The sequence below is a fragment of the Arachis hypogaea genome, chromosome 5, assembly GCF_003086295.3.
Source record: "Arachis hypogaea cultivar Tifrunner chromosome 5, arahy.Tifrunner.gnm2.J5K5, whole genome shotgun sequence".
Lineage (NCBI taxonomy): Eukaryota > Viridiplantae > Streptophyta > Magnoliopsida > Fabales > Fabaceae > Arachis > Arachis hypogaea.
In genome coordinates, this window is record NC_092040.1 from 7,009,800 (window position 1) to 7,081,888 (window position 72,089).

General features: G+C 30.3%; 3 protein-coding genes and 1 long non-coding RNA gene across 16 annotated transcripts; 1 reads left to right on the forward strand and 3 right to left on the reverse strand.

The window, feature by feature from the left end:
• Positions 1-7,245: 7,245 nt before the first annotated feature.
• On the forward strand, positions 7,246-12,616 carry LOC112800503 (phototropic-responsive NPH3 family protein NPY4). Of its 13 annotated transcripts, none has more exons than XM_072196350.1 (7): positions 7,246-7,351; positions 7,553-7,642; positions 7,927-7,991; positions 8,547-9,332; positions 9,980-10,049; positions 10,301-11,482; positions 11,754-12,616. In XM_072196350.1, the coding sequence occupies exons 4-7, from the start codon at positions 9,271-9,273 to the stop codon at positions 12,291-12,293; spliced, it is 1,854 nt and encodes a 617-aa protein (XP_072052451.1). In that variant the 5' UTR covers positions 7,246-7,351; positions 7,553-7,642; positions 7,927-7,991; positions 8,547-9,270; the 3' UTR covers positions 12,294-12,616. The 13 variants fall into 13 exon arrangements, with proteins under 13 accessions (XP_072052451.1, XP_025698602.1, XP_072052450.1 ...); XM_072196349.1 differs by having other exon boundaries at positions 7,255-7,351; positions 8,544-9,332; XM_025842810.3 differs by having other exon boundaries at positions 7,272-7,351; positions 8,441-9,332.
• Positions 12,617-14,396: 1,780 nt separating this feature from the next.
• On the reverse strand, positions 14,397-21,944 carry LOC140184657 (uncharacterized). The gene is made up of 2 exons (XR_011881758.1): positions 21,806-21,944; positions 14,397-14,902 (listed from the first exon to the last, which is right to left on the reverse strand). It is a non-coding gene; the product is annotated as an uncharacterized lncRNA (long non-coding RNA).
• A 1,630-nt stretch (positions 21,945-23,574) lies between these two features.
• On the reverse strand, positions 23,575-26,425 carry LOC112800504 (probable N-acetyltransferase HLS1). Its single transcript, XM_025842821.3, has 3 exons — positions 25,582-26,425; positions 24,851-25,038; positions 23,575-24,763 (listed from the first exon to the last, which is right to left on the reverse strand). The coding sequence occupies exons 1-3, from the start codon at positions 25,762-25,764 to the stop codon at positions 23,911-23,913; spliced, it is 1,224 nt and encodes a 407-aa protein (XP_025698606.1). The 5' UTR covers positions 25,765-26,425; the 3' UTR covers positions 23,575-23,910.
• A 31,385-nt stretch (positions 26,426-57,810) lies between these two features.
• Positions 57,811-62,126, reverse strand: LOC112800505 (casein kinase II subunit alpha-2). The gene is made up of 10 exons (XM_025842822.3): positions 61,532-62,126; positions 61,297-61,426; positions 60,808-61,002; positions 60,063-60,220; positions 59,422-59,512; positions 59,167-59,232; positions 58,607-58,689; positions 58,436-58,499; positions 58,292-58,360; positions 57,811-58,144 (listed from the first exon to the last, which is right to left on the reverse strand). Exons 1-10 carry the CDS (start codon positions 61,885-61,887, stop codon positions 58,085-58,087), a joined length of 1,272 nt encoding a protein of 423 aa, XP_025698607.1. The 5' UTR covers positions 61,888-62,126; the 3' UTR covers positions 57,811-58,084.
• Between the last annotated feature and the right edge of the window lie 9,963 nt (positions 62,127-72,089).

Consider the following 72,089-nt stretch of genomic DNA (forward strand, 5'->3'; position numbering starts at 1 on the left):
AATTTATGTGCTAAAAGAGGTTATACATAAATGAGAACCATGAATATCGATCCATAGTTAAGTTGAGAGTTTTAAGAAGATGGCTGAGAATGTCTTTTTGTAGTTCATTACTAGAGAAAAATTGATAAAAAAAGTAAGGGTGTAATGTTCAGTAGTAAAAAGTAGGTCAGAGTGTCTGTAAATTCTTCAACGAGTTTAGAGAATTTACGAAATAGTATATTATAGAAGTAAATAAAATTACAATAAAAAGTAAATAAAATTCATATGAATAAAACCAAATAAAAAAAATAAAAGATGCTATATACAACATAAATATAGTACAATAAAAGATAAAAGAAAAAATTTATATAAACAAAAAAATAAAAATATCATAAAAATAAGAATTTATATAACAATATTTGTCATATGAATAAAAAATACAATAAAAATAAATAAAAAGTATATGAATAATCAAATAAAAATAAAATTTATAAAAAATATACATATAAAAAATAGTTTAGTAAATGATAAAAAAAACTCATATGAACTAAGAAGTAATATGTACTCTAAAATATAAGATCAGCACACTAAAAAATAATATAAAAAATATTTATCATGTACATAAAAATACAATATGATCTTATATTTTTTATATTATTTTTTTAGTATTCTGATCTTATATTTTCATGGTTCTCCTTTATTTATAACCTCTTTTAGCACATAAATTATTCCATAGTCATGAGCTTTGTGTTTTTTAATGTAAATCGTCCCAACCTAATGTGCCTTATCATAATAATACATAAATCGTGCTAGGGTCGTGAGGGTTGACTAATTACACATAAATCGTGCTAGGACAATGAGTTTTAGGGTAAAAAAATGTAACTCATAATGGCCTAAGACGATTTATATATATTTTGTAAAACACAGAGGCCTGGAACGATTATGTATTTTTGAGCATTGCATTTTATACATAAATCGCCTCAGAGTAACATGATTCATATATTATTTAAAACTCAAAAGCATAGGACGATTATAATTTAGGAGAATCATATTTTTAAAATCCATTTAGGAGAATCGAATAATTTGGTTCTTCTATTAATTTATTTAAATAAAAAAACCCAAATTTTAATTGGATCTTTTAATTAAAATTTAAAAGAGAAAACTGAGTCCCAAGTTAAATATGAGAACTTAGATTAAATTTTTAATTTATTCCTATGACACACATAAATTTTTTAAAGTGATAAGAGTACATAAACAAGGTATACCTATATTTATTTTCAAGATTTATAAAGTAACCAAACAATTAAAAATATCAAACTACTAATATATGTATATAGCCTGAGGTCTTTAGTAGCTCAACAAGCAGTGGCTAAATAGCAGATTCATTATCATATATTTAAGGAGAATGTAAATAGCAGTCAACGGAGAAGTTTACTGGCATGACAAAATGGAAAATGCAATGCAAAAAACTGTTTTATTTTTTCTTACCATCATCTTCACCCTCTTTAAATGTATGATCAATAAATTCACTTGTCATGTGTTATTTGTTGAATAGTTTGGTCAATATTTATTCATACTTAGCTTTTCATTGTTAGATCATTAGAGACCTCACCTATATATTATATTAAATTCTAATATGATTTTATTTCTGTTAAAAATAGAAAAACTCAAACTTACGATCTCTAAATGAAAATAGAAATAATATGTCATTTAAGTTATAGTTCATTAGCTTGAATTCTAGTATGATTATATTATGATAACTATGGTAATTATATAAATATTGTTAAAATTAAATTAATATTTTTTTATATATTGGTAATATTTTTTTAAAGTAATATTTTTTAAAGAATATTATTCAACAATAAAAGAATATTACTTTAATTTTAGTTATGTTTTTTAAAACACTATAATTATAGTAGTCACCAACTCACCATAATATAATCATACTAAAATGACGATATGTATATATTCTCTATTAGTGTGAAACATTGGCATGTGTTGGAGATGGTGACACTTCGTTTTGTTGGTGTAAGCGCCCTCACAGAGGGGTTTGATGCTTTACTTGGCTTGCTGGAAGTATCGTCCATGATTCTGCGATTCTAGCTGAAGCTGAATCATGTTCAACTTCAACTTCAACAATACACATTTTTCCTATTATTTATTTCTATACTAATGAATGTAATTGAAGCTACACCAAATTATGTGCTTAATCTAATGATAAAGTGACATTCAAGCAAAGACTTTAAACCTATAATATTACAGCACGTGTTAAAATTACAAACTATTAATGGATAAAACATATTCCACTAAAATAATCTGTGAAATAAAAAAAACATGGGCCTTGCATACCAAAGTGGGCCAAATTCGGCCTGAGGGACTCGCCCGTTAGCCATTTTCGTAGCTCTCAAATCCCACTAGAAAATATATCATCAAATAATGGACTAACCCAAGTCATGCATTAGCTTGAAGACTACTATAACTTGATCAGTTTTATGTAATTAACTATCATATTGAACCCAAGCATAGGTCGGTACTATATATTACTATTATATATTCTATATCAACTCAATAATAAGTCAACGCAAACATATATTGCTATTTCAACAAGCACGAATAATCTCTGACAATTATTGATCGATGGTGATTAACTTTACGTGCAGTACTGAAATTCTAAACTTATGGCCACCGAGTATTTTGCGGGCTACCTCGTCGATCTATCAAAACACTAAACAGGAACATGACACGTGCATTCAAATTCAAAGAGCAGCATTCGTTCCAATTGAAGAGGATATAATTGAGCCACAGATGTTCGTAAATCGTAATGAATAGCCACATCACTATTTAATTTGGACAACATTATTATTATTATTATTATTGCATATCATATTCAAATCACCTTTGAGAATAATACCTTTGAATTGTTATTTCAGAAACTGATCAACTTATTTTCTAAAGGATTCATCACTTAGATTATTAGATAAGGTGTGAAATTTAACTGATTTGAGAACACAATTCAATGATATACGACACAACTTTGATTAACTCTTGTCATTGATTTGTGAAAACGCTTTTCACTCATCATGCTCAGCTTTACTTTTTGAGGGTGTGATGAGGTGTGTAAGATTGTTCTTATTATATATATAACCCCAAAAACGAAGGCAATATTAAGGGGTGCCCAGTGCCCTTAATCTAAGGACGTTTGGAGTGAATGGTCCCCTCAGAAAGGTACTCAAGTCCGAAATTATATTGATGAGTTTAGCTGGAAAGACAATTGCTTTGCGAAAGTTACAAGATAATTAATATTGATGATGACTTTGAACTTCAACTATAACATGCTCATCACATGCTATAGGTCAACATTTCCACGTATAATTTGGACCAAATAAAACCAAGCGAAAATGAAGCAACTTAGATTCATCCGGTAGTTAATTCATTAATTTGTTTAAATAAATATTAAAAAAAAGTTTGAATTTATCTTGTATATGTAATAATTTATTAGTCAATAATAAATATTTAAATAAAATATATCAATGATATTAAAAGAGAATAAAAAAACAAGTGAAAATAAAGTCATCCATGATATCATGCCCCATCTTCCAATGGGAAACCTCAACTTTCCCATGTTTTACATTATAAATTGGAAAAGTATGAGGAGTCAATGAAATATTTATACAATGGAGGTTTATGGAGTATTAGAGATATAATCATTAGTGTTACATTTTCCTATCAGTTGAAGTTTTGGGGATGAGTGGTATCATGACATGATATTAAAGCGCTAGATTCGAAAGGTCAAGAGTTCGATCCTTGATGAACCCAAAAATTAAACTAATTAATAGTCCATTGTCTCCACCATATTTGACATTTGTTTTTTTTTTCTTCTTTAAGTGTACACACTTAGGCTGGGTTTGGTAAAGCTTTTTCAGGAGGTGCTTTTGCATTTGGTAAATTAAAAAGCTCAAGTACTTGTGCTTACGGCTTTTAAAAGTTAGGGGTGCTTTTGAAAGCACCTAGGAGAGAGCTTTTCAAAGTTGGCTTGTACTTTTCAAAATTTAAAAGTCTAATATAACCTCATATGTTAACTAATTTTCAAATTTAATGTTTGCATTTATGTCTATTATAGTATTTTTAAATTTTAAAAGCTATTTTACCAAACACAATTGATGTTGCTTATGTTTATTAAAAGTTGTTTTTGATTTGATTTACCAAACATAAATGCTACAACTTTTAAAAAGTCATCTTTTAAAAGTTAACTTTTATAAGCTACTTTTAAAAAGTAAAAGCTTTACCAAACTAAGCCTTAATTATAATGTATTACTTAACTAGCAACTAGCAAGCTAGCTTATAATTAACTTCCATTATTGAAATTTGTGAGATTAAATATTCACTTGAATAATATGGATGAAAAGTGTTACATACTTACATGCATATGATGCATCTATATATCATCAATGCGACAATGTTTCATGAATATAATCTTTCAAAGATTGTGTCACTAATGCGCTCCTATTTTATAATTCAATGTCACGACAGTTTTTTTGTAGGAATCTATCTCATTGTTTTTGCATATAGATCCTACGTGCGTGTTTTCTTGCATCACCATTTTGCAATTTTACATCAGGTGTTTGCGAAACATACAAGACCTAAATTTATAGTTAATTAATTTGTGGGTGTTTAGGTTTTTGATGCATCTGATTTCCTGGGAGAAAAAAGAATCTTGATGCAAGGGAAATATTAAACAAATGTAAGCATTATCATAGGGATGTGTTTGAGAAAGGGAGGAAAAAAAGAATATATATTATTGCATATTATATTTTTATTGTAATTTTTAATTGAATTTGTTAACATTGGAAGAAGTATATTGATGAAGGATTGCATGTGGGAGTGAAAGGGGAATAAAAGATTGGATAAGATAAAGGTGATGTGGTCACAAGTTGTCCACTAGGAGTATCTAAATTAAATTAAACAAACTTGTTGTAGTGATCTATATATACCAGAATGGTTCTGATCACTCACCATTCACCATTCAACATTCACCTTGTCCAATCAAAGGCCATCTTTTATTAATCAGGGAGGAAATAATTTTGAGTAGTGCCTAAACATACAATGTGTACAACCAGGGATAATAAACATCTCATGTTATAAAAAACTAATTTTGGATTCACCAAGGTTCGAACTCTTAACCTTTCGAATCTGGAACTCTAATATCATGTCCTGAAACCACTCATCCCAAAAGCGTAACCTGATAGAACAATGTAACACTAATAATCATATTTCTAATACTTTCTAAACCTTCATTACGCTTAGGTCATTGGCTCCCTATACTTTTTCAATAATTTTATAGTGACTACTTGCATGAAAATATATTTATGTAAAAAAAAATGAATTTAAAAGATATTGAATTGAGGTTGTGTTAGGTTAGAGAGTGAAAATAGAAAAAAGATATATAAAGCTTTAATTTAGGTATAGTTTAGGAATTTAATTAAACAATTTTATTTGGAAAGAATAAAGGCATGGAATAAGAAATACATATTATATGTGTAGAAATGTTGCACACTTTTTACTATAGATTTGACGGATGTGATTTTATTTTTTGTAGGAGAAAAGGGCACCAAGGCAGGTCCATATGGTCCTGACCCAAATGAGATCAAAGAAATTAAATAATTTTCACTTTTGTGAATATGGTTGGAGCTGAGAGAGATTAAAGTTAAAGGGGATTCCAGTTCTACGTAGCATAGTAATTTGAGAGAGGAACAAGGCAAAAAGTTGGGATATGGACAAGGAACGTGATTACAATGAAAATGAAAGTACGAGAAACAAGAGGTGGTGAGGTATGGCCACATGCATTTTCATTAAGCAAATTTTGTGGTATCTTTTATTTGTTGTCTAATTTTTATTTATTTTATATTTTATAGTAACTTTCAAATATTTAAAATTTTTAATTTTTATATTTTTAAATTTAAAATTAATTATTTAATTTTTTTAGTAATTAGACAATAACTTTTATCTATGATAGCAAACATCTTTTCATTAATTTAGCTCTCATTTTCGGTAAAGTTTCTGATGAGCCTTCTGGACTGAGGTTCATCACACGCACAGCTCTTCGATTAACTTCCAATGGGAGGTGCTCTTTTGAATTGCTTTATTCATAAATTGCTTCTTTTATCATGGTGTAAATAATATTTACAAATTTCGTATTTTTTTATAGACTTAATTTTTAAGTAATGAAATAATTTTATTTTTAAATTATTATTTAGAATTAAATTAATTTATTTTATTTTAATATAATATCAGAGTTTATATATTCATTGAGAGAATTTGAAAAAAAAAATTATTAGAGGGCCGATTATTTAATATGTAAATTATATAATAATATTTAATTAAAATTAAGTGTATATATTTAAAATATTTTTAAACAAAAATGTATTAGCTTTTTCTCTTGAATTGTTTTGATTTTACTTATTATTAGAAATTAGATATTCACAATTATAAAATTATCAAAATTACTAAAAATGTAAAAAAACGATATAGTTAGCACAATAATTAATATTTAGAAAATATATGTATAAAGCAATAAAATTATTAGAAGAAAAGAATAAAATTTGATGTTAGAAACTTATAATGTTATTTATTTGCACAATTTTTCAATATACGAGATCCAAGTATAAATTTTGTGGTTTGGAAATTTTGAAGGAAAAAGTATCAAATAAAATTAAAAAGTTCAAAATAATAGTATTATAAATAAATAGTTAGTATTATAGTAAATTCCAGTATTCCACTACAAAATTTAATATTTAGAGCTTTAGAGAATATTATTTTTTTTGGTACTTACTGTAAGAGAAAACATAAAAAATGCTTTAAAAGAGAATTGAACCAACATTCAAAGATTTCTAACTTCTCTAAGTATCCTAAATTTGAACAAATAACCAATTCAACTAAAGAAGAAATTTATGAATCAGAAACAGAATAAAAATTCGTCAAATGTGTGGGGTACATTTGCAAATTTCAAAATATAGGGGGTCAATACAAAAAGTTGGAATACCGGGTGATGATGAAAAGACAAGAGACGCACAAAAAAATTGACCTTGATTTTCATTTCCAAATACCATGTTGGTATTTAAGAATGGTGAATGTTATATACCTATTACTTTATACTTAAATTATTAAAAAAAATAAATAATATTTAATAAATTTTATATAATTTATTTTTTATTTTAAAAAAATTAGACAATTTAAACACCATAATAAAAATACTATAAAATTCATCTCCAGAAAAAGGGAACAACAAAAGTGGCTCTCTGTCAGATGGGGCGTGCAATAGATTATTACACTGCCATGAATACATTATTAATATTATAGAGAGAGAGAGAAAAAGGTTTGAGGGGCCTCCATGCTAATGCTCTTAGTCTTATGAACTTTATGGGAACGAACTAATAAAGTTGGTTAATTGAATACAAATTAAATTAAATATACCAAGTTCAAAGAAGAAACAACAGCCTCATGTAGCATCCTCTTTTTATTTTATTCATTTATTGATTGATCATACTGATATTGCGAATGGTTGTTGGCTTTGTAGGGAGATAGACAAAGGTGGGGGCGGTGGGGGCAACGGTGCTGATTCAAAAGCTCTGAGATAGAAAGAGAGAGTGGGAACATTCTGATATTGGTTGGCTTTTAGTGTTTGTGACTTTCTATGTGTGCCTGTCTAATATGAGAAACAGCTCATCTTCTCTTTTCGACCAAATTATCTAACATACTTAATTAAACAAAACATAAACTCTTCCTACTTAACCGTGGATTAACTTTGATTGAGTGAGAGAGAGAGGAGGTGGGGTTCTTTGTTTAAGGATTGATGGATATACTCAACTTTTGTGTTTGTGTGCTTTCCCTTTCCCCACTCATTATTTTCATTCATTCCTACTAATCACACACAACACTTTCACGTTTCAGATCTCTCCATATACCACCTTCTCTTTCACAAAGGAACTTGTGTGTTACTCTGCTAAACTAAAGAGGTAAGTTCAGATTGATTTATGTCCATTCATTCATTCATCTTCTTTTCTTTCTTTTTTATTTATTTATTATTCTATTTGAGCATTTCAGAGTTCTGCTCCCACATGGTAAGTTGGTCACTTGCCTAATATATATACTATATTTGAACTCTGCAAATCTTTTGTTTTCAACGATTTCCCAAACTTATCTCCTTTACATCAAAATCTCTTGAGGATTTCTTCTGTTTTCTTGTTGGCTTGTCTTTGTACCAAAAACAATATAACATCATTACCAAGCTTGTGATCCGTGTGCAATTGGGGTTGATTTATTCTATGTACCTTTATTAATTAAACTATGCTATTTTCTTCAACCAATACTTTTACATTCTCTCTGAAACAAAAATCGTTTTTTTCTTTTAGTTTATTTGTTTTTCTTGCTTTGTTGTGTCAATAATATCGTCAAGCGTGTGCAGTGATCTTTGTGGAGCATAAACCACCAAAAAGATGATGCCTTTTGTCTACTAATTCGGGTGATTCTCTCAACTCATACCGAGATATGCTGTCTTGTGTTTGCAGCAGGGTTCTGTGCTGTGCTTGGCTTCAAAGGAGGGAAAGGGGAATGCTGATTATGAAATTTCCTTTCTGAAAAAAATCATTTTTTTTTGTTCGGACCACTAAGGAGTTTGGTGACTTGGTGTTGCTGGTGGCATCTGAAATCCCATTTGTTGAAGATACCTAGATTCAGATATTAAATTTAATAAGAGGGTTTGCAAGGTGGTGTCAGTTTTGAGCAAGTGGGGGTGTCTCCTCTTATCTCTGAGAATTTGTATATTTATAATTATATATATACATGTGTGTGTTTGTGACGGTCTCTTCTGTTGGCAATGTCTCCTAAGATGGCCTTATTTGCCGCTCTCATTGGGGTTTGTTACCAATTTAGTAAGCAACCTCCTCTTTGAGTCTCTTACCATTCAAGTCAAAAACTATAACCAAACCAAACCTTTGCTCCCCCAAGAAAAAAGAAGAAAATTTTGGAGAGATTAAGCCATTCTAGCTTTTCTGTTTGCACTCATACTGGCCTTGATTTGTGGGAAAAGATTCGGTCATACTAGGAAGGGGAAGCAACATTACCACAGTTTCTATATGATGCTTCTTTTCGTTACCTTGGAACATTAGCAAGTCACTACATTCCTTTTTTAATTTTCCATCCAAGTCCTACTTGGTGGCTGCAGCTGAAGGAGTAGCTATAAGAATTGGATCCAAGTTGGGAAAACTGTATTATAGGTTTTTTTAATTGGCCAAGATGAAGTTTATGAAACTTGGATCAAAGCCTGATACTTTTCAGACTGATGGAGATAATATCAGGTATGATATGAGATCAATTTCCTTTTTTCTTTTTTTTTCCTTCTTTGAGCTCACTGCTTAGAATTATAATGTTGTTATGGAATCCAATGGTTTGTTTTCTTCTGGTTTAATTTTTACTTATATTCCATTGTTCTAATGTACACGCTCTAATTTGACTTTTATTTGCTCAGATTAAACCACTGAGAAATTGTCTTTATTCTCTTTGTTGTTTCTAGCCTGAAGTTGTCAAGATCTTTTCTCTGTTGATCCCCAAAAGAAAAAGGCTTTCATCTGAAATAAGAGAAAATTTCCTTTTTAAAGAAAGCTTCTTTTTGGAATTTCATTCATGGCTCTTAGGTCTTGACAGTCATGAAGTCCAGAATCCTTAAGCCTTGAACTGATCTTCTGATGGCAAATATTTGGTTTCATGCCCTGCACCTTATAAGTTCTCTGTTTTTTCAGTGAACAACCAGGTGCATTCAGCTAATAAGGGAGAAAAAACTATGTTAAATTTTCTTTGTTTCTGTTAATATGTACATATACATGACAGAAAATCAACAATTGCACACCTTGAATTTCATACTTTGCATCTGCAGTAGCTTCAACAGTTTCTCTTGTCTGGATTTGTTTCTTTAAAAAATAACATGAATCTGCATATGTTTGTCCAGGTATGTGGCAACTGATTTGGCAACTGACATAGTCATTAATGTTGCAGAAGTAAAATTTTATCTTCATAAGGTAAGATTTTTTCTATCTGAGCTAATTTCACTGGTCTCATGATGAAGGGGATTAATAAATAATAACCATTTTCATATGTAATTTCGCCAATGAATAAATAATAAAAATGGGGATTCAAATGTTGTTCTCACATTTACACACACTCACAATAAAAATGGTGGGACTAAAGAAAAATTGAGTGTATTTTATATAAAAAAAAAATAGAGTGATTGAGGTTCTGATCTTGATATTTATCCTATCAATATTTGTAGTTTCCTCTTCTGTCCAAAAGCACACGCCTGCAGAAGTTGGTTAGTGGCACCAATGAGGGGAACAATGATGAAGTCTACATCCATGACATTCCTGGAGGACCTGTTGCATTTGAGATATGTGTCAAGTTCTGTTATGGTATGGTAGTGACTCTCAATGCGTACAATGTTGTCGCAGCTCGCTGCGCTGCAGAGTATCTTGAGATGTACGAAACTGTTGAGAAAGGAAACCTTATCTACAAGATTGAAGTCTTCCTCAACTCCAGCATTTTCCGGAGCTGGAAAGACTCGATTATTGTTCTTCAAACTACCAAGTCTCTTCTTCCTTGGTCTGAGGAACTTAAGATTGTGAGCCATTCCCTTGACTCCATAGCTACCAAGGCTTCAATGGATACATCCAAAGTGGAGTGGTCATACACATACAACAGGAAAAAGCTCCCATCCGAAAACGGGAATGATCCTCATTGGAACGGTGTGAGGAAACAACAGACAGTTCCAAAGGACTGGTGGGTGGAAGACCTTTGTGATCTTCAACTTGATCTCTATAAGCGGGTCATATCAACAATAATAACTAGAGGAAATGTTTCTAGTGCTGTAATTGGAGAAGCTCTAAGTGCTTATGCCTCAAGAAGGTTGCCTTGCTTTAGCAAGGGTACGATGCAGGCCGGGGATATAACAAAGAATACAATATTGTTGGAGACTATAATTCGACTATTGCCTGCGGAAACAGGCAGTGCCTCATGCAGTTTCTTGCTCAAGTTATTAACAGCAGCTGTTGTGCTGGAATGCGAACCGTCGGAAAAGTCCAAACTGATGAGGAGAATTGGACAATGCCTTGAGGAGGCTACAGTGAATGATCTTTTAATATGTGGCCAAGTTGGTGAGACAACAACGTTTGAGGTTGATACCGTGCAAAGGCTAGTTGAAGAGTTTATAGCACATGAGCAGCATAGTCAGGCCGAATTGCTGTCGGAAGATGAACTGCATGAGATGAGAAGCCCAAGTATGGTATCAGATAACTCTAAGAAGATGAAGGTTGCAAAACTTGTCGATGGCTACCTTGCTGAGATTTCACGAGATCCCAATTTGCCTATTTTGAATTTTGTCAATCTTGCCGAATTGGTATCAAGCTTCCCAAGACCATCCCATGATGGTCTTTATCGCGCCATTGACATGTACTTGAAGGTAAGATAGGCACATGCTGATAGAACTCTAGACATTTTGATCATAAAAACTTTGATACCACGACATGAAACAATTTCTCTCAAAAATTTAAGGTGACAGGAGAAGTCAATTCGTATACCACAATTAGCCACTAATGTATTTGTGTATATAAATACATATATGGTTTAATTTATTTTTAATGTGTATTTATATTTTAACATGTATTTTATACCAGTGACTGACTTTGATAGCAACCAAGTTTGAGAGGCTGACTCTTTACCCTGTTATGCAGGAACATCCTGGGATCAGCAAAGGCGAGAAGAAGAGAATATGTAGGTTGATGGATTGCAGGAAGTTGTCTGCAGACGCGTGCATGCATGCCGTGCAGAATGAGCGGCTTCCGCTGCGTGTGGTGGTGCAGGTTCTCTTCTTTGAGCAGATGAGAGCCGCTGCAACATCCGGAGGGACCGGCACACCGGAGCTTCCGGGGTCCATGAGGTCCATGGTCCCCGCCGGATCTCAGGGAAGCTCACGGTCGACGACAAGCAATACAGAAGAGGAATGGGACGCTGTGGCGACAGCAGAAGAGATAAAGACACTGAAATTATCAGGTGGTGGTAACAATGATGATGTTAAAGGGAACGCTGAAAAAGTGGCTGCTAACAAAATGAAAGGGTTCCTGTTTTCAAAGAAGATACTGTCCAAGATTTGGTCAAGCAAAGAAAGGAATGGAGAGATTACCAGCTCTGACACTTCAGAAAGCCCTGCTTCTACAGTGATAGAGGAGTCAAAATCAACCCCTTCTAGAAGTAGGAGGCACTCAGTATCTTAGGGAGGGACATGTTTTCTTTTGTATAATCTTCTCTCTCTCTCTCTAGTATTAGATTACGACCCATTTTTGTTGTGCTGTAACGAGGAAAGAAATCTCATTGTCTTGTCTATGTTGTAGATCAGATCAGGATTATTGCAGATTGCTTGTGACGGGAGATTTTAGCAGAATTTAAAGGCAAAAGAGGTTAACTAGAATCAATTCGCAATAAGCTTTTAGTGTTGTTCATACATGTGCTAGTTTTTAAGACTAAGATTGAGGATGTTCAAGTTCAACAACAAAATAAAATGCAATAAAATAAAAGGTTCCCAAGGTTATTTTGCTAATTTTATTCTATCCCTGTAACTGCTAAACACTCATTTATTCAGAAACTTTTTATTAGAATATGCTTTCATTCAAATATCTAATTTTCTTGTCGATACTTATGGATTGATGTAACAGAAATACTCTCTCTCGCGATCTTTGCAGTTCAGTTGGAACTAAATTTTTTTTAATTATTGTTTAAGAGTTTATGTATTCTTCCAAAATTTATTTAAACGTCCGCTTCTTTCATCTTACGTCATACATTAGGACCATAGTAATTTTTTTCTTCACTAAAATATTTCTTTTTTCATCTTATCTCTTTTTTTTTTAACATGAAAATTTTCATGTCTAAAGATCTATTTAGATGAGTTTCTACAAAAAAAATTTTTTCAAGTAATTCTTTTTAAAATATCATTTAAAAAAGTAAATAATTTTATATTTGGATATTTTACTTAAAAATATCTTTTTATTTAATAATTAAGTTTGGATATAACAGTATAAATATTTATTTATTTATTTATAATATTAAAAACTCTTTTAAGTAAAAAAAATCTTTTAAAAGATATTTTTATTTTTTAAATATTTTAATTTTATTATTAAAATTTTGTCAAACACACTAAAATTATATATATATATATATATATATATATATATATATATATATATATTATTAAATTTTTGTTTTTAACAACTTAATGGCTCCAAACAAATTCAAGACTTCTTTTTTGTCAAGAAACTGTAAGACTTAAAACATCTTTCTGCGTGCACTCTGGGCTGCTTGTTAAGCCCTAAAGTTATATTGGGCCGAGCCTATTTGCATTTATATTGGGCCAGACCTTTCTGACAATCCTAGTTCATTTAATTCACGAGCAACCTTAGGTCCAAAAATAATTCTCAAGCAACCCAATCCAAAGACCAAACGAAAGAAAAGAAGAGGAATAGTAATTCCAGACCCAAAAAAACAAGAAGAGGAATAGTAATTTAAAAGACAAAACCTATATATCCATTATCTACCCCTTCTAAATTTTCACTGGGCATTGTCTTTTCAGTGGTGTATCCACTACATTTGACCTTGACCTAGTGCTAAATGCTAGTAATGACAGACAGCACGCTACTGAATTTATATATTAACCAATAATTACCCTCCACTTTAATAAACATACTATATATGCACATTAAACATTAGGACAACTAATCAAATTTTGTTTATGTAGAAGCTTTCTTTTTCTTTCTTTCTCCTGTGTTTCAGACGTCAAACAAAAATGATTTTTAGGTACTCCCATTCAAAACACGTGGACCTCTTTACTACGGATAATGCTAATTAGAACCTAATTTCGTATTATATTGTCCCCGCAGCTGTGCTTAGAGATGTCTAATCCCACCTTTAGATGTGTAGATGCATGAAAAAGAGATAGAGATAGTGCTAACAGATGCATGATCGCACTTAGTACTTCTTCACTAACAACAACATCTTACGGCCAACAAAATTTAGGATACATAAACTTGGTTTATATATAAAAGAAATTAGTTGAATTGGTAAATAATTAGAGATTTTGGGTTCAAATTATAAAAATAGCACACTTTTTTTTTCTTTTTTAGGACGAGATCTATTTTATGTGAAGGTCAAGTTAATTTAACAATTAATTCGGAATCAACCAGTACTGACTCTTTAGTCTTTATAGAAAATAAATAAATTGATGCCTCTCAATGTTGACTGCACAAGTCTTTTTATAAGGAATAAGTTAAATAAAATAAACCGACGCATGGTGGTGGAAAAGGAAAGGAAAATGAAAAATACTCACGGAAAGAAAGAACCTACCCATTCAACCTTCTTCCTTTCTTTAATCCTTTTGAGTTTTTAAATAAAATATTAAATTTCAATCTTCTCTTGTCTCACACTTTCCATAGCAAACTGGTAAGTCACTTTCCTTCATGGTTTTCTCTGTCTCTCTTACCCGTATAAGTATCTATGACCTATCTTATTAAAAGACTCTATAATTTGACTCGAATAATCACCTTCCACGCCTAAATAATTGATTATTATGTTTAATTGCTAGCAAGTAGACAATTAGGCGAAACTCAACATATAACCTAACCTTGCCTAACACTTTTATTCACAAATAATTATAATAACGGGCTTAACTAACCAATTATAGATATATAGTGTTGCGGTTTCATTAATTATAGGATAAACACACTTGTTTTTTTGGATCAGCAAGATGCGGAAAGACAGGATTTTGTTCATTCATCTTCCTCTTTTAATTTTATAATAATGTCCATCAAAGTTTGGTAGCTACATATAGTTGGACCTGCAATAATGAGAAAGAAAGATGTGTTAACTTTAATTTTGCAGGTGGGATTTTGAACCTACCACTATAAATTTTTAATATATTTTATATTTCACTGCCGTATGCATGCAGTTGCTGTTAATCAATCTCTAATTGAAATATGTCGGATTTTTTCCTTTTTTTTATTAATAAAAATGATAATGTCAAAAATAATTGAATATTTCTCTCGATAATTTCAGGTTTGGTAGGAACTGGAACATAATAAACAAAAAAGAAGACGACGAATAAAGAGCAATTTAGAGTACATGTATGTCTATAATACAATAGTGCATGCGTATTTATCTTCGCCTATTTTATTTATTTTGTTTAAATAATATTTACAATAGATATAAAGTTTGATTTTAATATATTGACAGTGTAAAGAGTTTTATATAATTTTTTTTACAATCTTTAAGTGAGTATAGAAAGACTATGTCATTTGAATATAGTTCATTAACAAAAAAAATTTATATAATTATTTAATTAAATTCATGTGTTTAGATAAATTTTTAAATAAGAATATGAAAATTAGTTACTTTTGTTTATGTGATAATACATGATTAATTGTCTACGTAAAATTTTTTTTATACTAAATTGATAAAAATATGGGTTTTTGAAAGAAAAGTAAATGCTGAATAAGTTATTGAAAAAATTTTATGATAGACTTATATGGAATTTTGAAAAAGACAAAAAAAAACAATGCAAACAAGTCCATGAAAATTTGCAATACTGAATTTATAAGATCAAATGAGACAAAAGATCAACAAAATGATGAAATGTGTTTAACATCGTGGTTTTTGAAGAATCAACAAATTCAATGTTATAACTTTTTATTAATTTATTTAAAAATTTAATTTTAATATGTTATCAATGTAAAATTGTTTTACACGTGTATCTAATTATATGACATTATATTAACAAAAATTATTATTTTTTACATTAATCGCGTAAATGATTATTTAAGACAACAATTATAATTGTACGACTGTGTAAAATATTTTAGCTATTAGTGCACTAAAATCAAACTCTTTATTTGATAGTTCATGATACTAATGCGCCTCATGTTAGATTGGTTTATAGATAAAATAATATGAAAAATAAATACCGGATTAAAATTGAATACGAAAATATATTGAAATAAAAATTAAAGCAAAAAGATAGGTGAAAATTAAATATAAAGATAATCGTTCTATTTTTTATTTAATTTCTTGATGAAACAAGAAAGATATCCACTCAATTTAATTTATCTACACCATAATTTAGAAATAGAGTCAAAAAAAATCACTAACCTTCTACTCAATTTCCGAATACAACAAGAGAGTGATACATTCAACCGAATTTATCCACACCATGATTTTATCAAGAAACTAAAAAATGATTTGGCACTCCTCTAATCATTTTATGACGGCTACAATAGTTTAGATGATATTTATAATCTCTTATTAGATTAAAATTAAAAAAAAAATATAAAATCTAATTTAATAACTAAATAAATAAAATCAAAATACATAAAATTAAATTTAACATTCTAATATTTAAAAATATAAATTAATAACTATTAAACAATATTTAAACTCTTCATCTCACAAATATTTGTGACACCTATTATAAAACTTTATCAAATTTAATCACGAGATTTCGTTTAAAGAAAGCCATACTACTAGTGTCATCCGAGGTGGTTTACGAAGAGTTTTTTTTTTTCAGTAAAAAGGTCTCATATTTTATTTTGTCACTAATTTTTTTCCTCCCCTATATAGTGCATCCCTAAATTCTGCATAAAACTCAAGTACAAATTTTGTCCTCTATATACAGTGATCAATTTAAGACCTCGAAAGGGGATACGTCAATGTAATCCTTTTTTTTCTTCTTTTTTACTGCAAACGATAAGTTAATCCAAACAAAGGAAAGTTGTGTGTTATGTGTCCTTTTCCAAAAATAATAGAAGTAGGTACGTTTGTTATATATGTGGTCAATCAAGTTTTATTGACTTGGTCGTTTTTACTTTTTACCATGTTATATCCTTTAGATACTTAAATTACCGATAGAGTAGTTTCTGATATAGTTCGGTCTTTAGGTTAGTTGAGTCCATAAGATTAACGATTCTCCTGTTATGGAAATAAACAAAAAGTATGTCACAATGTCAGTGTATTTTTGAGAAGGTTGCACTTAAACTATGGTCACTATTGTAGCTATCACTTTCGAAGCAAAAGTGATGTCGCAAGAAGAAGTATATGCCATAAATGAATGGCAAGCCCATTAGCAAAAAAGGAGGGGGAAAAGATACACGAATGCGATGGATCAGAATGGCAGCCCCAAAACCAAAAGTGACATAGATCACTCAAAGGATAATTACGCGGGGTGTAGTTTGCTCATTTATTATTTCATTTCTTAATTAAAAAGTTGCGAGTTTTGATTTTATTTTGGACACCAAAAATATTCAATACCATGTTCAATTATATATATATAGGACAGAAAGTGATTATTAATAATAAAATGAGAGAGAGAAAAAAAAATAAAAAGGAGGATGGTGCCACTTGGCTTTCACATTAGTTTGTGTTTCAGAAATAGCTAAGTCGCGTCACTCTTCACTCTTCAGACTCGTGACACATGTGAATGTGAATGAGTGAGTGGGTAATGATAAGGTTTTTGGTTCAGTCCCTATGAAAGCCTACGACTAGGGACAAAGTTGCCTTCTACTGGCCCCATTTCACCATTACTCAATACTTATGCACGCTTTTTAATTTTTAGTATTGGATTTTTTAACTGTGTTTTTAAATAATATTTGAAAATTTTATGTATTTTTTATGTGGAGAATATAAATTTAAATATTAGATTTGTGATTTTTTTATTTTTTTGTTAATTTTTTTAATATTAAAAAAATTTAAATGTACAAGTCGAATTCTCTAATTTATTTTATGACAAATTTTTTTTAACACAAATCAAAGTTTGATTCTCAAATTTTTCTATAAATTTTATTATTTTTTTAAACATAAAAATTTGACTTATTATTTAAAATAAAAAATAAAATTTATATAAAAAATACACTAATTAATTATTACTATAAATTATACATAATTTCTCTTCATATTTAAAAAAAATTAGACTATTATTTATTCACCCTCTATGAAATTATTTTTTTTTATCAGTTACACTCTTCGCATCATGCAATTTGCTTTCATGGGTTAACTATTTTTTGCTTACCAAATCATGATGTGTGTATTTAGTTTAATTTTTGTTAAATTGGAGTTTGAATAAACATAATTTTATAAAATTAATTTTGAAAAAAAATGAATTTATATTAATATGATTTATGTTTAATAATTTTATACTAAAATTAATTTTAATAAAATAAATATTATTTAGATAATATTAGTTAAAATAATTATTTTTAGATAGATAATTATTAAAAAAGATTAATCATTAAATTATAATATTATTTTTTTAAGTATATTTAATTTTTGTATATTTTTTTGGTATATTTTTTATATAATATTTTTTTAGTATTCTTAATATTTTTTATGGTCAATTTTTATTCTTTAATTTATTCTATTTAATAGTATCAATAAATTATATTATAAAAAGATAATTATAAATATAATATACAAAAATTACAATTATAAAAGTGTACAATATCAAATAAAAAAATTAATAAAAAATAAAAATAATAAATAAAAAAACTCATACAAAAAAATAAAAATTTTATAAATAAAACAATAACAATAAAAATTTAATAAATAAAATAATAACATGTTTAAAGGGTAGGGTTAGTAAAAGAAAATGAAAGCACTCAGAAGATAGTTAATGAGATATAGGGTGTGTTTGACAAACGTCTAAAAGAAAATAAAATCACACAGAAGCTGGTTAATGAAATGTAGGATGTGTTTGACAAATGGATTGAAAAGGATAAAAATGTGTTCAAATTTAAATTTTTTAAACGCTGTTTTTTATTGTTTAGTAATTTTTTTTTCTAAAAGCCAGTTCATTTAAAATAAAAAATTATAATTTCTGCGTTCATTATTTTTATTTTTGTTGTTGGTCATTATTAATTTTAATAGTTTTCTCCACAGAAATTTAATTAATAGTTTTCTCCACAGAAATTTTTAGATTTGTTTTAAGTCACTTCAAATATTTTAATTTTGTTTTTATTATTTTTAATACTTTCTTATTTATTTTGATTTTTTGTTTTTTATTAAATTTTTTATTTTTATTTAATTATAATATAAATTATTGATCTTATTAAAAAAACAAAATAAATAAAAAACTAACCATACATAATAATAAAGTCATAAGTAATAAAATTTTATCGTTTAAAATAATACTAAATAAAAAAATACTAAAAGTACTAAAATAATTATAAAATATTTTTTTTGTCATGATAAAATTTGTCATTGTAATTTTTGTCTATGATTTATTATTCTAATTTTTTATAATATATATTATTGTTCCTATTAAAAATAATAAATTAAATAAAAAATTAATCATAAATAATAATAAAAATATAATTAATAAAAAGTTAGAACTAAAAATAATAATAAAATTAAGATGATTGAAAATATTTAAAAAATACTAAAATATATTATTTTATATATTTTTTAATTTAATAAATAAAAAATTGTTAGTTTTTATATATTATTTTTAATTTAATAAATAAATATTAATTTTATTATAATAATAAAAATTATAACATACTAATAATTTAGTATTGATCATTTTATATTTGTCTATATAATATTAAAATATATATTATTTAATTTATTTTTAATTTATTTTTTATATTCAAATATATATTTTATACTAATAATTAATTTTGTGTATAATTTTAGTGTATATCTAAAATAATTTTCGATGAATATACGGATAATTAAAAAAATTACAACTTTGTTAAAATTTTTAAGATTTTTATAATGTTATCTTTCTTTATTTATTTAAAAAAAATATTGTAACTTAATTTAATAAAACAATAATATAACTGTAAGAATATATTATAAAAAATACATTTTTTGTTTATTAAAAATGATATTATAAATACTTTGAATAATTTTATCTGAAGTCATGCATGATTTTAAAGTTTCATCATCACATACATGATATAAAAATATGAAGATATGATATTTTAATACATTAAATTAATTTATTTTTTCGTTTATATGATTATTTAATTTTCTTAGATATCAAGCAAATTTTTCAACAAAGAGAACTAGAGAAGTATGTTTTATATATAGCAAATTTCTTGATCGTGAGCTGGCATGAAAGAAAAACTGGAAAAGGATATGCAAGACACAAGTTAAGGAAACTAATAGAAATGTCAAACCAAGAATGGTATTTTTTTTTCACCACACCATACAGGCGTTAATTTGCAAATTTTTTATTTTAATATGGAAGAATGAATAAAATTTTACGTTAATGTTATAAAAAATAGAATTTTACAGTAAAAAATAGAATTTTACAATACTGTGAAAGTAAAAAATAGAATTTAAAAATAGAATTTTACAGTGTTGTTCTGTGCAAGTATAATAAGCAGAATACACAGAATCTGTGTATTGTCTTTATAAATTAAAAAAAATTGATCTGATTGTCTTTAAAAATTAAAAAAATTTGATCTTTATAAATTAAAAAAATTTGATCTGATAATTCGCACTCTGCGAACTTATACGCCACAGAATTTTATAAAATACCAAAACTTCCAATATTAAAAAATTACACTAATTCTTATCCAATATCCAAAAAAAATTAACCTTAATTTGCCATAGTTAAAATCGTGACTAAACTTTGATAAAATTATGACTAACATATATTAGTTACGAAAAGAAAAAATGTAGACATTAAAAGTATCACATTCATCTTAGTACGGTTTTGCGGCTATTACCCACGATTTTAAAAACTGTAGAAACCTTAGAATTAGCCATGGTTAATACGCATTTAGTCACAGCTATATAAGCCTATAACCTATCTTCGTATTTTGAAGAGTTAGTTTTAAAAATAGAATTACACAAAATGTAAAAAAAAAAGGGAGGGGGTTGTGAATGAATATTATAGGAAACTAGAAATGCAATACAATAAGTTGAGTCATGTTAGGCAGTGATTATAGCAATTCACCAGCAAGACTACTATTAGTCTATTGTTGAGTAAATAGTCTTAGCAAACAAATAATGTTAGAGAACTGTTTTAGTTAATATTAAAAACTTTGATTTGATTCATGAGCATGTAATATCCTAGATAATTCCGAGACATAATAATAGCTACAACATTAAAGTATCTACTTAATAATTTGGATTCAACAGTTTTATAAAGTGAAGAGAATACAGATTTATACTTCTTGTTCTGAATGAAAAAATGTGTCATATACACATCTGATTCACTTTAATTAGTACTTTCTTATTTGTGTTGTTTTGCTTGTTGCAAGTTCATTTTTTACTCTGATTGTTTAATTTTTTCTCCCTTATGTCTTTAGACTATCATACCTCCAAAGTCCAAATTGTCATACTAAATGGGGTTAAATAATTAGAAGAAATAAACTTTGAACTTTATATCACATAACAGTAAAAGATTAAGAATATTCAAGCAATAAGATGACATCTAAAAATTATACATAAAAGATACTTTTTATGGTTTTAACTAAAACCAGCCCATAATTAACAGAGAACAAACAATAAACATTATCTATTATACTCTTATGTGTTTGTACTATGCAAAAATAGAATAAAAAAAGAGGAATCACAAATCAAGAATAAAACCAGCAACTGAACTTTCTCTTGATTTGTCTCTCCTCTACATATCCTTTCTCATAATCCGAATCCCCCAAATATTAATCCCATTTTATAATATATTAAGTAATTAAGTATGACAACAAAATCACATACAAGATAAATAGAATCATGTACTTACAGCAGAGGGTTTTTACATACAAGCAGCTCTTAAAACTTTTCATCGCAAAATATCACCATCACCATTCCTACCTACAAATAATTGTAGATAAAAAATCAACTACCTTCTTAATTGGAACATAATTGCTAAGGTGTATATATATTAGTAGACAAAGTAAACTAGGGGCACATAATTGAAAAGGAGAAAATATAAAAGATACAACAGAACATATATGAAACAATGTGCTTAACAGCTAGCAGAAGCAGTCAAGTGGCGATAACTCTTGCAGCAACGTGGGATTGAAAAGGTAAACGTGGCGAGAACAGAAGCAGTAAGTTAGATAAGACATACAAAACAACTAATGGTTATAACCCTTAATCAAATATTATACAGTATCCTATACTAAAATATTTTCAACTTGTAAATGGTAAACTTGCTTCAAGTAAAATGTGAGAGATTAGATAAGAACTCATTAACATCACACTCTATTGCCATTAAAGGCATCTGAAATTATAAGTTGATATTCATCAAGAAAAAAAATACCGTGATACATAAAGTCTTATAATGGCCAAATGGACGCTTAGAACACTGCAAAGAATATGACATATGACATTGCAAAATTATAATGCAATCACAACTCAGATCTTCTAATTGATCAAATAAACACACTACAATACACACAAAAAAATGAAAATAAAAGAGAAAAACACATTTATACATAAATAAATAACTAATTTAATAAATAATTTAAAAAAAACATTTTAAAATAATCTGATATTATGTACACAATAAGACACTGCCCCCATTATGAAAGATACTAGGATCCAACCAATATCAATGAACAATCAAAGTAAATTGGGCAGGGATAAGATCCTTGCCTGTGGGCATAATATCGAAATCAAAGGACAAAGATAATAGTGATGATGTTGAAGTCTCTAAAGTTTCTTTAACAAATATTAAAGTTTAGCGACACGACACACCCACGCCCAAACCCAATGGATACTCTCTTTCGCGCACCATCCACTTCTAATCGTGACATATATAGTCTCTTCTAAAGCTAGATAGCTATTAAGATTTATCCAATTTTTTTTTTGGTGTCTAAACAAGGAAAGAAACAAAGCAAAAACTATCCTAAATCCGAGCGGATGATTCGTTGGAGATCAACACAAGGCTCAGACCAAATAACATGATTAGAGTTATTCTTGGCACCATATTTAGCCATCCAATCCGCAGCTCTATTTGCTTCTCGGGACACCCATTCAACGTGAACAAGCCAAGGACGAGATAAAAGCTCCTGAATCTTGTGAACCAAATCTGTTACTTCAGATGAATACCCACTTGTAAGCTCATGCATGATGGGCAGAATGTCAAGGCAATCCGTTGCACATATAATATCCCTCAAACCGCAATCCCAAGCTAAAACCAGCCCCCTCCAAGCAGCAAATAATTCACATCTGATTATAGACCAAGGGGGAATGCTTCCAGAGCAGCCCGAGATCCAATCTCCCTTAGAATCTCTAATAATACACCCAAATCCTGCTAAATTTGAATCCATATACAAGCTTGCATCACAATTAACTTTATTTAATTGATAATCGATATAACCCTCTTTATTTAATAAAAAGTCTGTTAAAACTTTAGTACTAAAATAGTAGGTATTTATTTATTAGATGAGATTAAGCAAAATATCAATAATAACATGTCAAAACAAAAGTCTAAAATTGGAAAATATTGATGGGTAAATAACACTCCAAAATGCATATAGATTGCTTTTGGGTGGAGATTGGAGAGGAATCTAAAAAGCCACATCCATTTACTAAAAAGCTAATTCTTAACAACTAAAGACGGGGAAACCAGGATATTTCTCTTCTCAACTTTACAAAAACCAAAGGAAAAAAAGTTCAAAGAAACCTCTAATTCCTTCCTTCTCATCCCCACCCCCAAAGTCGTTACTCTAACTAGATAATTATATTCCAAAAACTATACACATTAACTAGACCACATAGAGTTGAAAACTACAAAAGAAAAGAAAACGACAACAAAAAGCACAAAAGGACAAAGCTGACTCTACAACTCCACAGGGCTCTATACTCTCCATTTTTTACTCTTGCAGAGTAATAATGATTTCAGACTTCTCTTGGGTCAACAAAAATAGAAATTCCAGGTGGAGATTTGGTCCAGTCACCAACTGAACCGTCGCTGTAATCCTCACCCAGCCTCTTAATGCACCATAAATCTTCGGGGCACGATAGCATCTTCCAGTGCGGTATCCCAAACCGCAACGGTTCTTGACCAGACACTTCGGTAACTACCGCGCCGCAATCACGTTCTTTGGCCACGTTGTGCGCAAAATCGCACAAAGACTTAACCATCTTAACCGCCTCGGGACCTTCCCCTCCAATTCCATACATAAAGTGAAACCCGAACGGCCTGAAGAAGTCCGGAAATGACGGTAACCGTAAAAAGGGTAAAGCCTTGTCAACCACGCGAGTCGTCTTTGCAAGCGTGCGTTTCACGCGCGACGCACCACGCACTTGGAGCGTGAAGAGTTCCTTAGAGTTCCATATGCTAAGTATGGCCCACGACTTGGGTGGGTCGGATAGGAAGTGATCCGTGCCTTGCCAGGTGGCGCTGTCGGGAACGGCGAGGAAGGTCCCGATGGAGAGTTTGTTGTTGAGGACGGCGTCGATGTCACGGGGAAAGAACTCGGTGGTGGCGAATCGGCGGCGGTAGATGGTTTCCGCTTGGGAGGGGGTGAGGTGGATGATTTTGACCTTTGGGGAGAGTGTGAGACGGTGGGCGAAAACGGGGTTGACAAGGATGGAAGGAGTACGGAACTTTGTGTAACCGCATTTGTCAGTGAAGAGTTTTACGGATGCTAAATTGTCGTTTTCCGTTGCCATGTAGGAATACTCCGCGCCATTATCTCTGAACCATGCCTCCATTCGATGCACCAGCTTCAACCCTATTCCCATTCTCCTGCATGACACCAAACAAAACAACTCACCTTATTAAATATTTATTTATTTATTTATCTATTAATATTTGAAGTTGCAAGTTAGTTACCGGTGAGAGGGAGAAACGCGAAGGCCTAATATGTAGGCGACTTTAGCATAAACAGGGAGATGTCTGTTACTGTTACCAGTGTTACTAGTGTTGCTGTGTTTGGTGTTTCTGGAGAGCTTCTTTCCGCACGTGATGGTTTTGATGCAACCCCTTATCATTCCCACTATCTCATCTCCAATCTCCGCCACCTATAGTTGATGTCGAACACACACATCGATATTATTATACCGTTTTGGTTGAGAGGGACTTGATTGAAATAATAAATTATTTGCAATACACTAGTTCTTAATGGAATAGGAAAAAGCAGCAGGCATTCATTGATTTAGAGTGTATTTGAAACGCTTGAAAATAAAATTCTCATACGAAAAGAATTATTTTTTTAGTTTGAAATATAATAAAAAGTATAACTTTTAACAATTTTAATTTTCCTATTAATATTCACACTACAATTCAATTATTATTAAATATTAAAATATTAATATTGTCTCTGTATAAACAAATTTTAACTCTATTATAAGATAAATAAAAAAATTATAAAATAAAATAATAAAAAAATTAATAATTTATTTTATTAATATAATTAATTATTTTAAATTATAAATTTAAATTAAAAATAAAATTAAAATTTACTTCACATAAATAGAATTAGGTTTTCATTTTAATACTTTTTATACACTTTTAACATTGTTAAGTAAGAAATAAAAAATGAATGAACGAATAAAATAGGATACCAGCATGAGGAAAGAAGGTGAGTGGCGGACCCTGCAGATTGGGTCACCAAGGAGGTCGGTGAAGATACAGAGCTTTCCACTGGGACCAACCTCACATATTCTCTCTACTTCTTCTACTCTTTCTCTGTCTCTATTAGGATCATACTCTCTCATAACAACACCATGATGAAACTCCTCACCCATGCTAGCTTCTTCTTCTACACTAGGAGAAACAACGAAACAGAAAAATAAAGGAGAGAAGTGAATTGGTGTGGTGAAAAATGGCAGTGTCTTATATAGACTATGAACGAGATGGAGGGAGGGAGGGAGATGATGAAGAATGAATATCTCCACCAAAGCAGCGTTTTCGAGAGTGATTATTAGCTAGGGAGTGCAGTGTGAAGTGTGATTTGTGAGAGAAAACTCAGCCACCAAAAGGCTTCGAAGTTTGGGTCACTAATCAGGGGTAGAGCCAGCCTTCATTGTTCGTACGCTATCATAGGTTCGCACCAATTTGGAAATTCACATTCACACTTACACACCATATATATAGAGAGATAATTAGATATACTCATATACATGAAAATGAAAAAATAATAAAGAGGGACAAGTCTAAAAGTCATCTTACATGTCTTTTTATATACTGGCCGTTTCATTTTTTTTTAATTTAAAAATTAATTGTAATTTTTTTATTTTTTTAGATTCAACTAATTTTTTTTATTTTTTCTGTACTATATAATTTTATAAAATAATAATTTAATTTTCTCTTTATTTAATTTCATTTATAGGGTAAAATTGTAAACGGTTTAAATTAAATAAAAACAAACAGAATGAATGATGGAAAAAGATGAGAAAAAAAATGGAAGAGGGAAGAGGCAAATAAAAGAGGATATGGCGGCTATGGCTGCGCAGTTGTGTAGAAGTGATGCTCTTAATTGCACTTTTTATTTTATTTAAATACTGAAGGAGGCGTTGCCATCATGATCCCATTTGTAATGATTACCTTTAACACTCTCTTACTTCCCTACAATTTCCATAGCCCAAAATATAATGGGTCTCTTTATGGATCATCTATTGTAATCATGTGAAATACCAAATGGTAGTAAATATATACACATGCATGTTTCATGTGGGATGTGGATCCCTATTCATACTCATGTGCAACAAACAACATATACACATGCTGACATGCATATCCATCTTCCATCTTCCACTTTCCATTCAATTTCAATTCTGTACTAATATGGCATACTTTTTTTTTTACCCAAATTTCCTAATTTCTAAAAGCGAAAAAACTCGGACTACCATTTTTTTATCACTTAATTGGTTGATTTTTTAATAAATAAAATATTAATTATATAATAAAATTAACTTTAAAATTATTGATCTCATTTGAGTTATCATTTATATATATATATATATATATATATATATATATATATATATATATTTTAAAATGTCAACTAGGTCAAAACTTTTAACGTAAAGGTACCAAAAATACAAAAAATAATATTTACCATTAAAATTATAGAAGGTATTTATTCATAATAATGGTGATCCTAGAAATTTTACATTTAAATGCTGACAATTTAATAATCTTGGTCTATTTATTTAAATAATTAAAAATGTTAACTTTTAAGCAACTTATTGAATTTAAAACTCTTGCAACGTTTAGGAATGCTCATCCATGACCAAGAAATGCTTTAATATAATAGAGCGTCATATAATTTTTGTGGTGATTCATGTATTTTGCTTGATATGTTTAGTAGTTGAAACTCTTAGGTATTTTTATTGTGACTTCTTTTTTTTTTTTTAAGATTTGCAATTATTCTTATGGTAATTTCAAATAGAGTAATCACAAATCAAAATTTTTTTCCCAATTTTGGTCAAGTGCCTTCTGACATCTAAGAAAATAATCATAATATATGTAAAGTAACTCTATTGTCACATAAGACATTGTTTGATTTATGTCTTTTTTTTAAGACAAAAATATAGAGACATAAATATTAAAAATATAAATATAAATTATATATATATATATATATATATATATATATATTTATTGTGTTTGATACGATATAATAAAATTAAAAGGTTCATATTTTATGAAAATTAATGAGAAATAAAAATATAAAAAATTAATAAAAAATACAAGTATTTTTATAAATTTTAATTTTTTTTATTAAAAATATTTTTTATAATTATTATAAGCATTTTATCCGATATATGGCTATGCTCCAACCTATATCATAGCAGCCTTCCCTCCGAACTAAATTTAAGTTTATTTTATTTGTGTAATTTATCACAAATTAGAAACGAAATATTGTATATTATTTTATGCTTCAATTAATATTATTCATATTATATAACGTTACTTTTGGTGTAAATATTATATTGTAAATATTTATTTTTGTGGATTCGATCTTATTCAATTTTATAAATGACACAAAAAAAAATTAAAATTATAAATTTAAATTTTTAACTCACTCGACTAATAAAATATATTTAAATGTGTTTTAAAATTAAAAAATACAATAATTTATTATAAATGATACAAAAATAAATAATTTTATATATGAGTTTAATATCATTCAATTAATTAGTTTAAAGATTAAAAAAAATTGGTTAAAAAATTTATTGTGTAACGATTAAAAAATTTTATTGTTAAAATTAAAAAACTTTATCTATTACTATTTAAAAAATTTTAGTATTATTTTTGGATAAATTCTGCACAATATAAATAAAGAAGAAAAATTTGAAAATGCTACAACAACTAAAAAAAGGAAGAAGAAAAAAAAAATACACCAACATGACAACAACAAAAAAATGACAAGAAAACGCACGAAAAAAAACAAACACAAAAAATGAAGTGCGGAATTTAGTCGAACGTTCGTGTAAATAATTTTGCTGAATTTGGACTAATTAACAAAAATACTAAGAATTGATAAAAATATATATATAGCGAGTTTGTTATGTGACAATAACAGAATCTGTTACTTGCAGTTATAAGCCAAATAGATTATGCTATAATTCACAATAATAGAATTATGAAATGATATTTAGAATTTTTTTTTAAATTCTCTAAAATAAGGTGAATTGTAAAAGAATATAATAAAAAATTAATAATTACCATAAAAATTATCATTTTTATTAAGTGTGAAGTCTACTATTTTTATTTAAAAATAATTAGACTATATTTTTTATTTCACTAATTTTTCTTCGCCTTAAAAATGCTTTGATTCTCCAAACCTTGGTTCATCATGTTGGTCACATAATCTGTAAATCCTATGATATTCACTCTACTGGTTTTTATTTTTTATTTTTTTTTTAAAGTTGGATCATTCTAAACTTATCCAAAAGATAATTGAGAAACAGATATAAATATCAAAGGTGACTTTATAAAGTGCTTTTTTACTTTTGAATATTTGAATAAATTTTATGTTTGTATAAATTATAAAAGATTTAATCTAATATTATTAATGCATCAAAATTAATTTTTTTAACCATGTTAACAATAATTTAAAATTGGAGTTATGTGAGCAATAGCGTCAAAAAAAATTAATTTAAAATTAGAAAATGTAAGTAATTAGAATATGTGAGTATTTTTAAAGTATATTTTTTTTATCCTTTATTTTAAGAAGTGTATTTATTTAAAATTAAAATTTACATTAGAATTGATCGATGAAATAAAACATGTTTTACCTTAGAAAAACAATATCATTTGATAAAAAATTAATAAAATTTTATCATTTATATAATTATTTAAATAAAATAATAAAGATTTATATAAAATTTTATTTAAATTGAAATAAGCATTAAAATGGCAAATTTTACTTTTAATTTTAAATTATTATTTATAATATATGATCTAATAAATGATGATGCATCATTTTGTAAAATTCAAAATAAAATTAAACTTAAAATTAGTATTAAAAATACTTCTACTAAGCACAGTATGCTTTTCTGATTAACTCCAATAGAGTATTTTTTGGTATATTTTTTGACAAGAGACTGGTCTCTGAAAAGACAAAAACATATCATTTTAAAGAAAAACAAATTAAACAATACCACTTATATAATCATTTAAATGTATATTGAATGTTCGTTATTATACATTGTGATAAATTACTCAATTAAAACATACTTAAACAAATACGATATATTATATTTCTGTCTTTTATTACTCTATTTTTCTATAGTTTTTTTTTTCTATAGTTTATTTTCAATAACGTACTTCTTAATATTTTTTATTATATTTTTAAAAATTTAATTAAAAAAATAGAACCAAATCAATTCAACAAAAAAAATCTTTAATTATTTATAAAATTTTATTTCTTCTCCTAATTCAAACACACCAAATTTCCAATCTTCACAAGTGTAATATGTTTTAAATACAATATAAAAGGTGTAATATTTTAAATTATTAATGTGTAATATCTTTAAATATGGTATATAATGTGTAATTTTATATTTTTATTATAATTTAAGTGAAATTATTTGAAATAACTAAAATAATGTAAAATTATAAATTAAATTAAAATTAAATATTAGAATGATAAATTTTATATAAATCTCAAATTATTATTATATGTGATGTATGATCCTATATATAAATATTTATATAATATGTTGTATGTGAAACTTAAAATAAAATAAAATCAAAACATTTTTTTGTTTTACTACTACCTTTGATCATGATTGGTCACTAAAATTTGGGTTATAATTAATTAATAATTAACTGTTCAAAGATAACAAAAATTTAAATTTTTTATTTTAATATATATATATATATAATTTCAAAGATAATAATAGTATATATTTTATTCAACAAAAAAATAAATATAATGCCCAAAAGTCAGGATAAAAAAATAGAAAAAGGAAATTCTCACATATTTACGGACAGGTAAAATTGTAAGAATAAAATAACATAGAAAAATAGATAGGGAGAAAATTTTACAGCACTATGCATAAGTCAAAATAGATAGTTTCTGATTCAACTTAAGCGATATTGTTAGTACTTTTTTCAGAGGCTTCACGACATGCTCGAAAACTTGTCAACACTTCTCCTTTCAAATATTTTAAGCTATAATCAAAACCAATTGAACTTTTTGAGGGCTTGTTCCTCACTTAATCCCTCCACCAATTGAAGAACAAGGAACATTTATGATATGGAATGAGATAAGTCAAATGACTCTTCTTCCACACTAGATTAGTATCTCCATAGAAAAATAAATAATGTATTGAGTTATTCTGGAACTGACTTGCATTGGATAAATTGTCGGAGTGGATGGGAACCACTAGTGGATGAGAAGCAAAATAGGAAGCTTACCATGGAGGGTTTTTCACGCAAAGAGCAAAATTCTGTGAGAAATTTTTAGTATGCATAAATGGCTTCAAATTGGCCTATGTTGCATGAAGTTCATACAAAATTCAATGAAAGTATGGTAAAATTGGTAAGCAATCCTATATTCTCATGCAACCTATATGTTTTTGTTCTGTTCATTACCCATTGAATTGTGTCTTCACCTTCTCTTAAGATTATGGAGAGGATTTGCTGAACAATTTTTGGAGGAAAAAGATTTGAGATTAATATTTGATTCCACTATTTATTTAAAAAATATGTCTTTCATCCATAACAGATGATAATTATCTAATTGTAGTGACACAGATGGTGAAATAGTGAATGGATAAGGAGGAGAGATTTATGGTTCACTGAAAATTCGAATATCACCAGAACGTACTTTTCAACTAATGTCTTTCTCTACAACTCGCCTCCCTTTAAAAATACTTTGTCAATCCCAAAAAGGTAAGGTTCCTATTTCTACTATAAAGATATAATTAAATTTGTAGTATTTACTGTTAAGTATTCTAGAAAAAAAAGAGTTAGGTTAAATCATGATTTTTTAATACTGTTTATCCAAAAGAACCATGTTTTAAACTTTTAGATCTTTGAAATTAAGTCCGTCTTCTTTTTTAAGCCTAGTCATCTTATCTCAACTAATCCACACCATTAGCCTTTTAGAATTGGATTAGAATACTATGAATTTCATTTAGCAAGATGTCTGACAATTTAAAACAAGACAATGTGTATATTGGTATGGCTTCACCAACTGTTTGGAATAATACCTGTCTTTTTCTATTAGATAACAAACACATTTTCTATCATTGTGTCCTTTTAAGAATCTTATCTTTGATTGAGTTGAAAGTGGCTTTCTTAAAGCAGTTGATAAAGAAAGATAAACTCAAATATTTATCTTGTACCTTTATGTGAGAAATATTCAACTGGACTGCTAGAGAGGTTCTAATCAGCACTGTAATGTTATTACTAAAGAATAATGTCGATTTATTAAGATTAACTCTTTGCCCACTGAAACTCTCATAAGATTCCAATAATTCTAAAATAGAGGCACAACTATTTTCTGAGACTTTACCAAATAGAATGGAATCATCAACAAATAGCAAGTGATATATAGTTGGGCATTTTTTGTTTATTTGAATTTTTTAAATGAGACTGTTTTGCTTTACTTTGTGTAGTAAAAAAAAAAATCCTTTTTGCACAAAATAAAAAAAGAAAAGGGGATAGAAGGTCATCTTGACGGATGCCTCTATTTGGTTTAAAAAAAAACTATAGAGTTGATCTTGCACAACAATAGAGTAAGAAACGGTTGTCAACAATTCACGAATTCAGTCAATGAATTGCGATTCAAAAGTCAAAACCCAACTTCTCCATAATATACCATAGAAAATGTCACTCCATCCTATCGTAAACTTTACTCATATTAAGTTTGAGTGACATTCGTATCCAAATTTCGCTTCTTTTGTTTAAGGTAGTGCATACATTCGTGTGCTATAAAAATATTATCAGAAATAAGTTTAACTTTTAAGAATGCACTTTGAATAGGACTAATTACCTTATTCATATATTTTTAAAGTTTGTGGATCAGTATTTTTAAAATAATTTTATAGACAACAAATGCTAAATTAATAAACTTTATCTGAGTTATATCACTCACATCTGAAATTTTTGACACTACACAAATATTGATGTAAAATTTAGATTTTATATATTTTATATAAATTTTTTAATGCAAACTTTAAGGAGATATTATTTATAACTTATATCCTATAGAAGAAGGCTAATAATTTGTTCTTATGCGATTCATTTACAAGGGAAAAAAGACTATGAAATCTAAGATAGATATATAATCTAATAATGAGTAATTTATTTAGTTATTTAACCAACGACTTCTTTTTTTTTAGTGGTGTACGTGAATCAGATCGGATATAATATCCGCGCTTTTTAGTATTGGATTTGATCCGATCCGATTCTTATATTAAAGAATCGGATCGGATCAGATATCAAGTATATCCGCATAATTAAACCTTCTTTTTTTAATTATATTTTTATGTAAAAAATTTAATAAAAATATTTCTGTCACACTTTTAAACTTATTTATTCTTAAAATATTTTTAATCAAACTTTTTCTAAATAACAAAATTAAAATAATACAATATATGAATAATAACTACTAACTAAAATATACAAACAAGTAAATATAATACAAAATATATATATATTTATTTATTTTTTAATTATTATTGTGTGAATCCGCAGATGCAGAACAGATATCCGCGATCCAATCCTTAAAGGGTGCGAATCGGATCCTATCCGATCCGATCAGCATGCGAATCGGATCATATCCATAATTTTCGGATCAGATACGAATATTTACTGCGGATATGTAGATACGATCCGATCCATGAACACCCCTACTTTTCTTGGCACAAATTAAACCAGATTATTAAATTTTTTTCATTAAAAAAATCATATAATAAAGTCACTTTTTCAAAAAAAAATATAAAAAACACACATTATTATATTTCTGATATAGGGGTGCACAGACTCGGCCCGGGCCGGAACACTTTAGGGGCTAATTTGGTATGATTTCATCGGGTTTAGGGTCGGGTTAGGGTCTCAAAAATAGACCCGGTCATTATTTCGGGTCGGGTCCGGGTCATAGCTCGGGTCACCCGAAGTCGGCTCGGTGGCCCGGTCATCATGCATAATTAATATTTTGTGTTATTAGTGATGGATCATGACTATTTTTACGTGGAATTTAAGTATTGTAAACCTTAATATTTTGTGTTATTAGTCGTTATAAGACTATAAGTTAATGTTTTATGTTTAGAATGCATACGACTTTAGACTAATACATAATATTGTGTTATTTGTATTGATTTAAATATTTGATATTATTAGACAATATTAGTATTGATTGTGGTTTTGCTTTAGTATTAATTGTGGTTATGCTTTAATTTTAAAGAAGGATTGCTTCTTGTTATATTTTTCTAAGTAAATTTTACCATGTTAAATAATGGTTGGAGTCTTAGAAATTTGGATATTTTTACATGCTAGCTTACAAGAAGGTATCAACGTAATGTAATGTTAATGGCCCGGTTTTCACCCGGTATAATTGTGGCCCGAAAGTGTATTGGTTTTATCGGGTCTAGGGTCGAGTTCGGGTCTAATAAATAGACCCGGTGTATATTTCGGGTCGGGTCTGAGTCCCATCAAACCCGACTTCACCCGACCCATGTGCACCCCTATTCTGATATATTTCATATGAACGTGTAAATCTTAAAATATTCATAATAAAAAATAAGTCTATTTATCTCATTCAAATTCATATCTAAACTGAGTTATCATAACACACTTTGTAAATAAAATATAAATGTATCTAATCTTTCAATATCATGCTCAATTAAAGCCTAGTAGTGAATGTAGCCCAAAATTTTTAACTTTTAATAGCATCACTATCATACTGCAAATTATTCCTTCACATTAATTCTCTTTTAAAATTGATTACTTGAACAAAACTCAGTTGTTCTATCATCCTATTTTGACAAAATTACCAATATGTTATGTCATCCCTATTAAGAATAAGGTTGAGCAAAACAAAATAAATTACACAGATGAATTTTTGACGGGTTGTCTTCTCTCTTTATCGTTCATAATTCTTGAAAAACGTTTGTATTAATTGACAAATTGGTTTATTAATTCATTAGCCAATGACTATGATCTCCGGTTCTCCTTCAAAGCGAGTAGGGTTCGTTGGCAGATTAAAAACAAAATATGCTGATGGATTATGATTAATTCTTAATTGTCATGGCCATATACAACTTTGATTTTTCTTACACATAAAAATAATGGACTATGCATTATTTCACACAAATGACAAGAAATATGATAATATATATTTATGTTACATCATGAATGTGGTTCCCATCACTAATTTATTTATATATGTGAAAGAAACATTCTGTCATAATATATAATTTGTTGTTGACAATAACTAGTGATAACGACATGCTAATTATATATAGAGCAACATACATCAATATATAACAACAAAACAATATACCATGTCGTAGTACTTAGTTACTTAATAAGAGGTTTAAAATAATTGTGTACAACAATAATTATGTACAACAAGCTGGTTTCATTATAATTTTATATAAACTAAGCAGGGTTCATTATCAAGTATAATGACAAAAAATAAGTTTTCAATATAAGAAAAAATTAATAATTTATTATGATTAAAAGAATATGTTTTATAAAATACCCTTCTCATATATTTCTAAATAAATATTTTATTATTTCTAAGACTAAAATTTCATACCTCTTATTAGTAAAATAAAGTATTTATTATCTTAAGTATTCTGTATTACTGTTGTTGTTCTCAGGAGATTTGTAAAAATAAAAGGTAAATTAATTAATAGAGAAATTCTACAAGTAATATTAACAATTCTTAGTTAAGATACATTTTTTATTTTTATTATTGAAATTGTGGTGATTTTTTTAAATAATATGGAGAGTTAGTATATTTTTTCTTTTGTGTGGATGGTTACAAATCTGAGGGACAATTTTATAAATTTTAATTTTTTTTGATGCCACAAAAATTTGAGTGGTTTTAAATTTTTTTTTAGAAAATACAAATCTGAGTGTCAGATTTAAGTTTTTTATTTTAAATTTTTTTGAATATACAAATTTTACCTTCAGATTTATAATACTATAAAATTTGACCCTCAAATTTCTATACTTTTCTAAATTTGATTGTCAGATTTGTTACTTAAAATTTAAAAAAAATAATTCATATAAAAAAATACACCAATTATTCATTATGATGAATTACACACTATCTTCTTTCGTATAAAAAAAATTAACCGTTAAGATATTGTTATACTTTATTTTTATTTTGTTGAAAACCAATATGCACGGATGAATCGTCAAAATTCCTTCAATAGTCTCGATTGGGGCCCTCAATTAAATGATGATAAACTGGTGAATAATAATTAGTGAGAATTCAGGAAATATCCATTGTGAAAACTGAAAAGACTCGTATGTAACATCGTAAGAGTTCTCAATGACAAAAGTGCATTTAGAATGAAATAAAGGGAAGAAAAGGTACATCGGTTAAAAGTTATATGTCAAGGGAAAATTGTTCGTCAAACATCAAAGACAATTAAAGGTCTCCTCCTAATGAATTCTATATTTATTTAGGAAAAACGGTAAGAAAGAAAAAGACTTTTTAGTAGCTAAACCATTTTTATTTAGGTTAGTTATAGTTACTTTTCACAAATTGGTGGCTTTTGTGAAATAATATTTAAGTTATATATTGTTTTTAATCTGTGTTAACATTTTAAGAAAAAAGCTACTCCTTAAAAAAGTTGGCAAAAACTTTAAAGAGTCAGCTATTTTTTAAATTGATTTTAATAGTTGTAATAATGAGCGATTACTATAGTATAAAAAAATTCAAGAACTTATAAAATTATCTTTTAGATATAATTTTGTGATGTGGACTCCTTTAAAAATATTGGTTTTGATAGAAACTTATTTGTATGCATCTGTTTTCACGTAAAACTGATAATAAAAATTATTCGATGATTTAATATGTTCGAAAAAAATTTTATTTAATAATTTTTAATTGTCAATTTTATATAAAGAGAACTTTTATTATTAAAAAATCACTTTTTAGTGACTATGTATTTTGCAATAATAAAAATAGCGAGACTATATTTATTAGCAATTTATATTTTATTGCTAAAAGATTTTAGCGGCAATTTAGGGAAGACTTTGTTAATAGTTACAAAAAATATATAATTATCATTGTAATATATAGTAATAGGAAAAGTATAGGGTACTAATATACTATTTGTCAATTTATTGTTAACAATAATTAATTATTATATTTTAAACACATGTATAAGGAGATACATCCAGGAAATACATATATAAAGACACTTCTATTAGACACAGCCATAAAAAAGACATTTTTATTAGACATATCCACAAAGACACTTCCATTAAACACATTCATAAACAAGAGTTGACAGAAATACTGTTGATAACGTAGCGAAATTGATAATAATAATAACAAATATAATTGTCATAAAAAATTAAATTAAATAAAATATATAATAACTATTATGTTATTATTACTCAAAATTTACTACTAAAAATCATTTTTGTTGTAATATGCACGTGAGATTTTACCATTGATATCACGGAACTCCTAAGAATACTCTTTTATAATAATGTGAATTTTTCGTTTTTAGGATTAGCTTTTAAAATTGAATAAGACTTAATTAATTTAATACGGAATTATAATTTATCAACTATTTATATTAGTGCTAAAGAGTATTAGAAGACAATTTTCACTCTTTTATATAATAATGTTAAAGACTTAAACTACTCACTCGTTTTTTAACGGATAACATTAAGACAGTGTTTATTTAAATAAAATAAGTAGAATTATACATATTGGAAGATAATTGTGGATTTAAATTGGAGGCGAAAATTAAAGAGGGATAGCATACAAATTGTTACCTAACTCAAAGGAAGCAATTAGTAGTAGTGATATATATTATAATAGAATAGTCCAGTAAAACAGAGGAATAAAACTAAGCTTACCTACTGTATGAAAACCATTAATATATATATATATAATGTATAGCAGCAAATGGCCTTGAGTTTTGCCATTATGTTGAATCAGGTCCTCACTCTTCTTTCACTTTTCTTGTACATTTCTTGAAGTGCACCTTCTCTTCCTACTTCAACCGCACCTTCAACATGGTGCGGTGAGCGTGGAACCAGAGAGTGGCGCACGAATAGACAAGAATTAGGGAAAGAAACCCTGATCTCTGTGTCTTTGATTACTCACAAGAAAGCACAGTGTTTGAATCTTGCATAACAACTAGATTTGAATCATCAATGGCGGAACCGCACGGTGGAATCTCAAATTCACCATCATCGAACCTAGATCTGCGCACGATCACAGAAGTCTTGAGTCAAATTGCATCAATCCAAGCGCAATTGACGCGAAGCACAATCAACACGGCTGGAGATCACACGAGCCCCTATTATCTCCATCCTTCTGAAAGCCCCGGTATTCCCCTTACTAATGTCATTTTAGATGGAAAGAACTATGGACCTTGGAGTCGAGCTATGCTTTTAGCATTGGAATCTAAGAATAAACTGAAATTCATAGATGGTAGTCTTCCAAAATCTGATAGTAGTGATAATCTGTTTGAGGCCTGGAAGAGATGCAACACCTATGTGATTGCATGGATCAATCTTTCGCTTAGTGCAAACATTTCTCAATCAGTCATTTGGAACCACATAGCAAGTGACCTGTGGGCAGATTTAAAGCATAGGTATTATCAAGGAGACAAGTTTAGAGTAGCTGAATTGTATGAGGAACTGTATACACTTAGGCAGGGGGACATGGATGTTACAAGCTATTTTACAAAGTTGAGATCGATTTGGGAGGAAATTGATGACTTTCGATCGATACCCTCATGTGCTTGCGAAGTTGAATGTTCATGTGGCTTGGGAACGGTCAGAAAGTACAGGATTGAAGACCAAGTCACAAAATTTCTTAGAGGATTAAACGAACAATATGCAGGAGTAAGATCGCAAATTATGCTGATGGAGCCACTTCCCAACATCAACACAGTGTTTTCGATGCTCACGCAGCAAGAAAGACAAACTCACAGCTTGGAGCCTATCTCAGACACCAAACTGCTTGCATACTCTACAGCTCCTTCGAACACATTAGACCCCAGTCAGGGCAGAGGGAGAGGGAGAGGTAGGGGAGGTAGACACCAAGCTGGAGGGCGAGGAAGAGGCAAGCCACAATGCACACACTGCGGCAAACTGGGACACATGGTCGATACGTGCTACAAGAAGCACGGCCTTCCACCACATTTGAGGCAAAAATTTGGTGGAGAAACTGCTGTAAACATTATGGCCACAGCAGATCCTGAGGAAGCAAATGAAGAGCTCAGGACACAGTTGGAAGAGGTTGAAAATGTTAGCTCTGGATTTACTGCAAGTCAAAGAGAAGTCTTATTAGCACTTTTAAACAAACATGAGGTAAAGAATATTCATAGCACAAACCAGATTGTGACACAGCAGAGATCACACCCTCATCAAGGTAATCTGGTACACATTTTGCATTTCAAAACCAGTATTAAGACCTTAGCTATTTCGAAAAATAAGTGCACGTCATGGGTGATTGATACAGGTGCCACAGACCATGTATCATACTCCCTTGAAGACTTTCAAAATTATCAAATCATAGATCCAATTATGGTCAAATTGCCGGATGGTTCATACACCACAAGCAACATAATTGGAACTATCATGTTTTCTGAAAAATTGCATCTTGTCAATGCATTGTATATACCCACTTTTAACTTCAAGCTAATTTCAGTGTCCAAACTCACAGCCTCTTTACACTGCATCATGAATTTTTCTGAAAAATCATGTGAGATACAGGACTGCAGCTCCAAGAAGATGATTGGCACAGCTGATGTTGTTGAAGGACTTTATACACTAAACGTTAACTCCTTGCACAACACACATTCATGCATTATGTCTTTCCAAAGCATTCAAAATGAAGATATGTGGCACTATAGATTAGGACATTTACCTTTACATAGTCTTAAACTCATGCAGAAAAATTACCATTTCATTTCATACAATAACTCAAACTCTCCATGTAATGCTTGTCATTTGGCTAAGCAACGAAAGTTGCCGTTTGCTACTAGCAATAAAGTCTCAGATTCATGTTTAGAAATAATTCATGTAGATATATGGGATCCTCTGTCAGTTCCATCCACAAGTGGTCACAAGTATTTTTTAACCATTGTAGACGATAAATCTAGATACACTTGGATTCGGTTTATGAAAGCAAAATCTGAAACTTCATATCTCTTGAAATCTTTTGTCAATTTTGTAAAAACACAATTTGGACAATCAATTAAGACTATAAGAAGTGACAATGGTTCTGAATTTAACATGAATGAATTTTATGCATGCACTGGGATCCTACATCAGAGGACATGTGTGGAGACCCCTCAACAAAATGGAATTGTTGAGAGGAAACACCAACATATCCTAGCAGTAACAAGGGCCTTGATATTTCAATCAAATTTGCCCAAATGTTATTGGAATTATGCTGCCTCTCATGCAGTTGTCCTGATAAATAGGATCCCCTCACCTCTTTTACATGATATGTCCCTTTATCAACTTTTATACAATTCTTTGCCATCCATCTCTGATTTAAAAAATTTTGGCTGTTTAGCATATGCAAATACAATTATTGCAGGAAGGAAGAAATTAGATCCACGGGCAAGAAAATGTATCTTTCTTGGTTTTAGGGAAGGTACTAAAGGATTTATTCTACTTGATATAAAATCAAAGGAGATATTTCTATCAAGAGATGTTAAGTTCTATGAAAATTTTTTACCCTTTCTTACTTCGGAAGAACAACAACAAACACCCTCTATGAGACCTTTGGCACAAGTCGATCCCTTAGCATATGATTTGCATCATCAACAAACTACATCATTTACACCTGAGTCACACACTGCATCTAATATTAGTCCTACATCACAAACATTTCATGATACTCTCACATTAGATTCTAATATAGTTCATGCATCTGAAGTACACTCAGCACCCTCATCTATACCACATATATCCCAAGACACTCTAAACAATACTGCACAACCCCATCAGCCCATTACACTAAGACGGTCCATTAGAGAAAGAAGAAGACCAAGTCACCTTAGAGACTTTCAGTGTATGAATCTTTAAACATCACCATCCAGTGCATATTCAATCTCACAGTATATTTCTTATAGTGCACTTGCTGCATCACACAAGAAGTTTTCCCTAGCCATCTCCACAGACAAAGAACCTAGATGCTATGATGAAGCAATAACTCATGAGAGTTGGCGAAGTGCTATTAAAGCAGCACTTGATGCCTTGGAGCATCTTCAGACATGGCAAATTACTTCCCTTCCACCTGGCAAAAAGGCCATCGGGTATAAATGGGTTTTCAAACTCAAACATAACCCGGATGGCAGCATAGAGAGGCACAAGGCAAGATTGGTTGCCAAAGGTTTCACCCAAGTCCCCGGGGTGGATTACTTGAACACATTCAGCCCTGTTCTCAAGCTCAGTACCTTAAGGATTGTGTTAGCCATTGCTGCTGCCAAAGGCTGGTTCTTGAAGCAAATTGATGTGAACACAGCCTTCTTACATGGCGAATTGGAGGAAGAAGTCTATATGAAAGTGCCCCAAGGATTAGAGGCTCCCCCTAACACGGTCTGCAAACTGAAGAAGTCACTATATGGCCTCAAACAAGCGAGCCGGCAATGGAATAACAAGTTGAAATTAGTCTTGCTCGAGAATGGCTACCATCAGTCCAAGTCAGATCATAGTCTCTTTACAAAATCACAAGCTAGTGGTTTCACAACACTCTTAATCTATGTAGATGATGTGGTTCTAGCTGGAAATGATCTAGCTGAGATTGACTCCATTAAAGCACTACTAAATGTTCGTTTCAAAATTAAAGACATTGGCGACCTGAAATTTTTTTTGGGAATGGAAGTTGCTCGAAGCAAACAGGGAGTTGCATTATACCAAAGGAAGTATGCTTTGGACTTGCTAAGAGAAGTTGGTTTTGAGGACTGCAAACCTATCTCAACTCCTATGGATTACAATGTTAAGTTGACAAAAGATGTGGGGAGTTCCTTACCTGATAATGCTGAATACAGAAAACTGATTGGTAAACTGCTGTACTTAGCAAATACTAGACCCGACATTAGCTTTGCAGTCGAAAAATTGAATCAATTTCTGGACAAACCTACTGATTTGCATCTCAAGGCTGCTCATCGTATCTTAAGGTACATTAAATCTGCACCAGCAAAGGGCCTTTTCTTTCCTTCTCAGTCTGATTTGCGTGTTACAGGCTTTAGCGACTCGGATTGGGCTGCTTGCCCGGACTCGAGAAAGTCCATAACTGCATATTGCTTTTACATTGGAAGCTCGATTGTCTCTTGGAAAAGCAAGAAGCAAACAACAGTGGCATCATCATCAGCGGAGGCAGAGTATAGAGCTCTCGCATCAGCAACCCGTGAAACAATATGGATTAAAAAGATATTCAGCGATATGGGATTGGACTACACTGAGCCTATCAATTTGTACTGTGATAGCCAAGCCGCCATCCACATAGCAACCAACCCTGTGTTCCATGAAAGGACCAAGCATATAGAGGTAGATTGTCATGTGGTTAGAGACAAACTACTAGAGAAATTAATCCACTTGATGCCTATATCAACACATGAACAGATTGCAGATTTGTTGACAAAACCTTTAGTCCCAGAAACCTTTTCTACACTTGTTGGCAAGTTAGGACTCCAAGATATTTGCTGTCCTAACTTGAGGGAAGGTGTTACCTAACCCAAAGGAAGCAATTAGTAGTAGTGATATATATTATAATAGAATAGTCCAGTAAAACAGAGGAATAAAACTAAGCTTACCTACTGTATGAAAACCATTAATATATATATAATGTATAGCAACAAATGGCCTTGAGTTTTGCCATTATGTTGTATCAGGTCCTCACTCTTCTTTCACTTTTCTTGTACATTTCTTGAAGTGCACCTTCTCTTCCTACTTCAACCGCACCTTCAACACAAATATACCTTGAAAAAGCATTATACTTTGGAGTAGGAATAAACTAATAAAGTGAATAAATTGAAAAGGACGCGATGAGATTCCTGCTTATATATTCTCAATTTTAAAATTAAAACATTTTGGATCCTCCACCAGAGTTTTTCTGACCAAGTTACATATTCTCTGCCGCCTAGTTGTTTCTCAATATAGTCAACACCAAATTAGATCTGAAATGACGAAAGCATTTCAAAATATTTCAATAATAAATAAGAATAATTCTGAAATCACTTAAAAGAATTATTATTACTATTATTATTATTTTCTATCAATCAACCTTGGATCATATTCAAAGTACCATATCAAAAAATGGAGATGACGATGGAACATGCTAACGAGTGGAAAGGAAAACATCATTATAAAGCTACTGATTCTACCCCCTAAACATTTGCCTTTTGTCCGCTCTTAGTTATATTCCATTCTTTTTTTTTTGTTACGATTATTCTTATATTCCATTTTGATTCTTGATTACTTGAACAGTGTCACTAACATACACCTAATGGTGCTTCGGTTGCCATGAAGGATCAATTTTTGAACGTTAACCTTGTGAATTTGTAAATATTTACTTGCTCTTAATTTTGATTAGCGTGGCTTTATATTTGTTATGCAGGTTTTTAGGTTTTATCAATTAAAGACAATCAAACCATGGTTAATGATCTAGATTTTGAGAGTAAAACCAAACCCCTCTGTACCAGTACTAATTTTATTTAAAAATGCATCAAAATTTTCGATTTAATAACAATCCCGCGAGATAACTAATAAGGGTATAGTCAACATCAAACCAACAAATATTTTGGAATTGCACTTCATATTAATTAATTGTCATTAATTAATAATTATTTAAATTTTATTTTTTAAAAGATATAAAATTAATAATTATTAATTACAGTTATATAAATTTAGTTGGTTAGGAATTGTTTACCTATATTTTTTCATTTAATAATAAAAAAGAAGACAAAGACAATGCAGAATTTTGCATAATCATAAATATACATGCAAAAATACTAGTAAATTGAATGATCGATAATGTTAACTTGTAAATTATATAAACGAAATAACACTTTTCAGAGTTCAAAGTGTTTTAAAACATAACTTAAAACTTTCACAGAATTTCGAAGGGTCTGGAATAGGAAAGGAAATAATTTTTCAAAGTAAAATAGTGAAAAGACTTCGTAGAAATATAAATCGCAGAAACATAAATAAAGAACAAATGAAACATAAATCAAGCAAACTGTTATAATTATCCTTACAATTAGCATAATGATTAGTTTCAGAGATTATTGAAACACAAATCAAGCAATTAAGAAAAACAAAATATACTAAAAAAATTTAAAATTTTCTATAAGCAGCATCTTAGTCCACTTTTCACGATCCAATTTGATAGTCAAAGCCAACAAACATAACCACCCTCAAAAATTTTATAACGACGACCAAGAAAACTGTAACGAAGAAAAAAAATAAATAAAAATGATAGATGAAATGTGTAGGTCGAATAAATGTGATTTTGGAAGGATTATATCCCAATCACGTAGAACATGGGGGTCCCAAACACATATCATGTTTCTATGTTTCATCCGCGTGTTAAATGATAAACAGACAAAGAAAACAGTTAGGAACAAATCTCCTAGGAAATGATCAAAGGTAGAGATCATGTTCCCCTTGATTTAATTTAATTTAATTTAATATTTTAAATAGAGATTGGGTTCCGTACAGGCCCTCTTACCCTTTTTTTTTTTCATTTATATAGTAATGTATGGCTACTGGTGGTGAAGCACAAGCATTACTGTAGGGTCGATACCAAACAGTAACATCTGTGGTAAGGTCATGTCTCTTCTTCACTAGCTACCACATGGAGCAAGAAATTAAATTAGGGTTGACGACAATCAACCTTCAAATGTGGTTAGGGTTAAACAAATCAATGACAGCAATTAGGCAGCATGTTATTGTTGAACAAAGAGAATATATATATTAGTTAAGGACATTAATTATTCAAATTAAAGAATAGTCTATTAGAACGAAATATTATCATTTTTATTTTTGACAATAATATATGATGTTTTACAAGAACAACATCTAAAAGAATAAAATAAGATTTTTTAAATATAACTAAATTATTTGTTCAAAATATGCATCAAGAATTTGCAAAGTGATTAACGATTATCAAAAATCAAACGTATTATTATTTTTAAGTTGTATTGAAAACTTTTATTAGTCAAACTGAATCAAATATACATCAATTTATTAGTATTTATTTTAAGATTTATTTATGTTTATGTTTATTTTATTTTTATTATTTTAGACCCAATTATGAGTTGACCTATTTTATCTTAGTAAATTTATGAGTTAGGATTTTAAAATTAAGAGGTATAAAAATATTTAAATCTTGTAACCACTTTTTTTAATATCTTATGAATAAAAGTTTCTTTAAATTTTTTAAAAAATTTGGGTGTAAACTAATGAGGTAAAATAATTTTTTTAAATATTATATTAAAAAATCAAAAATAGAGTAAATCCTATTCTTTAATTTTTATTATATCCTAAATTCTTTTCCGTATCAAGTAATATAATTAAAACAGATCTAACATCTATTTATGTCTTTTGTATATATTATCTTGTTTTATTTATAACTAATTTATTATAAAATTATTTAATATAAAAATTTAAAGTAATATATAAAAATAATTATATATTTAATATGTCAATTCAGGCAAAAACTTTTTTTGTTTTTGTTTTCAAAATGTGAATTGTCTACATGTCTTTTCTTTCTTTCTTTCTTTCTTTTTTTTTTTTGCTTCTTTTGGAGAAACATTGATTGAATTATATATTTTTTAATCATAAAAAATTTTGTCATCTTATAAAATTATTTATCTAAAAAATCTAAGCTAATTAATATTAATATACTAGTTGCATTTTTAATTACTATGCACTAATAGCATAAAATGTGTTTTTGACTGTCATCTAATAATCTAATTATATATTTATATTTAAGATAATAAATAATTAATTAAATACTTTTATTGATGAAATAGTATATCTCGATTACATTAAAACATTTGCGTAAATTTTCTTTTACCGCTCAACCTAGTTATTAAATGGAGTCTCTACACTATTTGAGAATTTATTGTGTATTCCGAGCGTAAATAAATACGTTCTGTATTATTTATTTTGTTAATTTAAAATTAGTTTTTATTATATTAATACTTTTAAAACTTAAATTAAAAATATAATAAAATAGATAATTAATCAGAATAATTAATAACACTAATTTATACTCAAAATACTTAAGAATTAAAAAAATTGATTACGACAGATGGCATGTTGACCACCCATGATTAGAAAATAAGAAACAAGTATCCATGGTGTGGCTCGAGGAATGTTTATGGGATCGATTACTTAATTAACTACTTTTTATTCTATGAAATGCATACTTATTCCTCTTCATTTGTTTCTAGTATACTTTTGTGTCTCTGATTACCTTGTTAAACATTACGAAGGTTAATAATAATAATGGGCATTATTATATAAAAAGTCATAGTTAGTTGGCCATGATTAGACACATTAGTGTCTACGTTTTTGTCATTGATCGATAACTTAAATTGACCTAAGTTGTTGCAAAGGCTAAGATAGAAAAGTATGATATTTTTAAGCTAGTAAAGCCTACATGTTCTCCCGGTTGGCGACATAAGTTAGGCTATACCTTAACCTATGTAAATGTATATATAAAATGTTGGGTGAATAACCCACAAAAAAATATTAGTTGCACATCTAAATAGATATATAATTAAAGGTGAAAACTCAGATGCAGTCGACTCTACGTAAAGTTAATAACTGAGAACCGTTAGATGATTTGATTGATTTGATTAAATTTTTATTTAACGACTCTCAACTAATAACTTCACGTAAAGTCGACTGCACCTGAGTTTCACGTATAATTAAAATACCTGTTGAAGTTAAGAATAAGTATAAAAATGTGCGAAAACAATATTCTAATAGATAGTGATATAGTAGACAAAAAATAAAACATCTATTTAAATACACAAATATATAATTATTCTTGAAAAGTATAAGAAATTAATTTTTAATTAGTCAGATTCACCAATTTTAATATTTAGGTTTATAATTTATAATTTAAATTAAAAATTTATAATTTAAAATTTAAATTTTAAAATAAACAAAATATATAATTTAAAAAAAATTACTAATGTTAATTGAAAAAATTAATTATCTAATATTACTCATAATTCTTCTATACAAATAAAGAATGTCAAGGAGGCATTACATTTGCATATATTTATTAGGGTGCTCTTTTGCCACGCCATCTACAACAAGAAGACAGAATTGGAAATCGTCACAGTAAATAATTATTCCTCACAAACTCCCTAGTCCCTAGTGTCCTTGCCAAAGACCTGCATGACCATGATCTACTTATATAGTAACCAAGCTTGAAAAAAAATGAGGGAGGCCAAATAATTTAACATGTAAACTATATATAATAAAATTTAAAATTTAGTTAATATGTGTCTTGAAGCTACATATTAAGATTATTATTGATAAAATTTTTAAATATTTTACTTTAATAAATACACAATAATATATTAAAATTTTAATTTTTATTAATTATTTTATAAAAAACTAATTAGTAATTTTAACATATGTCTTTAGAGCATTTTTAAACACATATATATATTAACTAAACTCTAAGATTTAATTAAAATTAATTGTACATGTTAATTTAAAAAAAAAGCATTTTTTTCTTAAAAAAGTTAAAAAATATTTTAATATTTTTTCAATTAGAAATTAGATTTTACAATTATAAAGTTATAAAAAATATTAAATATGTAAAAAAATTATAACTAGTAGAATAATATTAATATTTTCAACAGATGTTGTACTTTTTATCCAAATAAAAGTTTTAGAAGATATCTATATATGTATAAACAATAATAAAATTAGTGTAGGAGAAAAGAATAAATTTTGATATTGCAATGTCATGCACAAATTTTCAATATGCTTGAGCCAAGTATAAATTTTGAGGTTTGAACATTTTGAAGAAGAAAAGATAAAAGAAAATTAAAAAGGTCAAAATGGTAGTATATTGTATATAGATAAACAGCTTGAGTATTGTAGTGGATATATAGTCCACTGTATATTGAATATTTAGAGATCCATAAAAAAAAACTTTTTCTTATTCTCTCTGTAAGAGAAAACAATGAAAAAAAAAATGCTTGAAACGGATATTTAAATCCGCATTCACATATTTCCAAGTGTCCTAAATGCCAACAAATGACTAATTCAACTAAAGAACAAATTTGTCAATATAATTTTAAGTTTTGAGTAAAAAGGTTTGGAGCCATGGCCCCATTGTCCAAATTAAACCAATCTCCGCTACTGGATCTACATATGGATAATCGAGTAAATTATATTAACCTTTAACCCTCTATGATTTGGTAAAATACACTATATTTATTAATTCTCTTCTCTATTTCCTAAACTTTCTCTTAGATAAGATTAGTTAAGGGTGTTATCAGTTCAGTTTAGTTCAGTTTTGAATCAAAAATTAATCGAACCGATATATTCAGTTTTTATAGATACACAATTATTTGATTTGTTGCTTTTACAACAATTGAACCGAACCGAACCAACAACGATTTGGTTCGGTCGATTTTTCGGTTTTTAATTTTTAATGAGCAAAATATGAATCAAAATAATTAGAAGTTCAAAATAGTCAATAAACTAAAATAATAAAAATAAAACATTGAAATAGTTAGGAGTTGGGGATTTTTGTTATTAGGTTAAAGATTAAAATAGTTAAAATATTGAAATGGATGTATATATTCGGTTCGGTTTGGTTTCTATTGAGCCAACCAAAAACCGAACCAAACCGATCGATTTTGTCAGAAAAAATAAAAAAACAAACCGATTTTTTGTAATTTTCGATTCAGTTTGCGGTAATTTTCGGTCCAGTTCAGTAACTTACACCTCTAAGATTAGTAGTGTTATAATGACAAAAACATCTAATGTAATGTTGTATTTATAAAATACAAGAAATTCAAGTATATTATTACTTAAAAAGTCACCACAAACTTGATCAAACACTACTAAAATATATTGGTGTAATTTGTCCTAAGCATCTCAGTAATTATTATTAGATAAAAACTCACATGCAGTTGTCTTCACGTAAAGTTTTTAATTAAAAACTGTTAAATAATAGTTTAGTCAAATATATCAAATCATTTAACGAGTATTTCACATGAAAACAACAACATATAAGTTTTCTCCTGTATTGTTATTAGGCTAATAAAACATGTTAAACATACAATAATGTAACGAAAAATAAATGTTAAACTAGTTGTGATTATAATTAGTAAGGTGGCCGGTGGGATACAGCTTTGGATGTTGGGGGGTTGCATGGCAAAGGAAGGAGACAAACACAGAGATCAAGTTGGTATTGAATGTACCTGTGAAGGAGTGGCCTCGTTTGTGTCATGTATGTATATATGCAATGTATTGTAAGGTCATAGAGATTTGAGAGACTATGCAATGAGAGCCTGGGTTCATCTATCAATAGGACCTGTCATTTCTCACATTTAATTTAATCAATTTTATTTGCTATACATATCATTTTTTAAATTATTTTGTTACTTTATTTTTTAGCAGTTTGTAAGGTAAGACTCCGACACAAGGGTGCGGCCCTGGCTGGAACATTTGCCCATTTTTGTAGTGTACCGTGTTTCCTTCTTCACCTTTTTATCTCTTTTTTTTAACCTATTTTCCCCATCTAGCTGTATTTGTATCTAATTGTGAACTTTCATATAAATTTTCTGAAGTGACCTTTCATGTGAATGCATCTAATTCTTATCACTACACGTGGTCACTAAATTCAACATATGCATTCATATATATAGTTCCAATAATATTATGTAGTGTTATAATTATATGAACCCCCTTCCCATACCCGGACTCACTTTCACAAACCATAATCCCCACTCTCTTACTCTTTTAAATGTAATGATGAGCTCCCCCACTTTTTCTATTCTTATATATACGTGGATTTAATTAAGATGCATGCACCTAGTAGATATTAAATTAATAAAAAATTTTGGGTTCTCCTCATTTTTAATTAAATTATACTGACAGTGTAACAATATTTTATTAAGATATTTGATTATATATTGATTTGTTTAAAAGGTCTTATAAATACATAAATTTAATGGAAGACTATGTAAAATTTAATCTTTTGTAAATCAAACAAGTTGTTAGTTAAAGTTAGATATCCAAGGAGTTTAAAGATTTTACTGGAATTAAATCATATCCGTTATGAATTATGATAATTGTTTATATTATGGCCCAAATTCAAACACATCAAAAGGTCTAATTTAAAGATTGGTTTTCGTTAATCACCGATCTTTTCAGAAGAGATTAAATTCAACACAGACTTCATTCTAAGGAAGTCGGGCTCGAACGATAGCTGACAGATAACACTTATTCAAATAAGTAACTACTTCTAAAATCTCTCACCCCACTTCCAGCAGCCATATCACAACTACCCTAAGATAAATGAATAGTTATCCACCTTAAAAGGTGGAACTACTCCAACGATAGTTATTAGATTACCATAATAAATACACTGACACCCCTAAAATATATCTCTAAGTTTCAATACTCTCTAGACCTACTTATCCATTTGCTGACTTAGGCATTAAAGTATATTTGCAGGTACCACCTTCTATTCTCCCACATACATAAATTGGACGATGACTTTCAGACATAAACTAAGTCGGAGACCACGTCCTCTTAACACTTAAGCCAATCTTTTAAGTCCAATCCACTAATCTCCAACTATCCATGTAACAATAATATTTATGTATGAAATATATTTTATAAAAAAATAATTTTTATTTTATTATTTTAAAACACCAATTTAATAACTTTTAACTAGTTTGTTCATAACCGATTTTTTACCGGAAACTAAATTAGTTTGGTAGCGGATTCCTAGTTTATCCAATTGAGTTGGCTAATTTGGTCGAATTTTTAAAACTATTATAAAACCTTTTATAGTATCAATTTATCAAAATTATTAAACCTAATTAATAGTTTAGTTGATCTCTAACGTTCAATTTATTTGTCTAAACTAAACACTTAGGCTGCATTTGTTTACAGAAATATAATACTAAGACAGAAAGATTGGAAGACATGAAATTATATTTGACAGAAAAAACATAAATAGAGACAATATATCCAGAGATACTAAATTAGTATATTTTGTGTCTATCTTAATAGAAAGGAGACAGATAAACACTGACAAAAGACATAACTTATTTTTTATTTTTTTATTATTTTTGTTAATTTTTTATAATTATATTTTTATCTCAAATTTTAAAAAAAAAATTAATTTTTTATAATTTATTATAATTTATCACCAAACAAAATATAAGAACACAAAATTTATATCTCTGTCCAAATCTTGTCCTATCTTAATTTTATTATCTTATCCTATCCTATTCTCAAAAACAAATATAATTTTAAATATAATTATTTTTATATGAGATTAATAATTAAAAATCGTTATATAACAATTTAACAAACATATTAAATTATTTAAAAAATTTTTACTAACAACGTCACTGGATTTATAATATATTGACGGTAAATAATTAAGATTAAAAAAAATGTACAATGGGGAGTAGTCACCGACAGCATGGGACAGATGTGCGAAGCGTGTTGGCAGTTTTCACTTTCAGTCGTCGCCACCAAAGATTAGTGTCTCTGCGCTACAAAGATTTTGGTGGATTTTGCTGCTGCTAGCTAGTGCCTTGCCCTTGTTGTCAACTTTCCCATCCCAATTTACCATAATGCCCACCCTTCATGTTCATGCCAATTTCCCAATGCTAGGATAAGAACAAAACATAATTGATAATTCACATACCACAAACCCTACTGCCACGTCATATCGTGCACCATTCATCATCACATCATCATCAACCCACATCCATGCATGCATGTCATCATCTCATGCCCATCATCATATCTATCTTCACATAGCACCATTACCTAGTGACGTAACGCAACACAAACACGATATACGCGTGCATATAATAATGCATAAGATTAGTGATGATAACCAAATATACATGAATTGTACTGATTTTAATCACAAAAAGGATTTTCAATATTATTTGGGCTTAGCTATGAAATCAAATCAGAGAATCCATTCTCCAACCCACTTTGGTGGGTGATATTCAACAGAATTCCCACTACGCTTCTTCTGTATACGCATTAGAGGGTTTTGTTTTGTTCTAACATCATCATTCGATTCTCTCAATCATGAGAAACCTATAAATTATTAATTATATCTATTATCTATTATATATTATTAATTTTATAATCAAAATATGTTACATACCACTTTCTTGTCACAATTAAAATTAAATATTTTTATCTTTTCTCTTTCTTTCTCTATCTTTTTTATTTTTTCACCCACTCTATTTTTATTATATATCATTATCAATGACTAATTCTAAATTTGACCATCAAACTATATTTAATTATATTTAAATTAAAATAAATATTAAAATTGATATTGAAATACAACTATATTATATATTACTAACTAATTTAATAATAATCAAAATATATCATATGACACACTCTCTTGTTAAAATTGAGAAAAAATATTTATTTTCAAGATTAATAAACTTCCTTCCTATATTCTTTTATCTATCTCTCTCTTTTTTCTATTTCTCGCTATCCTTTCCACTCTGTATATAATTTATAATTTATATTTCATACTAATAATTTGACAAACCAAAATGTGTCATTAAATATTTTTTATTACAATTAAAATAATATTTTTTTAATTAACAAACTCCCTTTCTCATTTTTCTTATTTATCTTTCTCTTTCTTTTCTCTCATCCTCTATTTTTCTCTACCTTTCTGTTTTACACAAAATAAAATTAACAATGTAATATATTCAAATTAAAAATATTATTATATACATATTTTTTATTTAATTTTAAATTTTTATTGCTTGTCTTTTTTATCTATATTTTTACTTTTCTTTTTTCAAATATTTATTACATATAATTTTGAGAGAATACTAATGTTGTGATTAAAAGTTAGAATCAATATTCAATTGTTTTAAAAAAATGGGTTGATTTTATAACTATCAATATAAATTTTTTTATACTAATATCTAATTATATTTTTTATATATAAATAGAAAAATATTATTTTTAAATAACAAGCATAAAAATTAATTAATTCTATTTGTGGAACAAACTTAACACCTAATTAAATATAAAAATATACATATTAAATTTTTTTTTTATTTTAGATAATAAATATTAAAATTAATTATTAATAAATAATTAAATTCTTTCACATGAAAATAATTACTAAAAATCTTATTATTTAATTTTTTTTATCTACAGAGGCTCAGGTTTTTTTTAACCAATAGAAACTTTTTTGTCGCCTACAATATTTTTATAAAAGTAATTTGATTTTATAATATTTTTGTGTCATAATCTATAATGTCATGACAAAATTGACATAATTTTAAAAGATTTATATTCTCGTAATGTTATTACAGAGAAAAATATTATTTCATAACAAAAACAACCACCATAAGAAGGATCAACTAGCTATATCATAGTATATTTTTCTCAAATTGCTCGAGCTTTTAATATAATAATACTCATGCATCAAAGGGGAACCTCAAGATCTCTAAGAACTTTAGTTAATTTGTCATCACATATTGGCATTTCTTTTTCTTTTAATGGGACTACGATTACATATTGCAAATATTAGGTATCTTTATTTATTTATTTCTGTTTTGTATGTTTCTGATTACTTAGTGGCTAAACTTGAAACGTCGCCATTTTAAAAGGATGGAACTCGAAAAGGTGAGTGGTAGGCCAGCATTGCCCATGTTGCTTGATATTTAATTAAGAAAAATAAAAATGTATGGCAAAACGGGAAGGAAGAAAGAAAACAAAAGAAGAAGAAAATCCTGTATATTTTTCTTTTCCATCACGACTTTGATATCAACCCTTTTTAAAATTGACAATCAAATTCATAAGATAATAGATTCTAGTGCATATATTGATGATGCGAGTTAGATGGTCCCCATGGTGTTGTTTCACGATATCGGATTATATGCCAAATGTCCCATAAACAAGAAGATATCAGGATTTAGATGTGTTAACCTTGTCTCCAATTATTATCTCCCACTTTGCTTCCATATCCTCACAAAAGGAGAGTGTACTCACGCTCCTATCAAGATAAATAATTATCTACTCCTTCTATTCCTAAATGTCAGTTAGTCGTTTATAGTAATGATATGCTAAGATTTTTTTAAAAAAATCTCTCTAAATATTCTAAAATAATGGAGTTAAAGGACTAAAATATCCCACTATTTCATTGATGAATGATAACCCAAAGATACAGAAACAAACGAAGCATGTTTATAAAAAATAGAAAGAAAAAATAGAATGAACTTTCTATTTTTGGTATAAAGTTTTTCAATAATCGTACCAATCAATTTGAGAAAAAAAAAAAAAAAACTGGCCAAAGAAACTCACACTTAGACAAAAGAATGTTCAAAAGTTAATTTGTATAATTTGATTAAATTAAAAGAAACATTACTTTTTTATTTCCAATTATATATCTATCAAATAAATTAAAGGTTCTTTTATTAATGATGTAAAAGATCACAAGACAAGAATAGAGTGTTATGATTTATGAATATTATGGGATCAATATCTAAAAAAATATTTTACATTAAAATATCAATATGTGAAAAAGAACTTTCTAAAATTTTGGACCCTCCTGCCATATGAGTTAGTTTTTGTAGGGATGATTCTTTCAAGATTTGGTAACTTATTACATAGAGCTAAGTATTTTGTAGATATATTTATATTCTTTAAGATCAATGCTCACTAAATAATATTTTAAGGAATAATTACTATAATATTTTAAGTGACATTTAAAAGTGCACAATAATAATAATTTATGAGAATCTAACGGGTTGATTGATTTGTTTTTTTTTTTTTGATAAAAATAAAAATAAGGCATGAAATAGAATTTTTTAAATAGTTATTTTATTTATTAAAATAGGTCATTTGTAGAACTTTTACTAATTTAGGTTGTCTTACTTATCTCGTTTAGTATGTAAATGAGATAAGACACGTTTTTCATTCTGCATATTATGTTTATAAACATTTATTTCAATAAAAACGAGATAAGTAAGGCAACGCAAATAAGTAAAAACATTACAAATTATCTATCTCATTAAATAAAATATTTATTTATTTGAAAAAATTCTATAAAAATATGATTGATTAAATATTTTAAAATTATTTTCAATGAAAACATTTTAAAGAAAATAAAACAAAATTAAAAACGCTATTTTCATGTTTTCAGTTTTAATTTTTTAAAATGTTTTCAACCCAAAATTAAGATGTTTATGTTTGGGATAAATGTTTGAATCTTGTTACATTCACCCAAGTGTACTTCCATGCTAATTCTTTTCCTCCCTTTTCTACCATAAGTTCTGTTTTGTTGTCAAAATATCCATTATTTGTCTCCAGTTTATACATATATCTTCTCTTAAGAGGTGAAAATTTTTTCAATTTTTTTTTAATTTCATTTGACCCTTCTGTTTTTTATTTTAGACTTGATTTTTGTTTCTCTGAACTATATAGACAAGGTAAGTAAAGAAAAAGTGAAGCTCTAATTAAAATTAAATATATATTCATTAAATTCTTTTATTTTATTTAGCACTGAGTAATACTCTTTGAATTAATATGTATTTATTGAATTTCTTTATTTTTGACATTTATTTTTTCAGAGCCAAGACTATTTTGTTTAAAGAAAAAAAATTTGTTATGGAAATAATTTTTAAATCGACAATCAATTATGAAAGTATCAATAAAAAAAAATAAATGGAAACTTAAAAAATATTGACAAAAAAGTTAGCTTTTTATTTTAAACTTTTACTCTTTTAACTTTAATATTTATTTATTCATTATTTTATTAATAAAATTATTTGTTAAAAGAATATGTTTACATCAACAAATTTTAATATTAATTAATTGATTCATATGGTGTAAATCTAAATAACCAATAACAAAATAAGTAGAATAGAATTAATTTTGGTTGTGATTTATTATTTTTTTTAACGGATGTTTTTTATGGTTATATAGTGTCATACGAAATATAAATCATAGCATAATAAGATAGTAATTTATTTCATATTCATATTTAATAAAACTATAATTTTATGATTTTAAAATATTAAAAATACATTTTAAAAATAAACCAACCAAACATATTTTTATTATTTTTGGTGCTTAGAAATGAATATTCTTATCGCAAACCAATCGTGTTTTATAAAATGTAAAATGTTAAAAATAAAAATTATTTTAAAAAATACATTTTCTCAAATCAATCCGTCCCTAAAGCGAGCATGAAATTACACAGTAAGTTAATCTAGAAAAGGAAAGAATTTAATTTTGATAACGATTGATTGTCTGTGCTAATAGTTCATGAAATTTAAATTCGAATAAAATGCATATGCTTCTGAAAAACAAGGGACGCATCCCACAAACAAGTGGATATGTGGGAGGAAAGTAACATAATGATAAGCATAAATGATTATGGAAAGGATTAGGAAGATGTGTCATGAAGCAATTATTAAGGCAAACGAGGTTCAACCGTTGAAGTAGTATGTGAATGTGACTAGTAAGTAGTAATGACTATGTGAGGTACTGTAATATTCTAGGTGAACAAGGCACCAAACAAGTATCCACGACAATTGAGGACACTGCTATCTCTGTCCTCAAAGTTAGTTGAGTTCTATAATGTATAATGTAGACCCTTGTCCGTCACTTTCTGTTGAAGTGGGGATCTTTGTCTTTTGGATCTGGAACTCTCTTACATCTATCTCTGACCAGTTTGACCTTAATTTAAACTTATGTATATATAAATGAGGCTAATCTTTATAATCTCACTTACCTTTCATTTTTCCCTTTTGTAAACCATTCATTATGTTTCATTAGGTTTATCTAGTCAACATCCTAAACCAATGCATGATTAACCGATCAAAAGAAACAAAACTGTACATGAAATGAAAAAAAGAACAGTTATTAAGTTTTTAAAACATCAATGCATTAAGAATTTTAGTATTTATCTCCTTAATCAATGACACAACTCTTTTTTCAAAAAAATTATAGACTACACAACTTTACTTCATTATCTTCTTTCTTCCAACAAGAACTCAATGCTCCTAATAACGTCAGAATAGAATTAAAAAAAGGTTCCCAAACAATACAGATGTTTGGGAAAATAATAAATGAGTTAAAAAAAAAAGAACACACTAATGATAGATTGCTGACCACTCTTTTGGTGTTGGGCTTTAAAGAAAAAACACTAATAATAGATTCGGGATTCCAAACCACTCTTTTTTGGTGTTGGGAGGGTTGCCCATGATCACTCATTTGATTTTTTTCATCTACACTCCTCTCTTATAAATAAAAGCCACCTACTCCAATTAAGAGGTGAGAAATATCTTCCTATAAAACTATTTGTTTAATCACACTTTTAAATAAATACTCTAATGGATATTAATATAGGACAAAGTGTGTATTGACAAGATAAAAAGTTGATACTTCTATATCTAATTTATTGATTAAATTAAAACTTCAAAATTTTCCATAATTGGCTGTGACATTAACAAATGACCTAGCAAACCCTTAAATTAATGAACCTCCAAAACTTCGGACAACGACGAGGGATACAAATTTGGCAGTGTACATTCATAATGCAGAGGATGGCGTCACGAATTGGCCATTTTTTGCCATAATTTGGCGAGAAAAAATACATGCACCGACGCACACAAATGTTATGTCAAACCACTGATCATAATTCGAACAATCGATAAACCAATGCAAAATGTGGTGTACTGCAAAATATATATCCCACTGAAGCTTCAAGGCTCTCACATATTCCACAATTCAACCCGATGATAGTTGAGGAATGATCCAAAAGAAAAATAAAATGAAATAAATGCTACCTTGTTATGTTGTTCCAATAGAACTAACTAAGCAAATTTGTTCCATTGCATCCACTTTGAAGACTACAAAAGTCAATGCAACGAAGGGACAAGTAACCAAAACGAACACATGCTTATGACTTGATTAAAATTGAATCAACACTCATTCCCAAATTTGGAGCACACAAACAAATGAAATCGTTGAGACATAGATATGCCAAAAAAATAATCACGAATAGAAAGAAATAATAAAAATGAAAATAGGATATTAGGTAACCTGAGTTATACAACAGGGTAACGGAGAATCTCCTTAAATCATGCTCCACCAGACTTTAAGAGTTTAGCCAAACAGAGGAGGAAGGGCCTAGCACCATATCTCAAACAAGCATCAATGTGTATGAGTTCTGCTGCTTTCAGCATTTCTAACTGGATTGAAGTAAGGGTGGGCCTGTACATCATTAAACATTTGTTTACTCAATTTCTAGAAAATGAGTTCATGTGATGTATACAGGATGTTGCATGAAGGGTGAAATGTGTCATTGAACGTATTACAAATTTGCAGAAAATAAAGATGCTAAAAGATTGGGCTCTTTACCATGGCTTCTTTTGCAGTGGGTCGATCTTGGTGATCATACCGCAGTAACTTGTCAACAAAGTCAATAGCCTATGAAAGCCAAGAATGTGAATCAATGGCTATACAGATATTTATCAAAGCTGGAATAATTAGACGGCATGCTACCTCAGGAACTGCCAAGTGTTGGTTTTCTACACTAATAAACTTTGACCATGGCTTTCGAGCATACCTGACAAAATATAAATTTTCTTAGCTCAAACTTCTGGAATTAGTAATATTTAGTACTTACAAAACAGAAGTAACATAAATAAAGAATCATAAAGCCTAGAAATTAACCTCCCAACAAGTGCTGCTAGATTTGGGTCCAACTCTATGCAGTACTTGTTCAGATACGCATTTAATTCATCAGTTCCAAGTACCTATCGCAGCAGGACAAAAACAGCTTCAAGAAGTAGTCTTTTTCCAAGAGAACATATTATCAATCCACAATTTCCATCGCATTCAGTTTTAATAAATAAGGAGACCGTTTGCTGTATGATAACTATGAACCAACAAAATATTCTTTCAGTTCTGAAGATACAATAGAACATAATTTGGATTGACTTCACATTAAATGTTATGAATTCTCAAGGGCAAACACTGATACTTTGTGTTTCTTTACAAAAAGACAATAGTATCACAACAGAGAAAGGGGACAGATTATGGTATACATAATATAATTGAAAAAAAGGAAAATATGAAAATTACGTTGGTAGTTTTCAACTTTCAATAACAATAAAAGTTAAAAATTAGACACATGCAAAAGCAAAGCATCAAGTAATTATCACCTAAGTAACGCATAGCAAACAAAAGAATCTGGCTGACTCTGCCAAGTGAAGTTCAAAATCCTTACCAACCTTAACTATTTTGGCTAGTTGATCATAGTTATCATGTCCGTAAAAGAATGGCTCCTTACGAAAAATCTGTAAAAAAACGACCCCACAATAAGCAGAGCAGGAGACTGCAATCCATAAATTGGCTTTGCAATGAGAAAATGATACATCATGGTTATGGACAAGAAACAAATGTCAGGGTCACCAATGCAGTGTAAGAATCAGAACTAAATCCTAAATAACAATCAAATTGCATTTTAATGAAAGTGGATAACTTACCATTCCAGCAAACATACAACCAAGACTCCATAAATCAAGAGAGTAATCATAGTCCTGAAGATCAACAAGAAGTTCAGGACCTTTGAAATATCTGCAAACAATGCAAGCATAAAGGGAAGATTTACAAAATAGTAGTTTCTCAAGAGTAAGTAATAAGTTAAATATTTCACAAAAATTACAAAATCATATTCGAATAAACACAAGGTGGTAGACAGGAAACTGAGTTTTCAGTGCCAAAAAGGAAAAGAGAAAAGCACTAGTCTTCGTGCACATACACAAGAGGGTGAGTGAGTTGTTAGTGACCATAATCTTGGTACTTTGTCACTGAAGCATCAAGAAGCTGAACACCGTAGTAGTTCCCAATATCCCGTTGCCTTGATTGTATTGTCTTCAAAGACTAAATATCAACTTAGTAGATACTGATATTACAAGTGCATTTAGGGAAAAAGTCTATTTTCCTGCTATGCATTATTCATAAGCAATGGAAGTGATTTTCAAAAATCAAAATCAACTTCCTTACAAGCCACTCTACAACCTATTTTAAACCTCAACCAATTCATTCTTTTATTGCATCTATCAGAGGAGATATTTTCTACATTTATAAATACCACAAAGGAAGCCAATAAAGAGACATAACAAACCTGGAGGCAACGCGGACATTATATTCTTTCCCAGGATGATAAAACTCTGCAAGCCCCCAATCTATTAGGCGAAGCTTCCGCTGCTCATGATCAATCATTACATTATGCGGCTTTACATCCCGATGCATGATTCCTTGAGAGTGGCAATAATCCAGTGCCTGTAAGAAAATATTCATAAAACTTAGCGGTTGCTAATGCAGTTGACAGCAAAAAATCATAAGCTATGAAGTTTAAGAATCATAAATCAGTGGAAAAATACAGAGTAAGGAACATCATGCAGTGGAACATAGGAATGTCTATGGTAGCTTTTTGCAAGCTAACCATCCTGACTAGGCGTTGATAAACAAAGAAGAAATCAGCTCAGTATGAACGGTCAATGAATGACAATTATGGGGCAACATATTAGCATATATCATTTGCAATACAAACATCTCTGAAACACTCTATAGTTAATGACCTAATACAACACAGCCTGTACTAATAGCTGATACTTTGGATTGCAGTAAACCATCCAAAATGAGTATGGACACGTCAGATTAATGCAGAAGAAGCTGTCAAAGAGCTATGCAGCAATAACCCAGTCACTTTCTAATATTTCACGATAAAGAAAAATACAAAAATCATAACTGAATTTTCCACAAAGCATCCGCATACATAGTGTCCAGAAATATGTCAAAACAAATAATGACTGCAAAAATAAGATATAACAGCTGAACTTAGACAACCAATAGAATATAAAACTTACCTTTAGAAGTTCATAGATATAATATCGGATATCATAATCTGACAGGGTGGGGTGGAGCACTTTAAAATCAGTGTTATTGACATATTCAAATATAAGGCTTGGGGTCTTTGATTGCTGGTCCCTAACAATGTCAAGCAGCTTTATAACATTGGGACCTCCACAAAGATTTTGCAATATTTTGATCTCCCTCTTTATCTGCAACCAGAATAACAACTTATAAGATGTACAAATTTATATAGACAACCAGAGTATTGGACTATTGGAAAGGGTAACATCTTACAGGTTTGAAATTAGAAATTTAACAACAAACTAAATGAACTACTGGACCAAAGTTGGCTATTGAAGCCCCAGCACAGCATTCATTGCCGTATGAGAATGGAATGAAATGAAAAAGTATATTAAAACTGAAAACAGCAGCGTTGCTTTAAATTAAAAATAGCAGTCATATTAGTGAATACAAACTGCAATTGGTGTAGGGATTGGATTCACCTTTTTCTTCTTGACGGGTTTGAGGATCTTGATGATGCATTTTTCATTATTGGTGGAGTGAACGCCCTCGAAGACCTCACTGTATTTCCCTCTTCCCACCTTCCTCACAACCTCGTAGTCATCTTGCTCCCTGCAACTCATGAACACAATTTTTTTAAACAGATATTAAATAAACAAAATAGGAAATAGGAAATGAAATAAAAGTATTAATAATAATAAATATGATTATTGTTACCCCCACTGGACGGTGAGATTTTCATAGTCCCAATATTCCTTGGGACGGACGACGTTGATATCGGCATAAATCCTGGCCTTGGAGGTGGCGCTGGGGCGGCGAGTGGACTTTCCAATCTTCTGCGCCAGGGTGTCAGGTGGTGGTGGTGGAGGAGGAGGAGGATGAGAGCGGTTGCGGCGAGAGAATGAAGATGGCGCGGAGGCGGCGAAGCTGCGGAGGAGGAGAATGGAGGGGAGAGTGGGGAAAGAGGAGGAAGAAGAAGAAGGAAGATGAAGATGGTGGTAAGTGCGGAAAAGAGAAAGGAAAGTATCGCGGGAGAAGGTGGAAGATTGGAATTGGAAGGGCCTTATGGCCATCAAAAAATCAAAATCAAAATCAAAATCAAATCAATACAAATCGGGAATGGCATAAATGTTGCAGCTGAAAAGCATTTTTATGATATTCCAAACTCAAACCCTCCTCTTCTCTTTCTTCCACTTTTGTTTTCAGTTTAAAAACTTATTATTTCCAAAAATAAAATTAGAAATGATATTCGAGCCTCGAGGAGATTGTTTGAATTGCATTTTGAAAACAAAGGAGATTGTTCTTGTAATCTTCTTCACTTAGCAATATTTTTTCATAAATAATTATTAAAATTTATTTTTATTCCAAGTGGTAAATTTATTCGAATATTTTATTTATGTTTTATAAAAAATTTAGATGACCTATAAGTAAATACCAAAAATCAAGAGGATTTTTTTAAATAAATAAAATATTTTATTTACCAAAATATCTTATTTATAGCATTTTTATGAAAATACACGGTATATTTTATCTCGTTTATATTGTAAACGAAATGCACTATTATTTTATTTACAATATAAACAATATAAGAATAGAGGAGACCTGTTTGAGTCCATATTATATCTACTTTTTCAACTTTTTTCTCACTTCTACCATTTTTTAATCATATTATCGAATTACTAAGAGATTATGGCGTACACCGATGCACAAGATATGGACATCAACTGAGTGAACACGACATGGCACATCGCGGGAATAGGTTAGTTGTTTTTTTTTTATATTTATGTTAAAACATATATATATATATATATATATATAGCCATACTTAAGATATTTTTATAAAAGTTAGTAATGCAGTATATGTTAAGCGAATAAATATATTGTTAGCAATAGTTTAAATGATAGGGTATGATTTTAGGTATTAGTGAAATGGATTTATTATTTAAATGTTTATTAGGTTTGTTTTTCTTTAAACTAAGTTATTAAGCACATGTTTATTAGTTTAGTTATTAATTATTTAACTGAATATTTTTAGTTAACTTAATTAAGTAACAAGATGATTATATTTGTAGTTATTAATTATTTAAGTAAATTACTTTATTTAAATTTGTTGTTACTTAAATTAAGTTATTAAGATGATGATTTATTTGTTGTTAATTATTTAAATAAATATTTTTATTTAATGTAAGTTATGAAGGAAATGGTTTATTAATGTTGTTATTATTTATTTAACTAAATATTTTTATTTAAATTAAATTATATAGATATTTATTAATTTAGTTATTAATTATTTAAGTAAATATTTTTATTTTAATTAATTTATAAGGTAAATGTTTGTAGTTATTTATTAAACTAGTTTACTTATAATTTAAATTAATTTGTTATGTAAACGTTTATTGGGAGAATTTTTTTACTTTAAAATTTGTATAGGTTTATACATTTCTCATTTGAGTTTTTTATTGTTTACTAGAGGTCTCGCCTACTTCTTCCCAAGAGAGTGAGCCACACACTCCCACCATCGGACACCATTGTCTCCTACTTGAGGGAGGCTGGCTTCAACGACACGCTGCCACTCAGAAATTTTGTGTTTGACAACTCCCTGATTACGGCCATGGAGTGAGTGCACCATCACCTTACAGGACGTCGCATACCACCTCGAACTACGTGCGCATAGAGAGCCAGTGGGTGGGTGCTTTAGTGATTTCAACACATGGTACGAGACTGAGGCTTGGGAGTTGGTGGAGCGGCTACTTGGTGCCTAGTCTTTTGCAGTCCAGCAGAAGGGTGCGCAAAGGAAGGAGTCGTTCTCCCTCAAGATGGCTTAGCTTTAGGAACGACTCCAACAGATGCCCGATACTGATGATTCAGCCATTTTCTGACAGTACACGAGGTGCTACATATTGTTAATGATTAGGGTTTACCTGATGACTGATAAGTCAAATAATCAAGTCCATCTCCGGTGGCTCCCACTACTAGATGACTTTTAGAGGTGCAGTTCTCTGTCTTGGGGATCTACGGTGCTAGCATGGACATACCACTCCTTATGCTCTGCAGCATACCATTCTACCACAGACATTGCAAGATGTACTCCTCTATTAGTATCTGGGATATACCGGAGATTTTTCCAGTGGTGTCCACCTGAGCGACAAGTTTACATGTACCCCATGGCTATGAGGTAACTGTTCACTACGGTTTTATTATTCATCGTTTATGTAATTCAATATGATGTGCAATGAATTGAATCGTGGTTATTCTTGCAAATATCCATAGGTTAATAGGTATGACACAACAGAGCAAGGACCAGCACGAGCAGAGAGTCTTACGATGGTGTCGGGCATTGGATCAATTACAGTTGGATGAGGTAAGCGAGTTACCCTTCTATTCGGTTACGCTTGCATAAATTACTTATACTATTTTAGCACCTGTCACGGATGATTGTAGTTCCTGTGGACGCCCTACAACGACCCAGAACTGCAGGACATCTGCCCACTATGGCTAAATGATGAGGCGGAGTGGAGGACATGGATATCTGTTGTTCCTCTCGTTTGCTTCAACATAGTTGAATTTTACCATATCGACCAGTTGAAGCGCCTGTTTAATAACGAGCAACCATTGCCAGGGGACCTAATTAACGTTGATAGGTTCCTAACTACCACAGGACAGGGATCGATGTGCCAGCGAGGGCGCTGGGCTCCCTTGGGGGTGGATTATAAGGTCCCACATCGGTTGGGGAGGAGAACGAAGTATGCCTTATAAGGGTGTGGATACCTCTCCCTAGCATGACGCATTTCGACGAGTGAGTGTGGGGAGCTTCGGCTATCATCCCTATCGCCAAAGACAAAACCGTGAGGTCTTGTGTGCCAAAGCAAATAATATCGTGCTAGCAGGTGGTCTGGGCTGTTGCAGTAAACGGGGAAGAAGAGCTTAGCAATAATTAAGTTGCATTTTCAAAAAGCATATGATAGAGTCAAGTGGAACTTTGTAGATATTGTCCTCCAGAAGATGGAATTTGGTCATAGATTGAGAGGATGGGTTTAGAAATGTGTTTGCACGGCGTCTATGCCGATTTTAATTAATGGGTCGCCATCTAAATCCTTTAAGATGGAACGAGACTTAAGGCAAGGTGATCCTTTTTATCAATTTCTCTTTGTTCTGGTTGTTAATGTGTTTCATAGGATGGTAGGTGAGGCAGTGAGAAATAGAAGGATTTTTCCATGGTTGGTTGGAAGGGACAATATTGAATTGTCTCACTATCAGAAATTACAAGAGAATCTTGCAGTGTTTTGAGGTGATGTCTGGCTTGAGTATCAATTTTGATAAATCCATCTTGATTTCAATTAATTGTTAACGAGAGTGGACGCAGGGAATGTGTAGTTTGCTAGGGTGTAAGGAAGCATCTTTTCCAGTTAAATATCTTGGAATTTCACTGGAAGTGAATCCGCGACTTGTCAAGACATGGAAAGCGAAAACCCTCAACAATACGGGTAAGCTGGTCCTTATTAAATCAGTGCTTAATAGTTTGCTAGTATACTATCTAAACTTGTAGAAAATACCAATAGCAGTAGCAGAGAAGTTAATCTCATTGCAAAGAAAGTTCTTGTGGAATAACGAGGATGGCAAGCATCAGATCCCTTAATGAAGTGGGATATAGTGCAAGCTCCAAAAAAGTTAGGAGGATTGGGAGTGGGGGATACAGTACTTTGGGATACAGCTCTTCTATTTAAGTGGTGGTGGTGGTTTTCAAATGAATATTGTCTATTATGGAAGAATTTTGAAATTTTTTTAAATAAATAAGAAATAATTTTTTTATCAAAATATATAATTTGTAGCATTTTTACGAAAATTCATCATATCTCTTATCTCGTTTACAGTATAAATGAAATAAGAATACACGTATCTGGTTTACACTGTAAACGAGATAAGGCACGAAATGATGTGATCATATCACATTTCTACACGTGATGTGTAACGACCTTATCTCGTTTACTAGGGTGTAAGTTACCGAACCAGATCGAAATTTACAACAACCGAATGAAAAATCGAAAAATTAGTTTTTTTGGTTTTTTTCTAATCAAACCGATCAGTTCGGTTCAATTTTTGGTTGGCTCGGCAGAAACCAAACCGAACTGAACCAAACCAAAGTAATGGTTCAATAATGTTTCCTTTTACCAATTTACTCTTTAACCTAATAACAAAATCCCGAATCCCTTCCTTACTTCTCAGTTCCTTTCCCGCAGCCACAACCCACAAGCCACACTCAGTGAACTCACATCTCCATCTTCCTCCTCCATGCCTAAGAGAATGAGAGCATGAGAGAACCAAAGAGCCAGAGAGGAGAGAGCTGCTGCCATCCTCCACCTCCAGTCACAAGTCGCAACTGTAGCAGTCAGCTAGTCATCTTCGTTGCAGGCGTTGGAGAGCGCCGTCGTCTAGCCCGCGTTCATACCATTATCGCAATTGTAGCAATTCACACCATCGTTTAGTCTGCGCCATCGTCTAGTCTGTACCGTTATCCAGTCGGCGCCGTTGCAGCAAGACCCTAAGCTGAGCAGTTCTTCTCCGTCGCCTAGTAGCAGTCTCAGTCACTGAGCAGCAGTATCCGTCGAAGAGCAGTTCCTCTTCATCGCCGAGTAGTCCTCTCCATCCCTGAGCAACAGCCTAGTCTGAGCCCACTCCTGTAACTCACAATGTCTTCTTCTGAGGTTAGTAACTTAATATATTCACAATTTACTGCATAAAATTTGTCATTGTTGGCTTGTTGTTGTTGCCGGTAGGTTAGTAACTTAGTAAGTTAGTATCATCCTTAATTTGTTGCATAAAATTTGTTGTTGTTGCTGTTGCTAGTCTATTGGAAATTTAGTATCTTCATAATTTGTTGCATAAAATTTGTTGCTGTTGCTGGTTTATTGGAAGCAATTTTTTTGAATGTTATAAGTTGATAAGTTATTAGTTGTTGTTGCTAGTCTGTTGGAAACTTCTCAATTATGGCTATAATTTTGTTGTTGTTGCTGGTTTGTAATTTGATAAGTTATAAGTTGTTATTGTTATTGCTGGTTTGTTGGAAACTTCTCAATTATGGCTATAATTTTGTTGTTGTTGCTGGTTTGTAAGTTGATAAGTTATAAGTTGTTATTGTTGTTGCTGGTTTGTTGGGAAATATATATATATATATATATATATATTTTAATGTTATAAGTTGATAAGTTATAAGTTGTTGTTGTTGTTGCTCGTTTGTTGGAAACTTCTCAATTATGACTATAATTTTGTTGTTGTTGCTGGTCTGTTGGAAACTTTTGAATTTTTTATTGTTATCAGTTGATAATGTTAGGTTGACGAGTTTGAATAAAAATTAAATAAAATTGCTATATTCTATTGTTCATTGTTATGTTTATATAGGAGTTCTTTAACAACTATAGAAGTTTTTTAACTCCAAAGACAGTTGAGGCATTAATTTGTACACAAAATTAGCTTTGTGCTTCTCCAATAACAACTGCTTTTGAGGAGCTTATTGAGGAGTTTGAGAAACTTGAATTAGATATGCAAAAAAGAAATTTGATTTATGTTTAAATTTTCAATTAGGTATGCATTAATTACTTGAATTAGGTATGCAAACTATAAGTTAATATTTTATATTTAAAATGTATAAGATTTTAGACTAATTAATGTATAATATTGTGTTATTTGTATTGATTTAAATATTTGGTGTTATTAGACAATATTAGTATTGATTATGGTTATACTTTAATTTTAGAGAAGAGTTGGTTCTTGTTATATTTTTCTAAATAAATTTTACGATGTCAAATTATGGTTGGAGTCTTGCAAATTTGGATATTTTCACATGCTAGCTTATGAGAAGGTATCAAGGTAATGTAATGTTAACGGCCCGATTTTCACCTGGTTTTTACCCGATATAATCATGGCCCGAAAGTGTATAGGTTTCATCGGATCTATGGTCGGGTTCGGGTCTAATAAATAGGCCCGGTATATATTTCGGGCCGGGTCTGGGTCACATCAAACTCGGTTTTACCCAACCCATGTACACCCCTAATTTTTGGTCCAAAATCGAACCAAATTGAACCGATTACACCCTTATTGTTTACAGTGTAAACGAGATAAGAGAGGAGGTGCCTATATATAGAATTCGTTTACAACGCCCTTTGAGAAGTTATTTCATCCATTTCTTCAACTTTTCTCTAACTTCTACCATTTTTTAATCATAATATCAAATTACTTGGCAATTATGACGCACGCAGATACACGTGATGCAGATATAAATCGACTGAACGTGACATGGCACATTGTTGGGACAACCGACTTCGATGTTAGTGTTGTTTTTTTTTATGTTTATATTAGAGCATGTATTTGTAGCCATAATTGGATGAATGCATTGTTAGCAAGGGTTAATTGATAGGGTATGATTTTAGGTATTAGTGAAATTAATTTGTTAAGTAAATGTTAATTTAATTTTGTTTTTATTTAAATTAAGTTATTAAGTCAATGCTTATTAATTTAGTTATTAATTATTTAATTAAATATCTTTGTTTAAATTAATATATTAACTCGATATTTATTAATTTAGTGATTAATTATTTAAATAAATATCTTTATTTAAATTAATTTATTAAGTACACGTTTCTAGTTATTTGTTAAACTAATTTATTTATAAGTTAAATTAATTTGTTATGTTAATGTTTATATGTTTATTAATTTTGTTAACTTTGATAGTTTTATAGATTTCTAATTCAGGTTTTTATTTTTTATCAGAGGCTTTGCCTGCTTCTTCCGAGACGAGTGAGTCACACACTTATACCACCGGACGCTATTGTCCTCTACTTGAGGGAGGCTGGCTTTTGCGACATAGTGCCACTCAAGAACTTCGTGTTTGACAACTCCCTGATCACGATATTCGTGGAGCGCTGGAGTCCTGAGATCCACACTTTTCACATGCCATGGGGTGAGTGCACTATCACCTTGCAGAACATTGCATACCACCTTAGGTTACACGCGCATGGAGAGCCAGCGGATGGGTGCTTCTGGGATTTTCACACATGGTATGGGAGCGAGACCTGGGAGTTGGTGGAGCAGCTACTTGGTGTCAGGCCTCCTGCAGTTCAGCAGCAGGGTGCGAAGAGGAAGGAGTCTTTCTCCCTCAAGTTGACATGGCTTCAGGAAGGACTCTGGCAGATGCCCAATACTGCTGATCCAGACACCCTCTAACAGTACACAACGTGTTACATATTGCTGATGATTGGGGGTTACTTAATGATTGACAAGTCAAACAATTAGGTCCATCTCCGGTGGCTGCCACTACTTAATGACTTTTAGAAGTGTCATGCTCTGTCTTGGGGATCCGCGGTGCTTGTCCTAACGTATCACTCCCTATGCTCTCTAGCAGTAGCACATCGGGCCACCACAGACATTGCAGAATTCATTCCACTGCTAGTCTCTTGGATATACTAGAGATTTTTTCACTAGTGTCCACCTGAGCCATAGGTTTATATGTACCCATGGCTGCGAAGTAATTGTTACTTATGGCTTTCTTCTTCTTCATTTATGTAATTCAATATGATGTTTGATAAATTGAAGCATTGCTATTCTTACAAATGTCCACAGGTCGATAGGTATGGCACAACAGAACGAGTAGAGAGTCCTTCCATGGCGTCGGGCGTTGGATCAGTTATAGTTAGATGAGGTAAGCAAGATTCTTTTATTCAGTTACAATGGAATGAATTGCTTATCCTATTTTAGAACCTATTACTAATTATTATTTTACAACTTATTCTGTAGTTCCTGTGGACGCTATACGACGACCTTGCACTGCAGGACCTCTGTCCGCTATGGCTGAAGGACGAAACAGAATGGGGGACATGGATGTTTGTTGTTCTCTTCGTCTATTTCAATGTCGTTGAGTTTCACCATGTTGACCGGGTGAAGCGCCAGTTTGGTGGCACAGCCATTGCCAGCGATCCTGGTCAATGTCGATAGGTTTCTGACCACCACAGGACGGGCACGAGCACGTATGATGGCCTACCAAACTTGAGCAGTGGTATTATGGTTGGAGGGCTCAATTTAAAGAGAGACATCGATCTCCATTCAGTCATTCACAGACTATTTGTAAGACCTAGAAATTTCGAAAAATCTTATTAAGAGCTAATTTTGATTTATTTATTCACTAAGTACTTTAATCTTAGAAATTATTTTATTAAAGATAATTAAAGAAAATTTTGATTAATTGAGTTTAAAATAATTTAAGGTTTTATCTGATTTTATAATTATCGAATTATTTTCTATATTTAAATTATAAAGTTTAGCAAATGTAAAATAATAAGAATTTTATATGATTTGGTTTAAATAATTAAGATTTCGGAATTTAATACTTTAATTCTTATAAACAAAGAAAATTAATTATATTATCTTATATTTTAAATGAGAATACTTAATTAAAAGGCAACAAGTAAATTGACAATTAAATAATATTTTAAAAATAATTTTAAGGAATTAATTTAGAATTCAATTTAATACAATATTTCTTAATTTTATTAAAATTTAACAAAAATTCAAATTTGTCCAAAAATTCATAATTTTACAATTTTCCCAATCAAACCCTAATTCTAAAATCAAACACACAAAACCCTAACTAGCCACCGCCACCCCCTTTCCTTTTCTTCCCCAAAACCCACACAAGAACATACATACACGCACATGTAGAGATAGAGAAGACAGATATTTGAAGGGAGAGGGAGACCGTGTCCAGCGCTGCCGCCGCCATGCCCAGCTGTCGCACTTTTCATCATCGCCGTAGAAGAGAAGTGGGAGAGAGAATGCCATCGCAAACCAGGGCTGAACCGAGAGGAGAGACAATGCGTGAGAGGGAGCTTGTCGCCGCCAAGCTGTCGCCATCACCGAGCCCAAGGTGGAGAGGAGGAGCGCGAGTTGGAGGAGTGGTCGCCAACGTCCCACACCGTCGCGTGTCGCCGCCGCTCCTAGTCGCCCTGTGAAGCCATTGCCGCCGCTAAAGCTCTGGATCACCGTCAGCTTTGCGCAGAGCTCCCAAGGATGTTATACTATCGGCCTACACAGGAGTATTGGGATTAGTACCGGCAGGCTTGCCGTGTTAAACACCTATCATGGCAACATGTGCTTGATGACCCCAGGCTGTTGGACTTACCCAGTGACATCCAACATACTGCCAGCCAGCCGAGAGACATCCTTCACCTTCTATGGGATGTGCCTGACCATCATCGGCGTGCCAAGGTGGTTTGGAAGGACACCTGGAGGCCTAGCAGGAGAGAGAGGGGTGCTAGAAAGTGCGAAAGTGCACGGAGGGATAGGGTCAGGCCTCGTGGGGAGCACTTGAACGTGGAATCTGAGGAGGAGGCTGAGTATCACAAACAAAAGGAGTACAGTGATATACCAGGCGACCAAGATGACTCACCGCCTCCACCACCACCACCCCTTCTTCCACCTCCACCACCACCTACACCATCAGGTTTACATTCATAGGCAGGTAGGGACGATTGGGATACTACCCCATCATGAGGCATCGATGGTCGAGGAGGTATTCTAGATTCGTACCACCAACTAGCACATGATGCATCGTCTTGCAGACCAGTTCCGCACGGGCAAGGAGCAGAGCATAGAGCATGTTCATCAGCAGTCATTTGCTCCTATGTCTACCACAGTTTGGGTACCGTACACTTTACCGGGGTCTGGCACCTCATATGGCACACATGTCCGACCCAGTGCACAGTATGCGACACCACCATTTGTGGACTATGGTCTCTTGATGGCACTATCCCAGCCGATGCCGCCACCACAGTGTCCTCTACTTAGTCAGTCTCAGCATCATCCCCATCCATATGCTACAGTGCCTTACTCGAACAGTTAGTTTGTCACTCATCATCCACTACCATAGTAGCCACTACCTCAGTCACAAAATCGGAAAATCCCTCTCCTCACCCACAGCCTCCACCGGACCTACGTCCTAGCAGACCTCACAGCCTCCACGATGTGGCACCGGACATTGCCTGCCAGGAACGGATGTACTCAATATGTAGTGGGGCAACTGCCCCCAGTGAAATTGAAAAAATTAAACAGTAGATGTTAGTGAAATATCTAATTTGCCCCACTACCCAATTAATTTTGACCCCACGCTCCAAATCACTAACCCTTCTCCTTCTCCCCCTTTTTAATTTTTTTCCTCTGCTCTAGCCTCCAACCTCTGCTTCCAAACTTCAATCCTCCAGAGTTACTGCCATCAACCGTCTGCCGTCAC

Bases quoted from the DNA above. Each gene is read 5' to 3' on its own strand.
- LOC112800503 (XM_072196350.1), top strand. From the start codon at position 9,271: ATGAAGTTTATGAAACTTGGATCAAAGCCTGATACTTTTCAGACTGAT. The intron at 10,050-10,300 runs GTAAGATTTTTT...CAATATTTGTAG, and splicing joins TAAAATTTTATCTTCATAAG to TTTCCTCTTCTGTCCAAAAG. The intron at 11,483-11,753 runs GTAAGATAGGCA...CCTGTTATGCAG, and splicing joins CCATTGACATGTACTTGAAG to GAACATCCTGGGATCAGCAA.
- LOC112800504 (XM_025842821.3), bottom strand. From the start codon at position 25,764: ATGGGTGAGGAGTTTCATCATGGTGTTGTTATGAGAGAGTATGATCCT. The intron at 25,039-25,581 runs GTATCCTATTTT...CATCAACTATAG, and splicing joins CACCTTCTTTCCTCATGCTG to GTGGCGGAGATTGGAGATGA. The intron at 24,764-24,850 runs GTAACTAACTTG...GGTGTCATGCAG, and splicing joins CGCGTTTCTCCCTCTCACCG to GAGAATGGGAATAGGGTTGA.
- LOC112800505 (XM_025842822.3), bottom strand. From the start codon at position 61,887: ATGGCCATAAGGCCCTTCCAATTCCAATCTTCCACCTTCTCCCGCGAT. The intron at 58,690-59,166 runs GTTGGTAAGGAT...CTGCTGCGATAG, and splicing joins AACTAGCCAAAATAGTTAAG to GTACTTGGAACTGATGAATT. The intron at 58,145-58,291 runs GTAAAGAGCCCA...AATGATGTACAG, and splicing joins CCACTGCAAAAGAAGCCATG to GCCCACCCTTACTTCAATCC.